Below are 72,089 nucleotides of genomic sequence, written 5' to 3'. Positions count from 1 at the left end.
CTGTTCTCAGATGCATAAGATCATGAGGCTGTTCTCAGATGCATAAGATTATGAGACTGTTCTCAGATGCATAAGATTATGAGGCTGTTCTCAGATGCATAAGATTATGAGGCTGTTCTCAGATGCATAAGATTATGAGGCTGTTCTCAGATGCATAAGATTATGGGGCTTTTCTCAGATGCATAAGATTATGAGGCTGTTCTCGGATGTATAAGATTATGATGCTGTTCTCAGATGCATAAGATTATGAGGCTGTTTTCGGATGCATAAGATTATAATGCTGTTCTCAGATGCATAAGATTATGAGGCTGTTCTCAGATGCATAAGATTATGAGACTGTTCTCAAATACATAAGATTATGAGGCTGTTCTCGGATGCGTACGATTATGAGGCTGTTCTTAGATACATAAGATTATGATGCTGTTATCAGATGCATAAGATTATGAGGCTGTTCTCAGATGCATAAGATTATGAGGCTATTATCGGATGCATAAGGTTATGAGGCTGTTTTAGGATTCGGATGCATAAGATTTATTTAATTCTGTTAGATCAAATATTCTAAGTTTGGGTTTACACCATCAGGTTGCATAGATATAGAGATCAGAAAATTTGAGTTTGGGGCAATGACTCAATTCCTTTCCAAGAAGTTAGAAGATCGTTAGTTATGAATTACTTGGACCTTTCCGAACCTTTTCCAGATATTTAACCCTTAACAAAGCTTATGGTGCGTTCTGCATTGATCTCTAGTGCTCTGAATGAATATATTGTAGGTTTTAGCGAAGAGTCGGTTACCATGGAGATTTTCATTCTAACACCTTATTGTAAACCCTAACCTTTGTTTCCATGGTTTAGTTCATAACTTCATGCTCCAGGAATCTAGAAATTTTTTGCAAATATTTCGCTAAGTATTTAACCAGACACCACAGCCTTGTAAACCTGCATTTCATGTCTCGTCTTCCACACATAGACATACAGGGTTTCCCACATATCATATCTTGACATACAGGGTTTCCCACATATCATATCTCGACTTACACACACAGACATAACAGGGTTTCCCACATCTCATATCTCGACTTCCACACACAGACATACAAGGTTTCTCACATATCATGTCTTGTTTTCCACACACAGACCATACAGAGTGTCCCACATCATATTGGATCGTGTTATAGCTTTAAATTGCGATTTCCGGGACTAATCCGAAAATCTAAAAAGATCTAATCATTTAAAAATTGTATATTGCTATTATAAAGATTTGCATACAGAAAATACTATGTTTTTCAAGTATTATCTGCGTATTTTGGCGGTAAAACTTGCAGATAATCTAATTTGATATTGGATATCAGACACCTAAACTACATTAACCTTTTTAATAAACAAAACCTTTAGATATTGTCTTTAATTTCTTCATCCCGCGTTTTCTCATTCAACTTACACTACACTACACTACACTACACTACACTACACTACACTACACTACACTACACTACACTACACTACACTACACTACACTACACTACACTACACTACACAATAAGAGTATTAAGGCAATCAAGATATATCTATTTATATAATGAATAAGAACATATATTTATTTCTCATTTCTTTTCATACATAATTACCACCACACTGCGTATATTGAGTTCTTTTTCTCTCATAAATGTTGTTCAACTAAATGCATTTAATATTATATAAGTGTTCGGCATTGCCCATGGATTTTCAAAAATTTACGAATATTGTTTAGCATCCACGGGGTACCTAGGGGTTTCAGCCCATTTGGCCCAGTCGTTTGACAAGTTATTATAGATCATATATATATACATATATATGAAACAACTTGTTGGTAAAATATAATAAAACTTTAAATAAATTGTTGATATTTCTTCATATATATAAATATACATATTCGTTAGGTTAAAAAATATGTTTTTAAAAATACTCTTTTCCCCGTCTATTGCACCCCCCCCCCGCACCATCCCATCAGCAGAATAAATCAAGTTATCTCTCTTTCCGCTTAATTATGTACATTCATACACCGATATATATATTTCTGATCAGTTCTAAGGATTCAAATAGGAATTCTACTATGCGGAATTGTGCGGAATTGCGTGGAATTAAAGAGCTTGCAATTGCGCACAGGTAAAATCCAGTTGCGTTAGAAACCCGAATTAGCACAATAAAATAATAACAGACAAAGTATAATGTTAAAATAGGTACAGTTTTTTCTTAATTATCTACTGAAATAGTTTAATATGATGTAAAAATATTCTCTATCCTGTCCTAGCCACCGCGCTCGGTCGAACAGCCAGCCCTAGAAGGCGCTCAGCTGCTCTTGTTATAGCCGTTGACGCCTACCTAAAAAACTCTAAATAATGTTGCTTTCCTAGTATTGATTTTATGTATGAGAAAAAAACATTTATTCGATATTATTATATTAGAAATTAAAAGCATTTTCTTCTTCTTAATCTTCAATAAGAGGGAGTTGATGTTGTAAACTTATTTTTCATTTTGGTCGTACGTGAAATTTACTCCAGATTGACGCAATGGAGAGACTTTTTTATCATGATTATTTCTTCGTTAGGTTAGACCCAGTTTTATATCAAGGAAGAAGGTTATGCAATTTTATTCAGCGTTAGATTTTGGGCACAAAAGTGCAAAAAATTGTATGCATAATAATTCTGCTAATTAATCTGCACTAAATATGCATTGTGCATAATATTAAAATCGTGAATGCATACATAATACATATATAATATACACAAAGAAGATAGACAAAGATAGTACAGCGCATTTTGTGATGTTCGATGCGCGATTTTGGGTCGTCTTTTTAGGCTAATTAACTTTGTGGGACGTGGGTAACCATTTATGTATATATGCATATATACACAGGGTGTCCCAAAAAACATGGGAATTCAGTGACGAATTGTATATCGTCTTTACTATGAATTAGCATTGTAATACCTAATTTCAAAAGCCATAATATTATTATGTCTGTTAGAGTTTATTTTATGAAAAGGGTAAAAGACTGTAAAGATGAGTCTATAATGTCTCTGCAAGATGAACAGTGAAGACGGACAAGTTTTCTCTGTTTGTATACTGCAATTTTCTTGTTTTACTAAGTACAACCGTATGCAGTCAAAACATAAACAAACAAAATGTGAACATAGCAGACGAAACTCTTACAGATTACAGCTTTCTCAGTAGGTATCACTATACTAAATCAAAGAAGTATCTAAAAAGACGATATCGAATTCGTCACTAAATTCCCATGTTTTTTGGGACACCCTGTACATAAAAGATATTTTTAGTTAGAGATGGTAACGGAAATTGATTTAGAAATCAGAGGATTGAATGCTTCTAGAGTTAATGAGAAATTGAGGAATAAATGGGAAATTTTATTTAAATGATTTTCTAAGGCATTTCCAGATTGGTTTTGTCAAAAGAAGAATATTTCAGGTCTAACACACCAGGTTGCAAAGATATAATGATACAAAATGAAATTATAATGGGATTGATTAGTTCCTTTGGAGAGAAGGAAATTGAAGGAAGAGATGTGGAAGGGAAGGAAAGGGAAAGGTGTGTGGAAGGTAAGAGAAAGGGGTGTGGAAGGTAAGAGAAAGGGGTGTGGAAGGTAAGGGAATGGGATGTGGAATTGGAAGGGGAGAGAAGGGAAAGGGAAAGATGTGGAATGTATAGGAAAGGGATGTGGAAGGTATTGGAAATGGATGTGGAAGGTAGAGGGTAGGAATGGGGAAGGTAAAGGAAAGGGATGTGGAAGGTATAGGAAAGGATTGTGGAAGGTAAAGGGAAGGTATGTGGAAGGGAAGGGGAAGGGATGTGGAAGGTAAAGGAAAGGGATGTGGAAGGTAAAGGGAAGGGATGTGGAAGGGAAGGGGAAGGGATGTGGAAGGTAAAGGGAAGGGATGTGGAAGGGAAAGGGAAGGGATGTGGAAGGTAAAGGAAAGGGATGTGGAAGGTAAAGGGAAGGGATGTGGAAGGGAAGAGGAAGGGATTTGGAAGGTAAAGGAAAAGGGATGTGGAAGGGAAGGGGAAGGGGATGTAATTGAGTAAACGGAAAAAAAGGTTTTCTGTTGTAAAATTGTATTTACTAAAATATTGTTAAAATACTAAAAACGATGTTTGAAGCCCATTGTCCGCCTGCTAGTGGGTGTTCTCAAGTGCAAAATTATTGTTTAAGTTTCTTTAGAATAATATAAAGAAGAAAAGGTGTAATTTTCAATCCGCCTTGTATTACGGTGTATAACCTATACTTTGTGTGTGCATACTGCATAGGTATAATGCATATTAGATACTGCATACATAGACTACTCTTCAGTTTATACTAAACTAGCCTGGAAACCCAGCTTTGCCCAGGGTACTCATAGTTAATCCCGCCGTTTACCCGCGCTTGGTCGTAAATTCCAATTTTAGTTATTTTCAACAGTACACCCACTCAACTTAATATCTGAAAACCAAGCAAAGAACACTCCAGTGGTACTACAGAGTTTCTTATTCAAAATGAGAGGCAAATCGGTATAGGGGTTTCTGAGTTATGATTGGACATACAAACATACTATACTATATACTAAATACTAAGCTGATTTTTGATACAGCACATTAATAACCAGAAAATTCTGAGCATGGGACACAGCAATTGTGCAGTGTAAACAGACCAATTTCATTTTTTTAGTGATTTAAGAAGTGCAGTCCAGTAAAACTATTTTCTTTGCAACAATATAAAATACATTTAAGTATTGCTTTAAAGTCGTCATCCAGTTCTCACTGTAATAATAAACTATAAAGTAAAAAAAAAGTTTGTATTCGATTGTATCTCATTTAGAATAATATTGGTCGCTTTTTATCCCTATAAAGGCCGGGGGTTCTGAGTCTATGTATAGCCTGTTGCATGTTCATAGCAACTTGCTTATTTCTAGGAGTTATCGATAAATTCAGCTAAGGTGTTTGCTTCCTCAGAGCTTGCTTATTTCAGGTTCTAGTGGAAAGTTAAGTTCTTCTGATTTTTTTAGAATAATGTGCGACACTATTTTTGTTTGTGTGCGCGGCGCACAGATTATATGTGTGTATGTGCACGCGCACAGTATACCATATGTGTGTGTGTTTGTGCGCGCAGCAGTGAATCTCAAGATAAATCATCGTTTTAAAGTTGACAGTCATGTAATCTTAGACCAGATATTATATCTATCTATCTATATCTATCTATCTATCTATCTATCTATCTATCTATCTAGATATCTAACGAAATATATCTGTATATGCTGCCTCTTTCTGTAATTATATCCATTTTCTTTGATTTCAAAGTTTTTTATTTATTTTCAATATTGGCGTTTTAAATCATTTAAAGGGAGTGACCGGCTGTGTAAGGTAGTTGAACTGAGTATGCAGTGTTGTGGAAAACTTCTTCCGGATTCGTTTGAGACATATTAAACTTTTTAAAGATCTGTAAGTACTGAGTTAGAGCGCAATTTCGACGTTCAAAACTCCTACTTTGGGGGTGGATACGTTTGTAGTGATACATGTATATTATAGAAAAAAGATAAACCGCAAATGCAATTTTCCATGGATCGCATTTAAAAAATAAACATATATAAATATTACAAGACTGCAAGCTTTCCTATAATATATATATAAATATTACAAGACTGCAAGCTTTCCTATAATATATATAAATATTACAAGACTGCAAACTTTCCTATGATATGTATAAATATTACAAGACTGCAAGCTTTCCTATAATTTCCTGACTCCCATTATTTCTTGAAACACGGTAAAAACTGTTGGCCACCTTGCAGATACAGATTTTGAGATAAAACCTGGATATATAATATTTACGTACAAATTTAGGTCTGTAAAGATGTATAAACAGATAGTGAACATGGGCTACACCCAACTTAAACTTCAGGATGGATTTCTACTCCGCGGTAGAGATGAACATCGTTTTTGTAAACCAAAGAAATTTTTGAGATCGAACGCAAATTAATGATGGTGTCGTTTAGAAAAAAAAAACAACAAACGAATGACGTCATAAATCAGAGAAATATAAAAACGACCGTTAATTAAAAATGTACGAAAAATGAACGATATAAAATCTTTCGAACTATCATGGAAAAAATATAGTTTTTTTTACTGAACGAATGATTATTCAACACAAACTTTTTACCTAAAAGACGATTTTTCGAACAAACTTTTGAAAAATATTATCGTTTTTTTACTTAATGAACGATTTTACTAGTCAAACAATTTTACTGAATAAACGATTTTACTGAACGATCGTTTAGTGATAAACTAGATAGATATTTATAACGATGATTTGTAGCACACACAAATAATAATAAAAGAAAACTAACGAAATGGGTCGTTCAAGAACGATGAACCAACAAAACGAAAAACGCCCAACACGCACATTTCTACTCTTTGGTTGTTTTACAAGGTTTTCTCTAGTCAGGACTTCTCCTGAATTATCTATTTATCTACAGGGATACCCACAAAGAATAATATTTTAATGATGACCAAGAAGAATTGTGTATTAAAAAATAAACATCCTGCATTAACACCAAATAGATTGTCAAGTACTATAGATGGAGCAGAAAAATCGACCAACTGCGCACAACGTCACGAGTGTCAAATGTAAAACAAAAGACGACGTGTTCTCCAACTAGATAAATATAGTCTTTGTAGGAATACGTAACAAATTTCAGATAGAAAAACAACTCAAATTACGAAGAGTATTTACTTTTTGAGACACAGACCGCCATCTACTCTACCATATATATGCATGAAATGATATTTTTACAAAAAAATGATTTGATTACCCTGTCTTGAAAGTAACAAAGTTTTTGAGGGTTTAACAATGACATTAAAGCATCATTCAAAACAACAACAAAAAAACAATTAAACACAAAAATTAAATGTAGAGCTCAAACTCGGTTATCTTGATTTCAGTTGTCTCTTCGATATTCAAAGCATTAGGCCATAATTTGTCTTCTTGTTCAGAGGGAACGTAAACCTGTGTGTCCCAGGGGGGGGGGACGGCATCCAGGCACAAAACAAGTTCTTCCCTGCCCCCTAAACAAAACCAAAAATAAGATATAATTTTATGCATAATAATGTAATAATGACTTCACACTTGTGCATATTATACTTTTAAAGTATTACCCCTCCCCCCCCCAAGCAAAAAACAATTAACTTGATCGATTTCTTTTCCAGGAGCGTATTTGACTTGATGGATTTAAAAACAATTTAGATTTTTAATTAAATCAACTTTAATTTATGGGAAAACTTATTTTATATTTTAAAAGTTTTATGTCGTCTTTTCAGTCTCTTCCTTTGTGGTTAACATTGTACATAGATTTTCCATTAATTTCATAATTCAAAAACTAATTTTAAATATTTCTTATGTGTTCCCAAAAATTGTGACGTACGACTTTTGACATAAAAAATAAAATTCCTTTAAAGACGACATTTTATTTGAAAACTACCTTTTCTTTTTACCTGCATTTCCCCCGGAAATAAGGGTTAAATCTCGGTTAAACATTTCCAGAGGGCTTCCCCGAATATGTCATTAAACATTTCTGAAATATGTTTTAACGTAATGTATCCAAATTACAATGTTATATGGTTATTTACTAATCAGTTTTAACCCTTTTATTTAGTCAAAGGGGACTTTAAATAAAAAAGTGTAAAAACAGAAAATATAGAACACTTAAAATTGCACTGATTTCACTAAAAGATAAGCACTTAAGTCTAAAATTTTAATTTATAATTTTGTCAGACACATAACAATGAGTTGACACTTATGACGTAGATACAGCTGAACTGAGAGTGTACACATTCTGCGTTGCCAACTATTATACTTGATAATCTATTTGATTTACACTACTATTGCCCTTTTCCTTCTTCTTTATATTGGTGCACTTCCCCTTCACTATACACTGGTTCCCCCCCCCCTAGAACCAGTAGTTTACCATAATATTTTCTTTTCTCAACATAGTACATGATCCAGCCAGCTATGAAAAGTTGATCAATTTTTTAGGACCGGGTCCACTTTATAAGCTGACTTTATTAAAAGGCCAATGTGTTGCGAGCTTATTAATTTTTTCCAACAGAGCTAAGTTATACTTTTTTTAGCCCTTGTCATGTAGATTTAAAAACAATAAAGTTTTTGTCTTTAAGAAACTAAAAGATTATTTGTGAAAATAATGTACAACATCTTTTTATGTATTTATGTATGTATTATGTATACACATTAACAACTTTCTTTTCCTGGCTTGAGCTGATTTTTCGTGTCGTTTGTCGCCCCACCTTTTGCCTCGTAGGAATATAGCCAAATGGATTTTTAGTTTTCACATAAAGGGACTGTAAGCGTAATTTTAAGTTACCCTCAATATAAAGATGCAATGCCCGATTCACAACGGTATCCTTGATATCTGTATCTGATCAATAATGTAGAAGATATTGAGGCTTGAAAATTGAAAATAATAATTTTCCAACAACAAAAAATTGATATCTAGAGCATACTTGATCAGATCAAGATTATAAGGGTAAATCAGGGATTGTCATTTTTCTCTGGAGGGTCACTTGAAATTACGCTTACTGCCCCTTTAAGCGAGCCCTAAAAGGAAAAGAATTCTTTTTGTAGATTCAATAAACTTTCAGACTCTTAGAATAGTCTATCTGCAATAACCAAAAAAGAAATTTAAAAAATGAATCATGAATGTATTAAACTCGTAAAAAGTTTTATTATTTAACGTTGTTACTGCCTCATAAACCACTCATCTGTCACACACAACCTCTGCAGCTCGTAATTTGATTACATGTACGGGTACATATACTGTTTAATCTATACATGTACGGGTACATATATTGTTTAATCTATAAATGTACGGGTACATATACTGTTTAATCTATACATGTACGGGTACCTATACTGTTTAATCTATACATGTACGGGTACATATATTGTTTAATCTATACATGTTCGGGTACATATACTGTTTAATCTATAAATGTACGGGTACCTATACTGTTTAATCTATAAATGTACGGGTACATATACTGTTTAATCAATACATGTACGGGTACCTATACTGTTTAATCTATACATGTACGGGTACTTATACTGTTTAATCTATACATGTACGGGTACATATACTGTTTAATCTATACATGTACGGGTACATATACTGTTTAATCTATACATGTACGGGTACATATACTGTTTAATCTATACATGTACGGGTACATATACTGTTTAATATATACATGTACGGGTACATATGCTGTTTAATCTATACATGTACCGAATATTATTTCAGATAAAGATGGGCGCGTTCTTTTTTTCATTTCGTTCGTTCATCGTTCTTGAACGAACCATTCGTTTTTTTTTCAATTACAGTCGTTCATTTTCTATAGATTTCGTTCGTTGTTTCACTAAACGATCGTTTAGTAAAATCGTTCGTTCAATAAAATCGTTCTTTAAATAATTTTTCAAAAGCTTTTTTGATAAAATCTTTTCTTCAGTAAAAACACATCGTTTTTTTCTCCACAATCTTTTGGAAATTTTTTCATTTAGTAAAAGTTCTTCATTTTTTCCGTTCGTTTTCAAAATTTCGGTTGTTTACAGAAACGATGCCTATATCTACCCTCAAACGGTGTCATAAAGTCGTATGTTGAAATCTCCCTGTGTGTGACGACTAACGTTATGCAGATGCACGTTCCACACCAAACAAAAGTTTATAAAGTTTTGCCATAAAAACATCCTTAAAAGAAATACTACCCCTGCAGAAGCAAGACCATACACTTGGTTTTATATGAAAACCCCATAAGTATACGATGAAAACCTGCAGACGAATTTTGGTTTGGTAGGTATTCTAAATTACTACGTGAAGGTCCGGGTGAGACGTTAAAAAGGTCCAGACGTGAGATAATGCCAGGGTACTGCAGTGGCACTTCTTGTGAGATAATGCCAGGGTACTGCAGTGGCACTTCTTGTGAGATAATGCCAGGGTACTGGGGCACTTCTTGATGATTTGGTCCCTTTCCCCACAATATCAAATTTTAGATGCAATAATAAAGATATACTGACCGTAGACATCTAGTTAAATTAGCTTTTCAGTCAAGCCATTCTAAAAATTAATTGTTTAAAATGTAAACAAATCAATTAAATTTCTTTAAATATTTTTAAATTTGAATGAAATACAGTACCCAGACATTATCTCACACACGGACTTGACACCAGGCCTGGGGAGGGGAGGGAGGGAGGGGGGAATTGGTATTCTGTCTTGCTTAAGCACATGGTGCAACTATAATTACTAAATCAATCATAGGTATGAGGTATGGGCGGTTACTGGGCGTAGAACTTTAAACTAATATTTTTCATTTCTTTTCAAATTTCATCTTAAAGGGACCATTCATGTATTCACAACGGTATCCTTGCAATCTTTATCTGATCAATAATGAGAAAGAAATGGTCTTTTTTCTTCTTCAAATAACTCCTTGATATTTTCCTGCAGCAGAAATGAGCAAGTCACTTTTGTAGAGAAACCACAATGGATAATAATCAGTCTTTGATTTAATAAACATTGCTATATAAGATATATTTGATGAAACAAAGTTTTTAAGGGGACTGTTGTAAATCGGGCATTGCTATCTTTATATATAGACTGGAAAGTCACTTAACCACGTCACGTGAACCATTTATTTTTATTCATAATTTAGGGAGAAAATGAAAAATATTCAAAACTAGGGGGAACTGTTTTTAAATCCATTTCGGTTGTCGAATTGCCTTAAATGTTTGATGTCTTCTGATGTGGCTCTGCATGATTTGATCTTCATCCCTTTCTTTTTATTGACTTAATGGAAAATACGTTAAAACTAAAATTAGATTTAAAACTTTCAGAGTTCGGTTAAAAAGATCCAAATGCTTGGAATTTGTTGTGGAATCTATTTCTTTAACTTGAAACTTGGCAAACTTTTCCATCGTTTTATCCATAGATTAGTTAAAATAACAGATAGGACACTTGATGTCTTTTTTAAGACTTGGATGAAACTTGTTCACAATAACCCTGAGGCAGAAGCCCAGAGGAGTTTCGTGCTGTCGGGGTAGAACTAGGATTTCCAGCGAACTAAAACTTTCGCGAAAAAATCCGAACATTTTTGTTCGTATTTCAAAAACTTATTCGCGAAATTTCGCGTTTTTTTTCGCGAAAATAAATAAAGCGAAAAAATCCAAAAACGATGCGAAATTTCGCGAAAAATAATTTGGCGAAAAAAAAATTCCGAAAAACCAGAAGTCATGTAGCTGCAATAATTTATTTCGCAAAAAACTTAATGAATTCTCTGCTCTGAGAGCTCAGCATTAGAAGTTTTATTATATCAAAACTCATAATTAATGATTTCTCTTCCAGATTTTTTTTTCGCGAAATTTCCGCATATATTTTTTGGCAAAAAATGTTTGGAAACCCTAATTCTACGCCGACTGCGCGAAACTCCTCTGGAATTCTGCCTCTGGGTTATTGTGAACGAGTTTTATCCAAATCTTGAAATGACGATATCTAGTATCCTATCTGTTATTTTAATTAATCTATGTTTTTATCTAATAAAAACTTGTTCCCTTTCAATAAAATGCAATTCAGGCAATTGGAAAAAGATTTGACGAATATGTTAGAAAAAAAAAAATCAGTTATAAGAGTGAAAAAATATAAATCTGCTCGACCTCAAGAATTAATGAATGGTCTGTCTATAAGTTAAAAAGGTTTGTCAGTACTCCGCTAAATTTTTTAGAACTCTTCGAAATTTTAATGTTCGCAAACAAAGAAAGAAAAATCTGCAACGTTTTTAAATATTTTTTTTTTAACTTTATATAAAAAATTTGATTAGATTATCTACCTTTCTTTATCTACTCAGGTCATATTATCTTTTCTGTTGCTTTACTAATGAATTTTTAGAACTTGTTTTAAAAAACATTATTAATTTTTGAAATTTCTCTATTTTGTTTTTTATTCATGTTTTTTGCCTTCTATATTTTCCCTAGTAGGTATAAATACAGATGTTTTCAAACCTCAGACATTTTTTTTCTACAGATCAAATTAGAAAATAATCATTCTATTTCAAATTATCAGATAATCTATCTAAATCTAAAAAAAAACATATAACAAAAATCTGCACCAAATCTTACGAAATAAAACTTCAAAAATGTTTTTATTGTTTAAAACTTTCTATTGAATAACAGTATTGCTTGAACAGAAAGTTCTTAACGCCATCTATGTGAGATTTAATAAGATTCGAGTAGATATTTACTGATATTTCATGTCAATTTTTTGTGATAAATCTTTTTTTCATCATTTTGCATTTAGTTTGCACTCTATTGCAATATTTGACAATACAGTTTTGTAAAAAATGTTAAAGGAACTGCAAGCGTAATTTCAAAGATGGCAATGCTTGATTCACAACGGTACCCTTGAAACTTTTATCTGATCAAGTATGAATTCGATATCAATGTTTTTTTGCATGTCACTTTTGTACTTGATCAGCCAAAGCTTTTAAGGGAACCGTTGTGAATCTGGCATTGCCATCTTTTTTTCATTGAGGGTTGCTTAAAATTACGCGAACAGTTCCTTTAAATTAGTTTTTTTTTACTCAGCCTCACCCCGGACTAACCAGAGTGAGAGGCATTCGGTTTCTATTATTTGAAATCATACTCGTTTCGGCCTATAATTAAACAATATTTTAACTTATAGATTGATTTGTTTTACAATTTTCATTCAAAACGTATATGCCGACAAAAAAGTGTATAAGAAAAAAGGCTAAAAAATTATGTTTATTAGGTCAAATTGTGATCGAAAGTCACAGCTTTCTGGAATATTGACAGAACCGTTAAATCCACGTGGCCTGTACAGTGTACAGTGTACAATGTACATTGTACATGAATGTCTGATATTTCTGTGTAAAATGTGTAGTTTGAAATAGTTCTAAACTATATAGCGTATTTAACTGAAGTAGAGATACTTGATGTTGGCTAATGAGGGCGATTAATGATACATCTTTATCTATATATCTATTTACTGATCTATCTATCTATCTATCTATCTATCTATCTATCTATCTATCTATCTATCTATCTATCTATCTATCTATATATCTATCTATTAGCTATTTCTAAATATAATACGATATAATCTCCACGTCTCCTGGATGATATCAACTAGCGAGAGAAAAGTATCGTAACACATATGTAAATGATAATATTAATTTAAATGATTCACGGTGGGCCGTAACCTAGACGGTTAGCTACTGTTGACATTTAACATATGGATGAAACCTGATATTTGAATATTTCCACAGGGTTTGCTACTTCTCAGCACAGGGTATTTAAAAATCCCACTGAAATAAATGATTTCTTCTACAATTATCATTGGAACACATGAAAGGGGAAATGTTTCAAAATCAATGCTTACCTTTTTTTTAATTTTTGAAAAACCTATTTTCTTTTGGAACCAACCTCTTTATTTAAGTATTGGTGGAGTTAAAGGGAGTGTAAACGTAAATTCAAGTGACACTCCAGATGACAATGCATGATTAACAACAGTACCCTTGAAACCTTAATTTGTTTAAAAGTGTTGAAGATACCGTCGTTTTTCTGACTCGAAAAGTGCAGTTACCTTTCACAGAGAAACCGTAAAAGAAAATAAACATGTTAAAGAAATCAAAACATTAATATATAACTTAAACTTGATCAGATTAAGCTTTGTGAATCGGGCATTTTCATCTTTTCCTGGAGGGTCATTTAAAATTACGCTTACAGTCCCTTTAATACGAATACACAGTTCAGCTTTCATCATTTGTGAAATGATTAAAGAAGATTTAAATGATTTAAATGCACCATCATCACATAATGCACAATTCACAGTCATCCAAAGTTTGCAAGCCCTACGCAAATCCTTTTTCAAAATCTAAAGCTAAGAACATAGTTCTAAAATGTTCATGTCTAAGGCTACAAACAAGTATAAGTCAGTAAGATAAGTAATATCAAACGCCAAGGCGTTTAGGCACTTCAAAGTCGACCCAGTCTTGAAAATTAATGCACCTTTTCATACTGCAGTCTGAATCTATTTGAATTAGAGAGTAGATAGACACAAGTAGATAAACCAGCAGAAGGCACTCCTTAAGACATGTTAGAATGTAAAACCATAAAAAGAAATTTTGCCATTAAAAATTTGCCAGAAGCTGAAATCAGCTTGACGTTAATTGATGACGACTGTAAACATTTTAGTTAGACAAGTTTACTATATTTAATGAATATTAACAGCTAAGTTGGAAAAACTGCTCTCTCCCCCGGGCTTCGTATATTCAAGGCCAGCACGTCGCACAAATTTTCAAATTTGTTCTGCATCTACAAAACTTGCGTTCGACTCTGAAAAACAAGCTGAAAAAGTTAACATAAAAAATTACTGAAAACAAACATGAAATCAACCACCTACTTTATCGTCAATACTCGTAACATTTCTTATCGGACCAGTTTATTTGTAATATTTCGCAGCGTAATCCTCGTCTTAAAACTAATTGATATTTTAAGTAGTCCGCGTCGTTCAACCTAGATTTAAATTAGTTTATTGAAATTACTTAGGCCAGAATCTTAGTTAATGTTTTATTTATCAAATTTGAAAGTAACACAAGTCTACACATTAAGATTGACAGATTTTTGACAATGTTTGAAATCCAATGTGGGGAGGAAAGCCAGTAAAATTTTTCTCATTTTATTGAAATCCTCCAATTCCAATATTAATTTTATATTGCTCGTGGAAAAAAACTTTTTTTTATAAAATTAAAAAAAAAATATTTTCAAATTTTTTTTTAGCCTATAACACTCATGCGTGTCCACAAAAAAATTCAGCCCAATCGGTCCAGCCGTTTGGCCGGCTATACGCAACATATATATATATATACAAATATCTTATTTTACTAGATAAACTTAGAATCTCAAAACCCACCAAGTTCCCAAATCAAATTTTGTAGGCAATCGGTGAAGGGGTTCCTGAGTTATGATCATACACACAAACAAACAAACAGACAAACCGAGAATACTACTTTTTATATATAGACTAAAGAATTTTGTTATATTATAGATTCTTTATTCTAAGTAGATTAACATTATAAACTGTATTTAAACCTTTCATATAATAGTCCCGGTATTCATGCTTAAACAGTTAATATGACTCCTATACAATTGAAGCAGAATTTACATAGCTTACGCCACCTTTACGCCATAATTCGTAGAACCTTCTTTTAATTTAGGTATTGTGGAAGACGATGCCTGGCCGCGTTAAACTAGTTCCACAAGATTCAACAGAATGAGATAGAACGGATACGGGGCATTAGTACTGATATCATCTCTACAGTCTACACGTGCGATCTTGATATTGCCTCTAGTTCTGAACCCTCTAGTAATAAGTTATAAGAAATATATATATACTGGAAGTTATCTATGCGTTTTATTAGAGTCTGACTCACGTCCTCTATAGTATATTAATTTTTATCTTATCATCATACATTGCATCATATTTATAGTTTAGATGATTAAAATGTTTTAAATATAGACTGTAAGTGTAATTTTTCAAGATTCCCGATTTGAAACGTTAATCTGATTAAAAATGTTAAGTGATAAGTGTTTATTACTGATAGTTTTTTTCCAGTCTTTCTGTTAAAGGGAGTGACCGGCTATGTAAGGTAGTTGAACTGAGTATGCAGTGTTGTGGAAAACTTCTTTCGGATTCATTTGAGACATATTAAACTTTTTAAAGATCTGTAAATCCTGAGTTTTGACCGAATTCGATGACACGTTTTGAGGAAACCCATGTGTAGCATAAGCTAACAAAATTCGTTTTTTTTTCAAAAATCGTTTTTTCTTTAAAATTCAAATTTGTATTATCCCACGGGCAACGCCAGGCTCTTAAGCTGGTTTTAATTATAAGTGCTTTATTACAATGGTGATATCTCCGAAACAAACTAATTACTAAACTATTACAGGTGAGGAAGGAGGAGAAAACCTACATGAAATGCAGACAAGGAATAATGGAAAAGGTTTGTCTTAATGTTTCACTTTTGTCAAGTCAAATTAAAATAAATGACACAGGTTAAAATATTATATATTTTCAAACAAAACTCCTCTTATTAAAAAGCAATTAGAAAAAAAATAATTGTCTTTTGCCCTAAATGAAAACTATAGTTTATTTGAGAAGCTACTACACGTGATTTCCGTCTGTATCACGTAACAACAATACTGCACTGCCATTGACGTAATACGGATTATACGGACTATTTGTAACAATATTATCGATTATATCTATTAAAAATGCAAAATTAAAAAAGTTATAGGAGCAAATCTGAGATGCTCAGACTTCTGTGGAATATCGTCGTTTTCAGATTGGTTGCGTATTTGTTGAATATGATAAGTTCAATACTACAACTTTTATACACAATTGCATATACATAAATTTTCGTATAAATTTGACACAGTTTTATTAATTTCTCGAGACAGGAACATAAAATAGATGTCTTTTTTGTATCGTTTAACTCCTGAGATTCTCAGGTTTCAGCCTATATCCCCTTTCCGTTTTCCTTTACAGTCCTTTTAAATAAGAAGTCCTCACGAGGCATTCCAGTTTTGGGACGATGGAAATACAGTGTAAGAAAAAGCACGAAAAAGTGTTTAACAATTACAACAATTTTACAAATATTCATTTTCTGTGGTATTTGTAGGGACAAAAATAATAAAGACGATATAATTAGGGTTAAAATATCTTTCAGTTAAACTTATCTTTGAATTAGATTTGTATGCATTTTAAAGTAAACACAAAATGTATTTAGATATCTCATCATTGACGTCTACTTATTGATATTTATAATGAATCATCATTTTTTAGCTAAAAATTGAGTAAAATAAGAAAAAAAAAATAAAACTGATCATACCTAAGTTTTCTGAAATAGGAACGTTGTATTCCTAATTCCAAAAACTGGGACTTCAAGCTATGGTTTTTTTTATCCAATAAATTTTATTTTTAAACATTAATCGCCAAAATAACTTTCTTTTAAATTGAATTGAGTTTGCATCTTGTTACTGCAGCTCAGGTATCCTTTGAAGCTCTGTGTTAGCTAACAACCGTTTCAAATCCTTGAAATTAAACTCATTCTACAACATGTTTCTGAAATTTTATACTTGGAAATTAAAATATAAAACGTTTCCAATCAAACCTACTGTGATAACCATAACATTTTGGAATAGGAAGACACCTTTTAGACTCAAGTTTAAAAAGTTCAATAAGCAAAAAACACAGCAATTGTGCAGTGTAAACAGATTAATTTCACTTGAATTAATAAGTTACTAGTAAAACTATTTACTTTGTAGCAACATTAAATACAATTAATTATTGATTTAATGTCGTCTTCACGCACCTTTGCCCCTTTAGTAAAAATAAATTCAACATATATCAAGCATAAAGTCTGACCACGTCAACCTTATTGCACCGGCTAGTCCTGTTGATTGTCTGCTTTATTAACCCAATGTCCGTGCGGTACAGTACAAACTGGGACCGGAACGGTTGACCCGGCTCGGAAATTCAAATGTACTATGGCTGCCTGTGTCTTGTAAATTAAATAAAGCGTGATTATTAGTGCAATATTAAGTTATAATTATGTCTGATAATATCATTTCATATCCGAGATTAAAGAAAGAAAATCCCTTCATTGTTTCATTTAAAGATTTGTCTGAAATCATGAATATGTTTAAAAAAGTTCACAGCAAAATGAATTAAACTTTGGGTGAACAATATTACTGTGAAAGTTTGTTAACTAGTTCACAACTTTATACTTCAACACTTAGAATTTAATCAGTTTGTTTTAAATCTTCAATATCAAACCCAAGTTTGGGCCACAAACTCTAATTTTCTAATCCTTTTCTTTGCAACCTGACGGTGTAAATCTGGATATTTCAAACATAGATTATTAGATATAACAGAATTCATAATTTGAAATATCTAAGGTCTACGACGTTGGTTTGAAAATTAGAGTTTGTGTCAAAGACTCAGTATCTTAAAAGGAAATATTAATTGTTTTTAAAATAGAGAAAATTTGCAAATTTTCATCATGATTTGGTTCCTTCTCTTTTTCGTATTTTTTGAATATTTTTTTTTATTAATTTTTGTAAATATCGTTTGAACTAGCTAAAGAGTATTAACCCAGACCAAAATTGTATTTTCTGTGGAAATACTATCTGCAGTAAATCAATAATAAAGATTAAATCAAAGAAAGAATTTACTATTTTCAGTCAATTTATATTTTATTTTCCGTTAAAAAACCCAGCAACTTTTTAATAACATGCCATGTCCACAATAACTATTTATAACACTGTTATTTTGGTTTGCAGTGTTATACAGTTTTAGCAGGAATTTTGTTTTTATCGAGAAGGTTCAAGCCTTTTTAGATATAATTTTGTACCGAGCTTTAGCGAGGGACAAAATATATTTTAAAAAGCCAAGAACCTTCGAGATATAGAAAAAATTTAAGTTCAAAAACTTTACAACACGGCTTGCCAAAATAGTAGTGTTATAGGCAATTTTATGAAACGTTTGTTTATTTTATTTCAATGGCTATTTCTAGATCAAATAAGCTTTGAAACAAAGCAGAAGTCAAAACATAAAGTTGATTTCAGTTTTATTTTTATTTCAATTGAAAAAAAATATTTTGGAAATATCCTATTTTTTTGGAGAAAATCCGGGAACCAATCAAAACAAGTGCTATAATGTACAGCTATTTTAACAATATAGCACGATAATTACTTTATAGTACATTCATTATGAAATTTGCGATGAAGTGAGGAAGAATGATTAAGTACACAATAGTTTCATAAAAAGAAAGATACATCTATCAAAATACATTTTATGAAACTATTGTGTAATTTATCATTCATATTCACTTCATTTTTGATTTTCATAAAAATAGCTGTATATTAAGTACTGTGCACTAAAGTTTTCATTGGTTTCCGGATATTCTCCAAAAAAGGGATATTGCCATAATTTTTCTTCAATTTTAATGAAAATAAAATTGAAAATAACTTTTTTCTATGTTAAATATTTTGTACTGTTTGTCTTATTGACATATCATTTATAGAATACTAATGAAGAATAATGTTGACAATGATGATATAATCCTAATTAATACGGTATTAGTATTAGTAAATAACCCTTATACTAACTAATTGCAGGAGGAGGGGGGAGGGAAGAAGATGATGGAAGAGGAGGGATGGGGGGAGGGGGAGGGGATACAGGCTTATCTTCTGCCTGGAATTCTGCACTGACAGGGCAACCTAAACAGCTACAGGTATTTGCAGAGATTCAAGTGAGCCGCCATGGCAATTGCCGATATTTACGATATTTTTGTTTCTTTAAACTGTTTTATTTTCTTTTACGGTTTCTCTGCGATAGTGATTTGCATTCTTTACACGAAAAAATGGAAAATTCACAGAAATAAAAACGTTTCTGAGTCGAAAAACGACTGTATCTCTCACCTTTTTGATTTAATTAAAGTTTCAAGGGTACCGTTGGAAATCGGGCTTTGCCATCTTTTAATGGAATTACGTTTTTTTCATTACACTGAATTCATCAAAACATGTTTTCACAGAATTTCCGGATTTCGTGAAAACTATGGACAACTATGTTTTTATAACATTCTTTAAAAAGTGAATATTTGCAAATTATCTTTTTTTCATCTCATGATCTGAGTTCGTTTCCCTTTTTTTCCGTTTGACAGCCCATTAAAATTTTTTTTTAAATTATCTTTTTTTTGTTTATTTTCTTGTGGTTTTTAACCGATTTTTAAAAAGGATATTATATCGTTAGAACTGACGAGGGTCAACCCAGACCAAAATATTTTTTTTAAATAAATGTGGAACTAACAACTATTTTATTTTTCTCTGCAGTGCAGAGGTTTGGTCCATCACCATTCACCGAATTTTATTTTTTTATATGATGCTTTTCATTACAATATTTTCCCTTGCTTAAACTTTTCCAACATTTTTCTACGTATACATTTTTTCGTGGATTTATAAAATTTTACGAAAATCAAAATATTTGGAGGCAACTTTTTTATATTTTGAGCATCCATGAACCTTCCCCGAGGTTATGTGAGTTGCCACAAAAGAATAGGGACCGATTTGTTTATAAGCCGTTTGGACGTTTATTGGATACAAACGTACAGACAGATAGACATGCAAGTATATACATAGATTACCCAAATGATTTCTTTCACTGTTTTTTTCCTTAAAATTTTTGACTTCCAATAGTATTGTTTAATAAACGTTCAGTTATTTAGCGTTATTTAGCGTATAAATTAGTTAAAAATAAAATACAAGAAACAAGTTGTATTAGGCTAAACATATAGATTAATAACAACACAGATACAACACTAGATGTTGTCTTTCCAAGATTTAGGGTTTTTTGTTCTCAATAACGCTAAGGCAGAAGCCCAAAGGAGTTACGCGCATGCCGCGTAGACCGGTCTCTCTCTCTGTCTTGTAATTCTACGCAAAATGCGTATAACTCCTTTGGGCGTCTGTCTCATGGTTAATGTTAACGAAAAACCCCTAATCTTGAAAAGACGACATCATGTGTTCTATTTGTATTGTTATTAATCTATGTGTAAAAACCTGAATTTACTTAAAATGAATCAAAATTGGAACGCATTGCATTCCTAAGGTCAAATTGTCAAGCAGGGTCGAGAAAACATTTGAAAAGTATCGTCATGCAATCCGACCAAACAAATTGTTTATTGTATGCATGATTTTATGCATTTCCAATCTTTTCAATATTTATGATTTTCATGCCGAGGTTTGCCGGGGAGGGGAAAGGAAAGGGGCCAGCAATTAAATTATAATAATTAAAGGGACTGTACGCGTAATTTCAAGTATCCTTCTTTGCAAAAATAGCAATGCCAGATTTACAACGGCACTCTTGAAAGCTTTGTCTGATCAATTAGATCCAAGTTTTTGGATTCTATTTCATTTGCGGGTTTTCTGCGAAAGCTACTTGCGCATTTCTTGCTTATAAGAAACAACAGAGAAAATCACAGAAATAAACACTTTTAATGTAGAAAACGATCATATTCAGGTTTCAAGGGTACCGTGGTAAATCGGTCATCGCCATTTTTGGTTCACCGACAAAGGGTCAAAAAATGCGACAAAGGGGCAATTTTTTTTAAATTTTGACATCAGTTACAGTTAGTATTTATTTATTATTATTTAGGGTTAGGTTAGGTTAAGACACTTTCTGGGCCGAGCGCTGCGGCTATGACTGTCTAGGGGCCGAGCGCTGCGGCCACGGGTTAGGTTAGTTAAGACACTTTCTGGGCCGAGCGCTGCGGCTAGGACAGGCTTGGGGGCCGAGCGCTGCGGTCACATGGTCAATTTAATCCATGTCGAACATATAAGATCCATGTACAAAATTGATAGGAGGGTTGCGAGTTTCCTATGATTCAAATCAAAAAATATTTTTATCATTTTGACCTTTTGTCGTTTGACCCTTTGTCTCACTTTTGACCCTTTGTCGTTTGACCCTTTGTCGTTTGACCCTTTGTCGTTTGACCCTTTGTCGTTTGACCCTTTGTCGTTTGACCCTTTGTCGTTTGACCCTTTGTCGTTTGACCCTGTGTCGTTTGACCTTTTGTTGGTGAATCCCAATTTTGCATGACTTGAAATTACGTTTACCATCCCTTTAATAATTTTTGAGGCAATTGGCAAATGCTCACACGCGCTTTTCAAAATATCATATCATTTCAAAACATCTTCAAGAGTCGATTTTTTCCTGAATCGTGAATTAATATGATATAATATTATTAATCGTTCAAAAGGGACATGAAAGATCCTAGTTTTGTTTCCTATATCTAATAAAAAATCACTCCTTTTGAAATTAATTTCGTTTTTCCTCAGTGAAATAATTGCCTAACTTGATTGATTTTATTTCCCAAGGAGCAGTAAATTAATGAAAATATACTATACTTTTATAATCAAAATAATTCACCGACACAGGGTCAAATACCGTAGGGTAAAACGACCAACGATAAAACGATAAACGGTCAAAAACGCGTGAAAGGGTAAAACGACATAGGGCCAAAAAGTGCGACGATCGAGAAAATTTTTTGTTTTTGGGTAATTTAAGCTTTTTTATGTTCATTAGAACTAGTAGCCGAAGCGCTCGGCCCAGAAATTGTCTTAACCTTACCTACCCTGAAATAATACATATTTTTATGTTATGCTTTATGTTCATTTGAACTACTAGTCGCAACGCTCGCCCCCCCTAGCCTGTCCAAGATGCAGCGCTCGGCCCAGAAATTGTCTTAACCTAACATTACCCTAATATAATCATAAAATATTTTTTCCATTTTGACCCTTTCTTCGTTTTATCCTCTGTCGCGTTTTTGACCGTTTGTTATTTGACCCTATGTCGTTTTACCCTATATGTCGTTTTACTCTGTATGTCGTTTAACCCTGTGTCGTTTGACCCTTTTGTCGGTGAACCATTTCAAATCATTAACAAAGAACCTAAACGAATTGAGTTTTTGTCACAAATTATAATTTTCTAATCTCTATATCTTTGTAACTTATGTCGTATTTTAAACGATGAATTCTGTTAGATTAATTAATTTTAAGTTTGACATAGATGTATCAGGTTTCAAAGATATAGGAATAAGAAAATTTGAGTTTGTGGCAGTAACTTTATGAAATTAAGGAACGTATTCTTTTACAATTTACTTATAGTTTTTCACACAGCTAAAAATGTAGTGCTTAATAATATAGTCTTTATCCTACTTAATATACTGTTCATCTGTACTGTTGTATCAAGGGAATTAAACTACTTATTCGTCCCGCCCTGCAAATTAATATCTCAAGGCACAATTAATTTAATAAGGTACTACACGGGTTACCCCCAACGGTCTTGTTTCTTATATATATATATCTTCTTTATAAGTCTAGAACATATTCTATTAAGGTTGGTTATTGCTGGACACGGTGTTTCATGTTGGACATAAATATATATATATGATTCCCTGCAACTGTAAATTTGTTTCTTTCTTTGCTAAATCATTAAATCTAAGCATTAAAAGTCTATATTTAAAGCAGGTGACTTAATTAAACCTTGGAATAGTCGTATTTAAAGAAATTTAGGTCGTTTTTAATATTCTCATCCTTTGTGGATAACCCTGTATGCTTGCCTGAGTCATTAAAAACATAGTGTGGTTATTATTTATCTTTAAACGAATATTTACTGTTTGAATAGTTGTAGTCACACTTGATTAGTTTCGAGAAATTCGATAAAAAGTTGAATTAATTATCTCCATGGTTGTACGCCTGTCATCCCATCAACCATCATAATTTGTCTGAATAACAAATTCTGTCATGATATTGATCAATTTATCACAAGACATCCATCCTGCTTTTAATACAATTATCATTATTATTTTTTTATTTTTACTATAATATTTTTAATATTATTATTATTTTATTTTTACTATAATATCTTTAATATTAATATCTTTTGTCTATTTTATCAATGTCAGGTATTTTTTCAAAGGATATTTCTCCAGGGCATTTTCCAAATGTGCCATTTTACAAGTCTGTCCTAGCCGCAGCGCGTNTAGAAGTTAACGCTTGGGAAATTGTCACTTGGGAAGTCGCCTTTGGGAATATGCCTTTGGAAAAATACCCATCACCTTGTTATCACCATCATAATATTTATTTTATTATTTTAGCCTGATCCTAAAAAGCCTGTGAGACGTGTGGGAGCCAAAGCCCCTCCTGACCGAACAGAAAGAGCTATCGTCTGTTGTGGACTTAAAAATCCTATTCGGTGAGAATATTTTTGAATTTATTTATCTTTTTTTACTCTAGAGGGTTGAAGTTCAGGTGGTCTGATCTTGTTTTTACTCTAGAGGGTTGAAGGTCAGGTGGTCTGATCTTGTTTTTACTCTAGAGGGTTGAAGGTCAGGTGGTCTGATCATGTTTTTACCCTAGAGGGTTGAAGGTAAGGTGGTCTGATCTTGTTTTTACTCTAGAGGGTTGAAGGTTAGGTTGTATGATCTTGTTTTTACTCTAGAGGGTTGAAGGTCAGGTGGTCTGATCTTGCTTTTACCCTAGAGGGTTGAAGGTCAGGTGGTCTGATCTTGTCTGATCTTAAAAGCTTTGTCTGATCAAGTATGAATTATATATCAGTGTTTATAATCTTGAAAATTGATTATTCTTAATTGTTGTTTCTGTATACAGAGGTGATTTGCAAGAAAAATATATAAATCATCAAAATCAAACACTTTTTAAACCTAGACAAACGAAAATATCTTTCATATTATTGATCAAACAAAGGTTTCAAGGGTACTGTTGTTAATCTGGCATTGTCATATTTAAATGGAGGATCACTTGAAATTACACCTACACTCTAGTAAAGCAGAAAATCTTATCTTAAATATGATTATCTCTAGATCAATGAATTATTTTCAGAAAATACTGTATCGCTCTAATGGAATGGAAACCGTTTGAATTCTTCATCCTGCTTACTATTATGGGAAACTGCATCTGTCTCGCTATCTACACTCCGTTCCCAAACGGAGATTCCAACGAAAGCAACGCGATTCTGGTAATATATTTCATGATCAATTCAAAACAGGGATTTTGAAGAGAAACAATTGTGATTTAAAAAGTTTCCATATTCATTATCTTTATTTTTATTTTTATTAATTTCTGTTGAAGAAAGTTTAATTTTTCAAAAATATTTAAAACTTTTAACCTACAGGATTCCCCCACGAAACAGCTCTGAAAGTCGCCTTTGATTTTAGAAATAAATTTTGGCTATAATTCGCCAACATATCTATTTGAGTAACAAATTTAAATTTGTAATTAACAAATACCAAAGTCCTGGCAGTGGACAGCATTGTGTGTGCTGTCAAAATTGACGGAGATATGAAGATTAAAGAGTTTGGTTCAGATTTCGACAATTTTGGTTTGTGAATTGAATTCTGAACGAAATTCTGAATATCTCCGGTTCTATCTTCAAAGCACACAATTGTCGGACCACATTTTGGAAACGCCAGAGAATTGTGTGATTATATTTTCAACATTTATAAGTGTAAAGTTAGATTGAAGAATATGAATGCCGCAAATTATTTCGAAGATCAACAACGACGACGTTTAGGTCGTCCCAACTCTCATGTTTCGTGTGACACCGTGTACGTGCATATACCTGATTAGAAAAATGTCATAGTGTTGTGTAAACCATTCCTTTAAATATTGTTAACATACAGTTAAACCTATAACTTCGGAGGAATCGAAAGAATTCAAAAATTGTCGTCTTGACCATTTTTCAATGAGTTTTATTATACCTAAATAAATGGCCATGAAATACGCAGGAACAGTTTTTTTTTAAAGATATTCAATGACAAAACTAAATATCTGCAGCATTCCATTATCAGTAGGTTTAGAAAACGACATTTTATAAATTCTTTCGGTTTCTCTAAAGTTTGGGTTAAACTGTAAGAAATTAATAGTTTGAAGTTTTTCACTTTAGAATTATTTTGGTTCCTTATTGTTGCATCCCCACCAGAAATGCAGTAAATTGGTTGAGAAATACATTGGTTAATTCAATTCCATTTTTGTTTGTGCTCTTATGATTTATGAGATCATTAATGGGAACCACTTAATAATTACGTGGTTTTCAAAAGTCATAAAAATACTTTACGCTGCATGAAAAACCTATATATAGAGCCTTAAAGGACTGTTTGCGGATTTCACAAAAGAAGATCCTAAAAAATGTAAAATGTAAAATTTTCATCTTAAAAAATATGTTTGAGCATTGGAGCCCAATTTAACATCATATAGCAATATTCGCAAAATTGTATTGAATAAAAATTTATTATTCATCAACATTTGAAGAATCGAGCTTCTATGTCATGAATTTGGCTCTGGTGCTCCAACAGATTTCGATGGATGAAAAGTTTGCATTTCTTAGAAAAATACAGTTTACAACATCTTATTTCAGGAAAAAGTAGAATATGCTTTCCTCTTCATTTTTACAGCTGAATGTTTTATGAAAATAATAGCGCAGGTAATTATATTGATCTTGTTTACAATAAGAAAGATGACTGACGATATATTCTAGCTACTATATTGAATAGTCCAATTAACATGAAAAACCGTAATATACAGGTTACCCACAAAGGATGAGACTTAATGACGACTGTACGGAATTATTTAGTCTCACATCTTACATTTATGATGCCATTCAGTTGAGAGCTAATTTCTTTCTGGTCCAAATTATGCAGTTTTTTATCTATAAACGACAACCTTTAGATCATTATATACGATGAGTCACAGGTCGTCATTAACATCTCATATTTAATAGGTTATCCTGTAGTATACACAGACCCATTTTACTCTAAAGTTGCTATTTTAAGCAACAGCTACAGCTACTTTAAGCAACAGCTACAGCTATTTTTCGTTTTTCACAATAATATGGGTATCACTATTTTTATGTTTGATTTTTTTAAATAAAAAAATCTGCTTTCGCTATGTAATGTATAATATATATATTTAGGGGTTTATCCAGCATCAGAATGCATATTTACGGAATGCCTGGAATATTCTGGATTTCACAATTGTTATGATCGGGTAAGTTTATTAACCTCACATGAATGAAAATATAAAACAATAGTAAAAATAATTAAGATGGTATATACTAGACTGTACAAAGGCACTGAGTTTTACCCTAAAACTAACATTTTCCAAATCCCATATCTTTGTAACCCAGTGGTGTAAACCTGTGATTTTTCAAATTTAGAATTCACAGATTTGATAGTTTGAAATATATAAGGTCTACTAAATTGAGTTGTAAAAACATGAAGATTAGAAAATCTGAGTTTGTGGCAAAAAGTCAGTTCCATTTCTCTCATTATAATTTTACATCTGTTAAAATGTTTTCCATTTTAAAGACTTATTTACATGTGATGTGAAGCAAAAACGTGATGACTGAGCTAGATAAATAATGACAGACGGTATGACTAAGAGGTTTATGAAAATACTTGTGTATCAAACAACTTGTAAACAATTCAAAGCAAACAATCCAGGTTTAGATGACACCAAGGTTGTATAATAAGGTCGGTTACTCTGGATGCGATCCAATGTACAGAAAACGTCCTTAGCATAGATGGATAGAATCCGCATATGACGTCTCTCTCGCCTCTATACTTAGTGACGTCATATGCGGATTTTATCCATCAATGCTAAAGAGACGACACTTTCCGTACATTGGATCGCATCAAGACTCGAGAGTAAGCAGCCTTGTTATGCAACCTTGGATGAAGCACTGAGGTTTGATACAAAGTAAACAAACACATGCATAATCATCAAGTGTGTGTGTTTAGTAAAGAGATCTATATATAGGGTTGAGGATGAGACTTCAGAGACGACTGTACGGAATTTATACTGTCTGTTTTCTTATGTTCGTGATTCTTTGCAACTTAAAGCTTGTTTCCTTTCTTTGACAAATTATTAAAAGTCTATATTTAACCTTTAATTTTTCATATTTTAAGAGTTGCATGTCGTCTTAACAGTCTTCATCTTTGATGGTAACTCTGTATGGATAAAGAGTTGCAGAGAATATTTTCAAAATTGTTCAGAAATTAAAAAAATGATGTGGTTGGTTGTTATTATAGAATTGAATTTTTGCCACAAACTCAAAATTGTCTACCCAATTTCTTTGTACCTAACCACTTTTCCACTGACTTTGTTTTTTATCTTATTCAACATCGTAAACACTTTTAATATTTTGATTGAATAGACAAAGATTATTCGAAAGGTCTGAATAGCAATGAAATAGTTAAATAATCAACTAAGTCATTTGAAGGTTAATGACATTATCAATAACTTAAATCGGACAATAAAGAAAAACCACATGTAAAGGAAAAGAAAGACCATTTTTAATTGATTAATAATTATTTTTTAGATTTATGAACTCAATTATTCATTAATGCAATAAATAATTCAATAATTGAATCATAACCTGATTATGAAAATGAATAATTGATTAATCAAATATTAAATTTATCAATTATTTTGAGAACTCTCTTTAAACAGAGATTTACATTCTTAACTTGCACATACATCAATTACAGAGCAGTGATTTGTGATTAAACTTTAACTTATCTATCAAACATCATGCCAATCCATCACCCCCCTCTCTATTAAACACTTCTCCATCCCTCCTCTCTCTATTAAACACTTCTCCATCCCACCTCTCTATTAAACACTTTTTTTCCCCCATGTACATTCCTTTCAGCATCATACACATTGCACTACTCACATGAATCAGCATTTTGATCATCGCTTATACCATAAACATTAAAGAACTCGCTTGAGAGTGGCACTCCCGCCGTTTACCCGCACATAGTATTGTAGCTATTTTTCCTCCCACTTAAGTTAGAATATCAAAACCAAGCTAAAACATATTTTTGGTTCCTTCGAGTTCCCTAATCAAAATTTGAAGCAGATCGGTTAAGGGTTTCATGAGTTATGTCCGGGCATACAAACAAACAAACAAACAAACATAGATTACTATTTTATATATAAGAAGATACCCTTTTCATGTATCCTTCTATCTTTCTTCCCTCCCCTTTCCCTCCACTCTCCTTCTCAAATTCCTCCCCCCCCCCCCTGCCCATAGAGCGAGGGGAGGCACGCAACACCATTTTATTTTTTTGTCCGCACCACAAACGACGTAACAACTCACTATTGCATACCCCACCTTTTTCGTCCATTCTTTGTTTTTAACTGTATTTTAAGCAATTATGAACAACAGACGTGGCTCAAAATTCGAATTTGACGAATTTAACGTTTCTAAAAACAGAATTTAAACAATAATGCCGGACGAAAGAAAGTGGTCGGGCGAAATAATGGTGAATATTGACGTCATTTGTGGTCGGACGAAAAATGGTGTAGCGTGCCTTCCCTCCCTCGCCCATATCCCTAGTGGTTGATGAATCAGCTAGTTCTATAATCTGTAAACTTGAAACTTGTAAAAACCTAACCATGCAATATAATGTTAAGCACAGTTATAAACTTCCAACCAATCTCGGCAACTTTGATATATTTATGAGCGTGATTAGCAGCTATTATAATATCTGTATTGATATAATTTTTACCAAAGTATAGTATTCGATTCCTTTATTATCCCTATACTGCCTCTGTATGACCTTTTTTCCCAATTTATAGAATTTTAACCCTATCCCCGCTGGGGTACTTGAAAACCAGGATACGCTGGGGGGGGGGTCAATTTGACCCCCCCCTCTAAATCCCACGTTTTATGTCCAAATATGACAAATGATACATCATTAGAAAGCTCTTGTGCTCTACTTTTAGAATCTGCAAAAAAATTTGCAAATTTGCGAAAATTGAATTTTTTATCGCAAAATCCAGTTTTATAGTAAAAATGTTTGCAAAAAAAAATTTGTCCAAAAAATGACAAATTATACATTTTTGAAAAGCCCTTGACCATGCCATTTTAAATATGCAAAAAATTTTGCAAAATTTTAAATAACCTGATTTTTAATCAAGAAAAACTAAAAATGTGCAAATTTCCTTTGACAGGTTGTTTGCAAAAAATTTGCAATTTTTTTTTCGCAAAACTTGTGCAATCCGTTTCCTTATGTAATAGGCTTTCCAAAAAGCTAAATTTTATCAAAATCTGACAAGTGAAAGTGGGTCAAAACAAAGATTTTGTTTGCTACAGGCAAAAGCAGTCATTCAGGCAGTGTGCCTGAGGACTCAGGCAGTTAGTATTAAAGCCCGGTTTTAGGCCTAAAGGGAGGGCTTTGGGTATGTAAGAAAAGTCAGAAAATTTCAACAGCCTCAGACCAATACTTTTTGAGTTATGTAAAAAAAACTACAGGGGGGGGTCAAATTGACCCCCCCCCAGCGGGAATAGGGTTAAGGAAAATTCACCAATGAAGGTGTAATCTAATGTTTCTCATTGTAATCAAAATTATACCATATAAGGAAGAATTGGGACTGTGAAGAGAAAAAATCATTCAGATCCTTTTGCAGGCGTTTATCCTAAACGTTTTTTAATTACACTAAAGTTTTAAAAATCTAATTATTTCTTAATACTTTCAGAGTCTTCAGCGCGTTTTTTAGAAGATTCATTCACTTTTGCAATCAAAAAACTTATCAAAATTTATCAAAGATTATCAAAATTTTAAAAATTATAAAATATTTTTCTTGAAATACCATGAATTCCAAAAGGTTGAAATAGCAGAAATTCAAATTATTGACAAAAAAATCCTCCAAAAACAAGTATTTTGCCATAGATCAAATAATATAAAAAACGATTTTAATCTTGATGTATAACTAAAGTTCTAAACCATACGTTTACTATAAAAATCAAAATTATATTGAGAGAAATGTTTTTATTTTTATTTTAGTGTTGTGAGTACTGTGCTCTCTACTCTGGAGATAGAAGGTTTCAATGTCAAAGCACTTCGAGCTTTCAGGGTTCTCAGACCTCTTCGTCTCGTCTCAGGAGTACCGAGTAAGCAATCAGAACTTTTAACCGTAATTGCATACAGGGGTCCGAAAAAAGAGGATTACTGATTTTGGAGTCCTTTAATGCATCTAAAAGTCTTTAGGTCTTTTAGTCGGGGTTTTTATGGTTACACTCAGACTCTCAGTTTGATTTAGTAAATTCACATTTTTTAGCCAACAAACTTTCGCCAATTACATTAGTTTATCTGAGCTGAAAACTTTAGAATGGGATATTCCTAATCCCGATCTGTTAATTAATCTGGAGATTAATAACAAGAGGAGAAAAAGCAATATTTAATCTGGAGATTATGAAAAAGAGGAGATCAAGCATTGATCTCGATATCCACCATTCCAAAGGTTTCAGCTCTGATCAATAACGTCGAAGATACCGTCGTTTTTCTACCTTGACAAGTGTTTAATTTGGACAGTTCCTCCAGTGTTTCAGAAGAAGAAATGTGTAAGCTACTTTAAAGTCAAACCACAATTGAAAATAATAATTTTTAAAATGAAAACGGGGCCAAATATCTGAAGCGTTCTTGATCATATCATACAACACTTTAAGGGCCATCTGATTCGGACATGCCTGTTTACAAATTTCGGGGTTAATGAAATTTCGGCATCAAATATTTTGTGATTTTCAAACTTTTTTTTTACATTAATGGTCCACAAAATAAGAACATTTATAAATTTGATATCTATATTCTCTAAATTAAAGACTTTTAAATTCATAATAGGGATTTAAAACAAAATAATCAACATTTTATTGGGACACCCTGTACGTTCTAAAGTACGGGCATATTAAAAAAATATTTTCTTAATTGCAGAAAGTACATACATACACTTTGGATCCTTAAAGGGACTGTAATCGTAGTTTTAAGTGACCCTTCATGCAAGAATGGCAGTCCTCGTTTTTCTGACTCAAAAAGTGTTTCTCTGTTGTTTCTTATAAGCAAAGTCACTTTAGCAGAGAAACCGCAAGTTCAAATATACAGTTTGAAGATCAAAAACATGATTATCATAATTCATACCTGATCAGACAAAACATTTAAGGGTACCGTTGTAAATCGGCCATTGCTTACTTTTTTTGAGGGTTACTTAAAACTACACTTACAGTCCCTTTAAGTTAGTCAGTGCTGCAATATGAAAGCTGTTTTAAAAATTGTTAAAAAATGTTTACAGGAATTTTTAGGAATTAAGCTGAACAAAAATAAAACAGTTTTAATTTAATTTTTTTTATCAGGTTTACAGGTTGTGTTGAATTCAATCTTGATGGCTATGATCCCCCTACTCCATATTGCTCTATTGGTCATGTTTGTTATTCTAATCTACGCAATCATTGGTCTAGAACTCTTCTCAGGGATCCTTCATAAAACATGCTTCGATAACACTACAGGTAATATTCTGAAAAGCCTTTTTAAAAACGTTTTTTTGGATATTCTGTATTAAGTGGGTATTTTGGTACATCCTGTAGCTAGAGATGGCCGTACGTGTTTTTTTTCATTTTGTTTTTTCATCGTTTGTGAACGATCCATCCTGTTCGTTTTATTTTCAATAGTTAAAAAAAAAAATTCGTTCGTTCTCAAAACTTCCGATATTTTCCCCTCTCAAAACTTTATTATTTTTATTTCCCTTAAAATTTCGTTCGTTTTCTCGATGAATGATCGTTCAGTAAAATTATTCTTTCGTTTTGAAAAACGACCGTTTTTTCACATTCTCTAAATGATCCAAGCATCCATCAATCATTCTTTTTTTATCTTAACAACACCATCGATTACGAAAATGTTCGTTCCTTAACATTAACAATGTCCAACCCTATCCATGTAGCTTGATATTAAAGTACACCCTGACTGCCTGATAATGAAAAGTCTAGTATCCCACTATTTAATTATCTTTTATATCCTATAATGAGGTTAAGAAGCATCTACATAAATATAGTCAGGGCTAGGCTTTGCATTTTCATCGAATAATATAAAGGAATCGTAAGCGTAATTTCACGTATACCTCCAAACAAAGATGGTAATGCTCTATTTTCAACTGTACCCTTGAAACAATGTTTAAAAGTGTGGAGGTACCGTCGTTTTTCTGAATAGATTTTTGTGAGTTTCTTCTTCATTTCTTCTATAAACAAAAAATGCGTTTGTAACTTTTGCAGAGAAACCACAAATGCAAATAAGCATTTTGAAGGAACAAAAACGTTGATATCTATTTCATACTTGATCAGACAAAGCTTTCAATGGTACAGTTGTAAATCTGGCATTATCAACTTTCCATGGAGGGTCACTTGAAATTACGCTTACAGTCCCTTTAAAGTGACTGTATAGGCTGAAACCTAGGCACTTTAGGGGGTTGATCGAGGCCCATGAGACTTCTATCTGATATTTCTGTATCAAGAAATTGAAATAAAACTGTGTTAAATTTATACAAATAGATATAATTGATAATATATAATTGATATAATAGATAATTTATAATCCGTAAATCACTTACACAGAGAGACTGTAAATGAAAATAAGAATTTGAAAGGAACAAAATATCGATATCTTATTCATACTTACTCAGACAAAGCTTCATGGGATACTGTTGTAAATCGGGCATTGTCACCTTTGCATACAGGGTCATTTAAAATTACGCTTACAGTCTCTTTAACAGCAGCTACATAAATATATATAATCGATAACCTTATCTTCATTTTCCTTCTTACATCGCAATTATTCAATTTAAAATTAATTCCTGAAAATAATTTTAATTCAATTAAAGATCTTACATTGCGGAGATTCAGAAAGTTTCTTTAAAATAAAAAAATCAAGGCAGAATACAGAAAATAAAATCAAGGCAGAATCCAGAAAATAAAATCAAGGCAGAATCCAGAAAATAAAACCAAGGCAGAATCCAGAAAATAAACCCAAGACAGAATCCAGAAGAGGTTTTTGAATGAAAACCATGAAGACTGATGCATAATGCAAGACTGCTGGGCATCACGATTAAAAATAAAAATAAAAAAACAATTATTATATTATAAATGATTATATCAAAATATATTTAAGAACAAATACTTGGGTCAAGAAATTTAAATAGAAAACGTCATACTCTTAAGAAACGTTAAAAAAGATAATAAATAATTTGAAAAAAAACTTTATGTTGTGCACGCGAAACGTTACATGTTACTTCCATAATATATATTATATTAAACAATTTAGTTAATGTTTTTAAAGATAAAGGAATAGAAATTAATAAAAATGTGCTCAGAAGAAAAACAAGTTGTGGATAGATAGATAGATAAGACATATATTAAGAGTTGAAAGAAAATGTCGGACAAAGAGCTTTTATATTCAGGACTGACTGATGATAGGGCATCATGTATAGCGTTATATATGCAGATAAATAGATAGATAGATATATAGATGAATAGATAGATAGATAGATAGATAGATAGATAGATAGATAGATAGATAGATAGATAGATAGATATAGATATATAGATAGATAGATAGATAGATAGATATTGAGCATTTTCCAAAATCATTTCTGCTGTCGTTTAATTTGCAATGGTGCAGGTAAAAGTAATTCTCGCAATTTTGTACTGCAGAATTCTGATTTAAACCTGACTTTATAGATATTTAGACATAGATCGAATTGGTCGAGGGAACCCGTGGTTAAGTAAAATTTTTAATTTCCGAAAAAGCTGTAGTCTTTTTAGACGAAAATAAGCGAATTTCTGTTCGAAAACTTAGAAAAGCGGGTGGTAATTTTTACTAAATGCCCCAAGCTAGGGACGTAAAGTAAATTAATATACCTCTGTAAGGGAAACTGTAGGTCGGTAAAAGGTGTAAAATAATGAATGATCGAATTCCTTCTTAGGTGTAATGATAATGATGGAGGATCCTAAACCTTGCGGTGGAAATTTCATTTGTCCCAATGGAACAATCTGTCAGGTAAAAACAAGTTTTTTTTGCATTACTTATCGTAACTTTTTTTTTGTTTAAATTGGAATCACTGTTTATTATATTATATAATTTTATCATTTTCAATTTTTGATCATTTTAATGACACGTTTAAAAATGTCAATATCTTCTATGTAATTCATTTGATTCTCAAAATTTTAATTAGACAACTTTCACACTTTCCAAGTAAAAAAACAGCTATTAATTCAAATAGTCGAAGTTAAAAAAATTGTTTGTACCATCAGGCTGCAGACATAAAAATCTTTGAAAATTAGCTTTTGCGGCAAGTCACGCAAAATTTGCCGCTTTTAGTGATAGTAAATTGAACCAGATGCAGCCTAAGGTCAGACCGCGTCAACCTATATTCTTGCCTAAAGAGCTAGGTCAACTATATTGACCCTTGCCAGTGTAGTTGGTGTACCGAGCGGGGCAGTACAAACTAGGACCGCAAGGTCGGGTCAGGTCAGATTAAAATGTACTTGAGTTGAGTGTGTTTTGTTTAGGAGTACTGGGAAGGCCCTAATTACGGAATAACCAACTTCGACAACTTTGCGTTCAGTATGCTCACTGTGTTCCAGTGCGTGACATTGGAGGGTTGGACCGAGGTCTTATACTGGGTAAGTTCTAGGCTATTCTAATTTCAAATTGAAGTTGAGGTCTGTACTAAATTGAACTGCGTATGAAGGAATGCAGTAAAGGATTTGAATCTTTGTCAAAACTTTGATTTTCTATTCCCTTTATCTTTGCAACTCAATGATATTAAGCTATTTCAAACTATGAATGATGTTAGATCGAATAGTCTATGTTTAAAATATCTAAGGTCTACATTATCAGGTTCCCAAGATATATCAGGTTTAAAAAACTTAAGTTTTCGAAAAGGCTCAATTCTTTTAGGAATATGATACGTTTACAAGTTTATAAGTGTAAGCTGTTAATTCAAAAATCTTTTTCTTTTTTAATATTTTTGTGTATCAACATGCTGGTCAAATAAAAAAATGAAGTCGAAAGTCGTCTTTATTTTATTGATATATACGACAGTGACTGAATATTTTAAAGTTATTAATCTAACCTTAGCTTTTGTTAGCTTATGATGATTGATGTTTTAACACTCTTAGTTCATGATCAAATCATATTTATTGAAAACTGAGAAGATTTACATAATTTAGATTGACCAAAGGATATTTAGTATTTGTGCTCTAATTTATATTATCCAGGCCACATTGTACACTGCATTATAGTTCATAATTAAATAAATAGAGGGGGCTGCTGCTATACAGTAATCAACTAGTGGTGTACTTTGTTAATTGAAGTGGTTCAGATTTAATCCTAATTAGTTAGTATAGAGAGCAAGAGGAGATATTTCATAGAATAATAACAATACAGATAGAATCTTATCAAGATTTCGGGGATTTTCGTTCACAAAAATCCTGAGGCAGAAGCCCGTATAGGAGTTACGCGCATGCTCCCTCACTGTCTTGTCATTCAGCGCGGCATGCACGTAACTCCTTTGGGCTTTTGCCTCAAGGTTATTGTTAACAAAAGCAATAAATCTTGACAAGACGACTTTAGGTTTTTTGTCTGTATTGTTATTAATCTTTGAGATAAAACTGAGGTATTTTCAACCTTCTGTGGTAGGAAACAAGGGAAGAAAAGGAAAGGCGCAAAGCTTTGAAAATAAAGCACAATTATAAGAATCTGTAGCGGGAATCAGCTATGTTTATTATTACAAATTACTGTAGATTGTAGAGTAAAGTTTAGAGTGTAGACAGTACTGTAGATTGTAGTGTAAAGTTTAGAGTGTAGACAGTACTGTAGATTGTAGAGTAAATTTTAGAGTGTAGACAGTACTGTAGATTGCAGAGTAAAGTTTAGAGTGTAGACAGTACTGTAGAGTGTAGACAGTACTGTAGAGTGTAGACAGTACTGTAGAGTGTAGACAGTACTGTAGAGTGTAGACTGTACTGTAGAGTGTAGACAGTACTGTAGAGTCTAGACAGTACTGTAGAGTGTAGACAGTACTATAGAGTGTAGACAGTACTGTAGAGTGTATACAGTACTGTAGAGATTAGACAGACTGTAGAGTGTATACAGTACTGTAGAGATTAGACAGTACTGTAGAGTACTTAGTGAAGAGTGTAGACAGTACTGTAGAGTACTTAGTGAAGAGTGTAGACAGTACTGTAGAGTACTTAGTGAAGAGTTTAAACAGTACTGTAGAGTACTTAGTGAAGAGTGTCAGCAGTACTATAGAGTGAAAACATTACTGTAAAGTGTATAGTGTATTGTAATGTACAGAAAATGTAGATTGCAGAGGTGTAGAGTGTAGAATTTAGTGTAGTGTATATAAAATGTAGATTGCAGAGGAATAGAGTGTAGAATTTAGTGTAGTGTATATAAAATGTAGACTGCAGAGGTGTAGAGTGTAGAATTTAGTGTAGTGTATATAAAATGTAGACTGTAGACGTGTAGAATATCGTGTACTAGCTGTAGATAAAATGTAGACTGTAGAAATGTAGAATATCGTGTACTAGCTGTAGACATCTAATGGAGAATAATATCGGCAGATATATCATTCCTAATGGTTCCTTCTCATACTCATGTCAATCCTAAACTTTATTATTTATCTATACCTTTTACGAGAAAACCATAGATTAATAACAATACAGATAGAACACTAGATGTTGTCATTTCAAGATTTAGGCGGTTTTCGTTAAAATAACCCTGAGACAGAGCCCCAAAGGAGTTACACGCATGAGGCGTTAAAAGACAGAGAAAGAATTTGCGCGTAACTCCTTTGGGCTTGTGCCTCAGGTTACAGTGAACGAAAAACTCCTGAATCCCGAAAAGACGACATGTAGTGTTATATCTGTATTATTATCAAACTATGGTAAACACATTAAGTAAAAACAAAAGATGATTTTTATTTAATTTTCCATTTTTCCATTAGGTGAATGATAGCACAAGTCCATCCTGGCCATGGATATATTTTGTTACTTTAATCCTAATCGGGGCATTTTTTATAATGAACCTTATTCTGGGCACCCTGTGCGGGTAAGTTGTTGGTGGACATAAACTACAGGGTGAAGGTGTCTTCGTGGTGGAGGTTTACATATTTATAACTAGGACACAGAGCTGGTTTTAACCATCATTCCTACTTGCACGAATCTTTAGGAAGCTTGTATTAAAGGGACTGTAAGCGTAATTTCGGGGGACTTTGCAAATAAAAGAGGACAATGCCCGATTTACAACGGTACTCTTAAACATTTGTGTGTTTGTCTGTTGTAAAGATATGTGTGTTTAAACGTACAATCTTAACTCAACACATCGTACACTTGAAATTACAGCTGAACGGGTTTTGATAAGTTTAAACACACATATCTCTATACTCAACGAATACATAAATATTTTAAGGGTATCGCTGTGAATCGGGCATTGCCCTCTTTACATAGAGAGTCACTTGAAATTTTGCTTACAGTCCCTTTCAGCAAGGAAGTCAGCTGCAGTATTCTGTGTCTGAAATTTTAGAGTTAAAATTAACCTTACGTCTATCTTACCTAACTTTCATCCCTTAGGTGGTCATGGATATCATTATAAATGCATGCGTTTTACAGAATATATATCGTTAATTATATCTTTAAAAAAATATTTAGGATTTTAGTGCCAGTACACAAAGGAACTAGACAGCTGTAAACCAATAATATCTCAAAAGTTGCAAAATTCATAGTTTAAAATATCAAAGTTAAATATCATATATTGCACATATAAGATATATAAAATTAGAGTTTGTGACAAGTGTTCAGTTAATTTCTACTACATTATATTCTAAACTCCTATTTAATAACAAATAGATGAGACTTCGTTTAAGTAATATACAACTCATTGTTTTTCTTTGATTAGAAAATTTTTTTTTTTTAACATTGATAGTGACCAGTAGACTTTTCCTTTTAAATTATATATTGTTGCAAACACAGGATAAACTTTGTTGTTAAAACAAATTGTTTGCTCCGCGGAACAAATCCAACATGTCTAGTTGCGGTCGTATTTTGTACAGTGCTCTCCCGCTGAATAATATTCCCAGTTTGTTTTATACAAATTACTGACCACAAGGCCGGTAAAGGGGTTGCACGCCTGATTTCATGTGACCCTTTATTCAAAGTGGGCATTAGCTGATTTAAAACAGTACCCTTGAAATATTCATCTGATAAAGAATGTGGAAGATATAGTCGTTTTTCTAGGTTATAAAATGTTGATTTCGGATAGTTCTGTTATGTTTTCCTGCGCAAGTCACTTTTGTAAAAAATAATCAATTCCTATAGAAATTATGGTTTATGGATGAAAAAGCGTTACTGAGATGAGAAACAAAAAAGTAACAACTTCTGTAAATACCAAATCAACAGTTTGAAACGTATCAAATTCTGGACAGACCCCGCGCGCCTAAGAGCTGACAGCTGTCGTCAGCTGATTCATAACTTGGGTCTAAGATTGAGCATTACACCCGGGTCTAATGAATAAAGACTCGAGTCAAAGCTTTTAAATCACGGGCTCAGGAATAAGATAATTCTAGCAAGCATCAAGGCTTTATGTTCCTAGGTACATGATGCAATGGGAAACACATGGCAGTTTGTGTACTTCGTCTCTATGGTTGTACTTGGCGCATTTTTTGTCATGAATCTAATTCTTGGTGTGTTAAGTGGGTGAGTTAATCTATGTCTCCAAAAATGAATTCTGCCAGCTATAGATATCTGAAATTTTTGAACACAATTTGTTCCTGTGTTTGCATGCTACGATAAAACATGTTAAACGTGTGACGTCATTAGCTCCATTTTTAACAGAGCAGAAATTTTCCACTCCTAAAATTTGGTGTTCTCTGTATTTTTTTTTTCATTTTTCATATCTAAGATTTTTTAAATTTCACACTTCGTAACCCTGTCTAGTTTTGCTTAAAATTTTTTGGTTCATTTTTCTTAGCCTTCCTAAATCATATGGTGATCATAACATTCTCAGTGACTATCAGGGAATAAAGCGTTACTAAGTCTGACATGAGAAATCTGACAGTCACAAAGCTACTCCAAGGAAACATGGTTTTTTTTTTAAGTGTTTATTTTAATTATTTCACGCTTAACTGAGCTGTTCACTTTCCCTGCAAAACTTTAAGTTAAGGTTTCCAACGCAAGCCCTGAAATTGCTGCGCGATTCCGCGCAATTCCTCGCAATATGAAAACAATTGCGTGCAATTTCACGTAACGAAATTCCGATTGGAAACCATAGTTTAAGTCTTGTATTATTTTTATTTTGCATGACAGAACCAACTAATTTATATGTTTTTTCCCTGCATCCATCCTTAGTCGACAGTTGACTTATGACAACTATACGACCAGCTTATGGTAAGATTTTAAATTATTGCATAAGATAGATTAGAAAAGATTTAAAGTCATGGAGCTTTTTTTCTTTCAAATTTTAATTTTATTTGACTATGAAAGAATTTCTAAACAACTTATAACTATCAAGTGGGATACGTGTTTCAGAAACGGCATTTTTTTAATACTGAAAAACTAAAACAAGCCGAAACTCAATAAAACTTAACAATAAAATTTAATCTTGGGTTAAAATGTTTTTAAACGTCTTTAAATGTAGATAACATATCATAAAGCACTAAATGTTTCATAACAAATTGAATACTGATTAAAATTTTAAAATTATCTATTTCTAAATATAAAAAAATTTTTGTGTAAACTGTTCATAATAATTATATCACTTGTTATGTTTATATTTGGATAAAAAGTAGGTGATTGTAAATTTAAGTTTTAACAAATTGAGACCGGGTTTTCTGAACTAGTTTAAGCTTGGTTTGTTATTATTTCATTAAGTTTAAGTGCATGTGCTTGGTATTTATTTAAATGCATGTCGTGCTGAATTATCCTAATTAGAACTATGCTCAAAGGGGCTGCAGACTTAATTTCTAGACTCCATTTATAGAGTGGCATGTTCGATTCTTGACGGTACTCAGTAAACTTTTTGTTATAATAAAAATCGTGTTAATGCATTGAAAGTCTTCAGATTTTTTTTGTGATTCCCGGGTTTCAAATAATAATTTTTTTCAATATTTATCATGCGCTAAAGATATTAACAATTGCAAATGTTTTTGCAAATGAAAACAACTCCGGCATCCTTCATCATCAAATAGTTTAAATGATATTGTCGTGCATCGGACGTTCCAGTCTACAAATAGTTATAAATCCAGTCCCAAGCATTCCAAATCCCGAACTTTTATTGATGAAAGTGTATGCATGAAATTCCCAATCCCAACCTTTTATTGTAGAAGTGTATGCATGAAATTTCAAATCCCAACCTTTTATTGTGGAAGTGTATGCATGAAATTCCCAATCCCAGCCTTTTATTGTGGAAGTGTATGCATGAAATTTCAAATCCCAACCTTTTATTGTGGAAGTGTATGCATGAAATTCCCAATCCCAACCTTTTATTGATGGAAGTGTATGCATGAAATTCCCAATCCCAACCTTTTATCGATGGAATTACGTCAATATGACCCCATTAATTATGTAATGCACTTCAAATAATGTATCTAGAAATATAGTGAAAATAATGTAGTTTAATCATGAAAAGTTTGAATTATTTAGCAACAGAAATGAGAGTGCCCTAAAAATTTTGAAATTTTTTTTGTCAATGAAGTTCATAAACAAATATTTTTTCAAATAACTTGTCTTCTTTTTGATATAAAAACTCATTTCTGTTTATACATTTTTTGCTTGGTGTTTATAACATAAAATCTTTAATTCAGAGTGACTTTAATTATTCTTTTGAACTTTTAAATTAAATACCCTAATACTCAACTGTTTAGAGAGTTCTCAAAAGAGAGAGAGAAAGCAAAAAGCCGCGGAGATTTTCAGAAGCAACGTGAGAAGCAGCAAATAGACGACGACCTTCGAGGATACCTGGAGTGGATAACTCATGCTGAAGATTTAGACCCAGAGGATGAGAGAACAAGTGATAATGGTGAGTCTTTACTGCATTTTCACCAACATTACCGACCTACTATTCCACCATGCAACAGAGGGACGTTATAAAACTTTACGTCTCTTGGGACAATTAAGTAGATTAACCACCCGCCATACAAATATTTCGTGAAAAAATTCGCGCATTTTTATCTCAAAAGGCGATAAAATTGTGTAAGTTACTTATTGCGGGAATTACAATTTTTACTTAACCACCGGTTCCCTTGACCAATTTTGGTCTTACGTAAAGTAAAATTTTCTTAACTTCCCTGTAAAGTAAATGTAAATAATTATTATAACTAGTTTTCTAACACTTTCAAATATACGAAATCTTGTAATCAACTTTGAATGTTGAATGCTAATATTTTCACTAACCTGACTAACTGATATTTTTTCCATGATATACTGGTAGTTTTTAAACTAATATTCTCACCCGGCAGGACGAAGTCCCTCTCAGAGCTCTGATGGAGTTCGGACCATTGCAGTCCGTCCTCAGGATGGGACCTGTCCTAGTCCCATTGTCCTCTCTCTAGTCCAGTCTTCTATAATTCCCATTCAGCACATTATGCAAGGTTTGAAACCCTTAATAAACATTTCATTTTTAACCTTGCTACTTATTTTCCTGTTTTTTTCTATCTATAGGCTTAAATATGCAGACTAAAAAAATTTTTCCAAATAAATTTTTCCAAGATTTTTTTTCTTTCCTCAACATTTCCCATTAAAATCTAAAATTTGCACACCATACGGCGCATTATTTTAAATATTCATCTTATTCATTTCCCGTTTCAAATACAATGTAATGCTCTATACTTGTACCCTAAAAGGGACTGTAAGCGTAATTTCAGATGACCCTCCATGCAAAGATGGCAATGCCCGATTCACAACGATACCCTTGAAACCTTTATGTGATCAAAAGTTTGAAAAAGATAATGTCGTTTTTTTAAAGATTTTTGATGATAATTTATGAAGGTTTTCCTGCACATCTGATTCATACTTGATCAGACAAATCTTTTAAGGGCTCCGTTGTAATTCGAATATTGTCATCTTTACAAACAAAGTCATTTTAAATAACGCTAACAGTCCCTTAATTTAACCTAGTTGCATGTCTTTCTCTTTATTTGTAAACAATCATGCATGCTGTAGTTTAGCTAGAAGTAACACAGTTATATATTAAAGGAATTGAGTATTTGCCACAACAGCTGATTTTCTAATCCCTATATTTTTGCAACCTAATGATTCAAACTTTTAAAATTTTAAACTTAGATTATTTGATCAAACATAATTTTGAAATATCTAACCTTATAAAGGCTGGGGGTCTGAATCTATGTATAGCTTGGGAAATAGGCCATAGAGAATAGGTATAAGTATGAAATGCATGTGCATAGCCCAATGTGCCAATGTCAGCTCATTGAAAATATTAGACCGATAACTTTAATAGTTTGGGTGCTAAGGAGGGTTGAAAAAAACGCCAAAAAAGGGTCATAAAAATGAAAAAAAATATTTGTTTTTTTTAAAACAAATATCAAAGTGTGACACATGTTTCTATATCCAATTTTCTTAACAAAAATATAGTTTTTAGATATGTGGTATGTGGTATGGTATAAATTTTTGATATTTCAAACCTGAATTATTTGTACTGTCAGAATTCATTGTATAAAATATCTAAGATCTATGACATTGGATTACAAAGATATAAGAATAAGAAAATCAGAGACTGTGGCAAAAAGTTAATTCCTTTGTTTGTAACTTTATTCATAGTATTCTTCATCTCTTCGTGAATATATAATAAAATTTTAGAATTAGGATCCTAACTCATCCAATTTATCCACGCTAAAAGATACCTCTTTCTAAACAAACTGGTCAATACTTTTTAAATCTAAATACTCGTATAGCACGCCAAATATGTTTTTAGATAATCAATAAGTGTAATTTCTTATATAAATTATCAGTATAGTGTAATTTTCATAATTCAAATCAAATAATTTTTTAGGCCACAAATTTTACAATGTACATACATACAAAAGCTAATTGAAAATAGCAAACCAATTATAAATACATTGTGGCCGGGGAGCTACAAGATAGCTTAGGCTGTTTACACAAGAGCTCCCCGGGTTCACCATAATAACGTTAAGATTTAAACATTTTTCTATGTGCATTCGTCAGATTCTTGTCAGCCAAATATTTTATTTTACAATTACAATTGCGGCTTTTACTTATAACCAATATCGAAATGTTCAGAAAAAAAAAGAAAATACCAAAACTTATAAACATGCACAATTTTAAACTAAATATTATAATAACAATTATGATAATAAAAGGAAGAAATGGATGTATAGGTTAAAACTCTCATGTATAAGCATAAATACAGTTTCTGCAATTATTTTCATAAATGTAATTTCCCAAGTGGCAAATTCCCAAGGGTATTTTCCTAAGTGGCGACTTCCCAAATGCGCAATTTCCCAAGCGGCAATATTCCAAGTCTGTCTTAGCCACTGCGCTCGGCCCCTTAGACCATCCTAGTAACAATACGTGGCCCCATTGCAGACTACAGTGCCTAGGAAGACCTAGCCTAACCTGTGCACGGGCAGCCGTAGTACATTTGAATTTCCGTGCCGGGTCAACCTTTCCAGTCCCAGTTTGGTACTGTACCTAGCTCTATGGACAGGACTTGCTGGTGCAACAAGGTTGACGCGGTCAGACTTTATGCTTCATATAGGTTCAATTTACTTTTACTAAAGGGGCAGAGGTGCGTGTGTGGGAAGTTGCACCTTGGGAAAGTACCTAAAACCTAATTTCATTAATTATTACTCTAAGCTATAGTTATTAGCTTTTGTTATTAGTTTAATTGTATTTTCAGCGTTAATGCAATTGAAAAGATTTTTATGTTACAAAAAAAATTAATACAAAAGTTACCCCACCCCTTTTAATACAAAAATTACCCTTTTAACCCTTTGAACCCTTTTTTAAATTGTGATATTACTAGTTTGTTAAAAACTCTTTTAGAAAAAAAACAAGTGTCAACGGAAAATAAAGAAAACCCCAATTTTTTTATTTCTGAGAAAAGGGTTCGATGCAACTCTGTGTTATTTAAGAATACACTTTGAACCTTTATAATTTTCTAAAAAAATATTTAGAAACTTACCAAATATTGATTTATTTATCTAACTATTGCAACCTTAAAAGAAACTTTTTTTTCTTAAATTCTTATTGATTACTTTAACATTCAGTTAAAGGGAGTGTATGCAATTTCAAATAACTTTCCATGCAAAGATGTCAATGCCCGATTCACAACGGTACCCTTGAAACATTTATCTGATTAATAATTCGTGTGATATGGTCGTTTTTTAATTCTGATAATTATTATATTTTTCGTGCAGTACAAATTCGCAAGTCACCTTTTTAGAGAAACCACAATTATAAATAATCTTTTTTTTATTATAAAGATTGCTACATAATTCATACTTAATCAGACAAAGCTTAAGGGTTCCGTTGTGAATCGGGCATTGTCATCTTGTATGGAGAATCAGCCCCTTCAGCTGATGGTTTTGTGTTCTAGCGAAAGTGAGTGAGAACCGTGAGGTGAAGAAAAGAGAACCAGAGACAGAGATACCACAATCCTCAATTAGAATATTTATCAAGGCGGCAGACAGGTAAATTCACTTTTTACATATTTTTTATTAAAAGGGACCAAGTTTTTAGAAAAATCTCTTATTTTTTATCCCTCTATCTTTGCAACCCAATGTCGTAGACCTCAGATATTAATATTATGTTAGATGAAATAATCTAACGTTGCAGAGATAGGGATTAGAAAATTCGACTTTGTGTCCATTTAGAATATTTTTTGGGTAAATTAGTTTTAAGGCTATTGAGGCTAAAAAAGGCTCGGTTTTTAAGATATGTTGGTAATTTAATTCCTAGAATTAAGTCTAAGTTTAAAAACAAAACATTCTATTTGACAAAACTCACCAAGACAGGTCTAACTGTTAACGTTAGAGTTAAGACTACAAATTCTGCTTTCCATCCTGCAGTGAACAAGAGAAAATGTAACAATGTAACGGCATAAAATCCGAAAAGAAATGAATTAGCTCATTATAGATCGCAAACAAATGAATTAGCTCATGATAAGATCGCAAATAAATGAATTAGCTCATTACAAGCTCGCAAACAAATAAATTAGCTCATTATAAGATCGCAAAGAAATGAATTAGCTCATGATAAGATCGCAAACAAATGAATTAGCTCATTACAAGATCGCAAACAAATAAATTAGCTCATTATAAGATCGCAAAGAAATGAATTAGCTCATGATAAGATCGCAAACAAATGAATTAGCTCATTACAAGCTCGCAAACAAATAAATTAGCTCATTATAAGATCGCAAAGAATTGAATTAGTTCATTATAAGATCGCAAACAAATTAATTAGCTCATTAATTTAAAATTGACCTTGTGAGACTGATCACCTTTAAAAATTAATGCAACATTTAAAGAAAAAAGGCCTTCAGACGTGGCGTTAGTAAGAAAAAACGTCAGAAAGAAATTGTATCTGAACATCACTGCTGAAGTCAGTTTTGGGCAAGATTCAAATTTTTCCTATTTTTGAAAGTGGCGTTGTTCATCTAATGTAGAGCAATGTTTTTGAAAATGTAAATTCTAAAATCTTAATTTTTTGGGTCAATACATACAAGTCAAAACAAAATCTACGTCTTTAAACAATTTTAGATCCATTAAACTGATGCATTAATTGAACAGCATGCTTATACTGTGTAACATTATCTAAAGAGTGTTTACCGAATAAACAAGTTTAGATCCATTTAACTGATACATGTTGCACAGCATGCTTATACTGTGTAACATTATCTAAAGAGTGTTTACCGAATAAACAAGTTTAGATCCATTAAACTGATACATGTTGCACAGCATGCTTATACTGTGTAACATTATCTAAAGAGTGTAGTAATAAATGTAATAAATGAAAATGGAAAAAGTATCTTATTCATATTCATATTCCCTGGTTTTTGATGCTTTCCAGAACCTTGAATACAGTTCTTGATTTATTTTCTATTTAAGAGGATTCAGAAGGTCTTTCAAACTCTGAGATGTTTTCAACAGAAAATAAATGATTTTATCGGTCAAAATTTTCCACTTGAAAATCCATGAATTGATGGAATAATTTTATGGCTCAGTGATTCCTCTTCAATTTAAAAGATAATTGTTTCTTTCAGATAAAAAAAATTATTAGAAAACAAAAACAAATAAACCATGAGTGTTTATGATTTTGTCTAATATTTTTTGTTTGTCTGAAAAGTCTAATTTTTCATACAGAAATAACCAGAAAACTCTCTGAATGAATTAATAATTTACAACAAAAATATTTGGTTTTTAATACATCAAATACTCTTGTGTTTCTATCATTTCGTCTTCCCATTCTATTGATTTCTGGTTATCACTGTAGTAGAGTAAATGTCTAATATTTGAGAAATTTTACAAATGTTTATAAATGTGTTGTGTCTACATTGAAGCAGTTCATAAAAAAATATTTGTTGAATTAAACACATAATTCAGAGGCCGAATTCAAAGAATTTGAGCGGCGGCTTAAATTTTAACCGCGGCTCAAATATGGTTGGCTCCACTTAAAATTGTATTAAGTTTTTCAAGATTTAAGCTGACGCTTAATTGAAACCGGTTTTGGGGTGATTTGAGACTAGGTTTACATTAATTAAATTCGGACACTGATTAGTTAATAGCTATTATAGCACCATACAAATGCCATTTGTATTAATCTTTTTTTTACAAAACCTATGTATAACTCGATGCTATCTATCTTTGCTGCTGGGTTCAAATATTTAAATTTTCTGTATTATATATTTCGAAAACTCAGCAAATTTCCAACATATCTTAATCTTTTCTCTCATTCAGAATTTTTTCAATCATGTGGGTTTGTCAGATTTATGCAAGCCTTATTATTATAAAATCTGGATTTTCTCGATGTTAAATTTCAAAATTTAGATTTCTTTGGTTTCTTTATTTTTAATTTGTTGATGATTATTATGATTACAGAATAGAAACACTATTGTTGTCATTATTATAATTATTATTTATTATAATAATTTTTATGAAAACTGGTATCTACTAGGTGGAACAGAAAGTTTCGAAGGAACTGCAGAAGAGCAGTTAAATCTCAGGTGACCATTTTAATTTAGTTAAATTATTTTAACTTGTAATGAATAATTTTTTGCATCGTAAAAGTTTGTCTGATCAAGTATGAATTATATATCCATATATAATATATAAGCAAAAGAGAAACTCACAGAATAAAAACTTTTCTAGTTAGAAAAACAACGGTATTTTTCACATTTTTAATCAAATTAAGGTTTCAAGGGTACCTTTGTAAATCAGGCATTGACCTCTTTGCCATGGTCACTTGAAATTGCGCTTACAATCCCTTTAATGCTTCAACATTATCTATCAATAAGACAGGAATACTAAATATTTATTTATTAATATTTCAGGCTATGTTCTGGTTTATCATCATTCTTGTTTTCTTAAACACTTGTGTTCTAGCCACGGAGCACTACAGACAACCAGAGTGGTTGGATCATTTTCAGGTAGATACATTACACAAAATATTTACTCTTCCGTCACCGCCGTTTACCCGCGCTTTCGTCGTAAATTACGATTTTACCTATCTTTTCCTGGAAAAGTGGACCCACTCAACTTAGAATCTAAAGAGCTAAGAACATTTCCGTGGTGTTCCCGAGTTCACCAAATCAAAATTTGAGGCAAATCGGTCGAGGGTTTCGTGAGTTATGATCGAACGAACAAACAAACAGAGAATATACATTGATGTAGACTCGTATAATAATATACTGTGCTTTTACTTATTGTCAACAATTTATTAAAGTTGTTTATAAATTTTACTAGATTTAAATATATATTTGATATATTTTACTAGATTTAACGCCATTTTGTACTTTTTCTCCAGAACAGTATTCGCTTTTAGATGTTTTCATGCAGCCATTTTTGTGTTTTGTAACAAAAACTTTTGCGGATTTTTAAGGATTCCTAAAAAATTTTCTTTTTCTTTTATTTTGGCTTGCTAAAAACATTCCTTTAGCGGGCATATGAGACACCGCAAAAAATTGGGACTCGATTGGATTAATAGTTTTGAGGTTTATTGGATACAAAGATTTAAGATACATATCAAAATCTAAACATATTTACAATTTTAATAAAAAATTCTTCGCCAAATATTTCAATTAATTTTGCTTGTTTTAGGAAATGACAAACCTGTTCTTTGTAATCCTGTTCACGCTAGAGATGCTTCTTAAGATGTACGCTCTTGGATTCCAGGTAATCTGGAAATACACCCGGCACATTTCAGGGGAAATAAGTTCCAAAACTAACACTTGGCCCATTTCTAACACTGAGATGGACCAAATCTGTAAAGTTATCTTTTTCAAGCGTATATCTCTTTAAATCCAAGCCGAGTTAAACAAAACTACACCATACATTTATTGTAAATAGCTAAAACTATTTATAGAAACAAGAAATGTCAACTTTAAACTGATAATAAGGTATGAAAATTAGTTTTTGATGATTCTTGTTTTCATTTTCCTACATATCCCTATTTTGAAACAATTGCCGCATTTCAGCTCATGTCACGTTTTTGAAACATTTCCTGGGTTTGAGACAGTTGCTCGAATTCATATCAATGTCAATGATCAAGTATTTACGCACTTACGTCTCAAAATAAGATTTTTTGATAAGGTATTATATAAACAAAATAGAAAATAAATATAAACATATTGTTCTTTTGTAATTAAAAAAACATCACGTCACTGAGAAATCAAAATATAACTATTATTTATTCTTACAAGGTAGATTATAACTAGAAATGCTGGAAATTGATTTTCTTAAACGCAGGAAACTGAATCTACTTCATTCTCTTATTTAGCAAATAAAATGTGAAAGCTTAGATTCTAAATATAATTCAGCAGTTAATTTTGGCTTCATAAGATAATTTTTACTTTCTGTGATTTATCTTTTAAGTTATAAAAATGAGTTTTGTGGTTTATTCTCAAAATAAGAAATTGGGGTTTGTCTCGAAAACGCGACAATGATTCAAATTCAGGATATGTTCGAAAATGGAAATCATGACATTGTCTTGAAAACGGTCAAGGGGTTTAATATAAAAGGAACTCCTTTTATAATTTTTATTTAATAGTTTAAAAATCGGAATTGTCGTCCTTGTGATGCTTAATAAAATGTTGGTTATAGATTTTGCAATCGACTTTTACTCTTAATATGGGCTGGGATCCTAAAACCCCAGTCTTTCAAATTGTTCCCATTTCTAACACTCAGTGTTAGAAATGGGCCAAGTGTTAGTTTTGGAACTAATGTCCCCATGCGATTACATCTTACTGTAAAGAAAAAATGTCTTATAGAATAATTCCAATCATCATGTAATCATACCTCCAGACGAAGGGTGTAGAATTACAAGGAAAAATGTTACTTGATACAAATCTATAAATATAATTGAAACATTACACCTACCCTTGATATATACACTGCACAAAATAGCAGATAAATTTATTCAAAACAAATGAAATTTACCCCAAGGGCTTCATTTATTTTCTTTCAAGGGGGCTCAGCACCCTTTGGGGCTAAAAACCCCCCTGAAAACCATAGAATTCACTGATCCAGGAGGGAGGGGGGGGGGACTGAGCCTCCGAAACCCCCCTGAATACACCCCTGAATGAAAGGTAGTGGTTGCTTAAAGCCTATTAGGTCATGCATATAAATCTATATTTAATTTCCAGGTTAGGTTTTGCGAGTATGCTTTAATTACATAACTTGAGGGGGTTGCATTTATTATATTAGTTTTTTCAAGGTTCACATAGTTAGTGTTTATACACTAGATAGTGGTAATTAATCTTCCGTTCAGGGATAAATAGGTTTCTGAAATGTTTACGATTTTATTATTATGTATCAATGCAAAATATAGCTGAACATTTTTCATAGCAGAAGTATAAACATATATTATCAATCATATTGAAATGTTAGTCATACCATGTACTCTGTAGTATGTAGGTTAGTTTTACAGGTTGTCTCACGAAACATGACATTTGGTGAATATTTTTAAATGTAATAAAAGTAAATTTGATTTCAAAGTAAAAAATATTGCAGTAAAAGATTTTGTTCACGAAATAAATTGCAACAAGTCTTTAATATGTAATATCTAATGGAAGATGCCATTCAAAACATTCAACTTTCATATTTCGTGTGACACCCTGTACTAGCCGTAACTATCATGGGTTAGGGCAATTTTTTATATTTTGAGAATGGTTTTATTTTGGGAATTAGATAATGAGAAAAGGGGCAAAATACAGCCAAAATACAGTCAAAATACAGTCAAAATACAGTCAAAAGTGTTAAATTAAATCGTCAGTAATTGCTACAGATTATTTTAATCGACCAAAGTCCACAGTGGAATTTAAAGCTGTTAATGTACATTGTACAAAATATGATTTTGTTAAACTAAAGAAATGAATATTTTTGTTAGCCTGGGAACCAGTCTACCACCCACAACTGGTTGGAAAATAAATATAATTTATCTTAGAGAACTCCTCTCACTGAAAAGAAATTCAATGCCAGATGCACTTGAAAATATAAACTTGAAAATATTTTTCAGAATATAAAGATTTTTATGAAACTATAGTGTACTCTATCATTCTTCCTCACTTCATCGTGAATTTCATTATGAACGTGCTATAAAGTAATCATCGTGCGATAAAGTTAAATTAGCTTTACATTATAGCACGCACATGTGCTATAAAGTTTTGATTGGTTCCAAGATTTTCTCCAAAATATTTAGGATATTTCCAAAGTATTTTTTTTTCAATTGAAATTAAAATAGAATTGAAATCAACTTTATATTTTGACTTCTGCTTTGTTTCATTAAGCTTATTTGATCTAGAAATAGCCATTGAAATAAGACAAGCATACAAACGTTTTAGAAAATTACCCTATAACACTATTATTTTGGCACGACATGCTGTATAAAGTTTTTGAACTTAAAATTTATCTATATCTCGAAGGTTCTCGCCTTTTTAGATTATATTTTGTCCCGAGCTTTAGTTTGAACCTTCTCGATAAAGAGCAAATTTCTGCCCAAAAACTTTATAACACTGCGAACCACATTAACAGTGTTATATAAATAGTTTAAAAAAGTGCATATAAAGATTTACAATAAATTACTTGAAAACATTCACATATTAATTATTTAATCTGAAATTAAAATCTAAAAATCAACAATATAAGCCCGCGATTTAAAAAATAAGGAAAATAAGATTTATAAGGTCATTCGTAATAATTTAAGACTTGAACTTTGTATTTTCCACAGACTTGGGTTTATAAAGCCAGTTTAATACTGATACTGTTTTATTAGAATAAGACTAAACATTGAGACTTATTCTGCACTTAACCTAACCAAGGTCGGTTATTTGTTCATTGAGCCTAACTCCTCAGGTTCAACTTAAGAGCCGACAGCTGTCGATCACGTGACCCAAACTGTCGTCAGCTGATCCATAAGTTGGGTCTAAGATTAAGCCTTAAGCCTGGGGCTGAGGAATTAAGACTAGAGTCGAAGATTTTTTGAATCGCGGGCTTGGATAAACAATGGAAATTAGAAGATTTTTCGACAGTTAAAAAAAATTGTAATTCTTAAGATTCAGTTTTATTTAAGTTTTTTTTTAGGGATATTTTGTTTCGCTGTTCAACAGATTTGATTTCTTCGTGGTTCTCAGCAGTATTGTGGAACTTATTCTTACAAATGAGAATGTTATGCCTCCATTAGGTAAACCTTGCACACTAGGAATTAAGGATGGACAGTGATAACCAGAAAACAATGGAATAGGAAGACGACATTATATCAAAACAAAGCAGATAGTTTTACCAGACACTTATAAAATTACTTCTTTTCTTGTGAAATTAGTCTGTTTACACTGCAAAATTGCTGTGTTTCATGGTTATTAAACTTTTCAAAGTTAAAACTTGATTCTCAAAGTCGTCTTACTATTCCAGAGTTTTCTGGTAATCACTGTATATTTTCCTGAACAATCATTTCCCTCCCCCCTTTCTTTTGAAAACCATTTATTCCCCCAGAATTGTGGACAATAAACGATTTTTAGGGAAATGAAATAAATCTGGGGTAAATAGTATGAAATAAACTTCCTTTTCATGTCAAATTTTTATCACCCCCCGCCATCCGCCGGATCCTCCATCTTCCATGGGGGGGGGGGCAGGGTGGTAATTCTTAAAACGTACCAACATTGGTCAAACAAAATGAAAGGAAGGGTGTCCGTGGAATATGTTTAAAACAATGTATTATTTCTGTTTAAATTTTTTAAATTACCTTTAGTTTATTCCATTAGTAATTCAGTTATCGATAATTATGTTTTGTTAAAAATAAAACATTTATTTTTAGGTCTTTCTGTTTTGCGATGTGTGCGGCTTCTTCGTACATTTAAAGTGACGCGGTAAGTTAATCCATCTTTGCATTATAATGCAAGGAAGGTTAATTGCAGTTGCGTATATTCTGCGTACAAATTAAAACTAGTTCTCTCTAGGTGGAATTTGTAAACAAGAATAGATGCATTAGTGTTCGTTTAGTATCCGTTGAGGATAAAAGCATTGAATTTAGAAAATTTTAATGATTCCCATAATAGTTTCCTATGACCAGAATGTTTCATTGATTTTTATGGGAAAGATGGATCGCATGTCAGGCTGTGACATCCGTCTTGTGTTTACATTGCCGCCCAGAGACAATGCACTGCAGTACAAAAGGTGCGTACACCTCTGAAATAACTTTCCTTGCATTATAACCTTGATCGAGTAAATCCATCTTTGCATTATAATGGTGTAAAACGGTAATATTTTTAAATTTGACAACTTAATCTAACATTAGTCTAGTTTGAAATATTTAGATAAATTTACCCCTATTGTTTGATGAGTTTTAACTATAAAATGGATAAAACGTGTCCTTACGTGCAGATTTTTGTATTTTGTTTCCAAAACTAATCCCAAAATCCCAAATATAATTCATCCATGCAATATAGGTTTAACAAAAATTATATCCTTGTATTTTTATTTATTTGAAAGATCAGAAAATAAAAAATTCTTGTCATAAAATTGTACCATTTCTGTTTCCCAGTATAGCAAATGTAATTAGGAAATTTAGGATTTAATTAAATTATTCAAAGAATTGTGCATTTTATTCATAATTAATAAAGGGTGTTCTAACTTCCTAAACCCAGCGCTAATAACTTATTTTTACATCATTTTATAATTTGCTAAGATTATCTTAATCTTTTGTTTGTGGTAGTCACAAACCATTTCCTGTTAGAAAATTACAACTTTATTTTATTTTTTAATCTTATTTATATATTTATGTTTGTTAGGTATTGGTCTTCAATGGGTAACCTGGTGAAATCACTGGTTAATTCAATAGCGAGTATAAACGCCCTTCTTGTCCTTCTAATGCTCTTTATATTTATATTTGCTCTGCTCGGCATGCAAATATTTGGCGCCAAATTTAAACCAGACGAGTCACGCAGCACTTTCGACTCGTTTTATCAATCCTGCCTTACAGTCTTCCAGGTTAGACCAGCGTTTGTTAACGATGCATGCATCGCTTTATATGCTCGAGCTTTGCGGTGTCAGGCTGCTTGCCGCTTAATAACTTAACACTATCTGAATGTGAACAGGCGGTAACAGATCAGCTGTTCAGCAAGTTTTGGGTTTGGTTTGGTTTGGTTTGGTTTGCACAGAATATACTAATACACTAACGAAAATTGTTTCAGGTGCAGAATTTTGATTTTTTCTTGCTTTATGACTCATCATTAACTTTTATTCTCCTTTCTATATTTATTCCAGCAGAAAGTACATTTATACTTTAACTACCGTTTACAAGCTTGAATAAGTTTATACTGCATGAATTTGCAAGTTTTGCCACATACAGACCTAATCCTCTAAAGTATTCAAAACAAACTTGTCATCCATGCATATATTAACCAAATGCTCAGATAATTTTACTTAAAAACGGGTTGAAATACTTTTTAGTTAGCTGGGGCCTTTGACCTTAAACATTTATTAAACAATTCATAAAAAAAAAATTAAGATATTTGCAGAAAATTTATCAACTTCTAGCAAGGATATTAAATAAGTACTTCATATCCTATCCACATATATGCCTAAAAACATTCATACCTAATATTGGTTAGGTTACAATTCTATGAATATAGCTATATAACTAGGTTACAATTCTATGAATATAGCTATATAACTAGGTAACAATTTATCTGTTTTTAGCAAAGTTTATGTTCCCTTAGGTACTGGAGATCTCTTCAGAATCTGCTGGGCTCCCTTATAAATTCAATTGAAGCTATAGGGACGTTAACAGTTTTAAAGAATAGTATTTAGATCTTGAAATAGGTCGTCGTATATACCAATAAAATGAAGACGACTTTCTTTTCAAATTTTTATTCAAACAGCAGAAACACTTAAACAGATTTTTCAAAGAGAAGTTGTCAATTGACAGCTTCTCTTTGTTAAACTTCTAAACTTGTAATTTGAAAAATGATTGTTTAGGGATTAAAGCATTAGTAATAAAAAGTTGTTTTTATTGTATTGATATAATCGCCGACCACTATTTTGCATTTTCATTTCGATTTGCAAAAAGTATTTTTACTTTGTATCTTTTAAAGATATCGATTAATTATTATTTTTGACTGAAACCCAAAAGCTAAAAAAATATGGAAAACGTGAATTAATCGATTTATTGCAACATTGTACATTAATACTATATCAACCTTTTTCGTTTTATATTTTTACCCTTAAGCAGTAACCATATGCTTCGTTGTAAGGGAACTTATGAAACTTGTTATAAGAATGATTTTATTATAAAGCATGAGTGCAATTTTAAATTTAACTTCCTACTTACAGCTACAGGGGGGATCGATTAGACTTTTATGGAACCAGCTAACCGCCCACCAGTGGTCGATAGTAAACATATCATAAAGGCACTATGCCAAATTGTAGCTTTGTAAGCTAAACAAAATTTTCCGATTGGCCAAAAAACAACGTCAAAAATGATTACATGGACAAAAAAATTTTAAATTTAAATTTTTGAAAATTTTTTAATAGTTTTTAAAGTGGTTTCCGAAACTCAATTCTGAATAGGTTTTTCAAGAAAAAAACTTGGGATATCACGCTTATTAAATATGTTTACTTAAAGCTGATTTTCAAAAAAGTCTAAGATCGACCACGCCTAACAGTGCTTGTCTCATTTTTCTTTAACTATTTATGTGCTTGAATTAAAACTTTGTGTCCCTGCCAGTTTCTCTCCTGGTACTTCTTTTCCTTTTCCTTGGCATTTTTGCTCTATTGGGAACTCAAGTTTTTGGCGGGAAATTCAAGGAGCGAAAATCCCCGACCTATGGTTACTCGAAACCCCGCGCAAATTTCGATTCATTCAGTGAGAGTTTCTACGCGGTATTCCAGGTAGACTCTACGTTGGGCATGTCCCATAGTTAGGTTGATCATGGGTCAATATTTTTCGATGATTTCTTTCCCGAAAACGAAGAAAAAATGAAATTAAAAAAGTAAAATTATTGACCTTTCAGCTCATGTTCATTTGTTAAATGTAGAGTAGACCGTGGAGTTTTTACTTCCCTTTATCCTCATTCCTTTTCCTGTACCATAGACTTTTCGTTTCTCCCTTTTTTGTTCACTTTTCCTAATTTTGACCCTTCAAAATGTTTTATTTAAACAAACCCTGCATGCCTTTTGTAATATCTCATTTTTCACGGGATTTATTTTTAAATCATAGATTTGAAAGATAGATTTACTCCCATGCACAAACAACAAATTGGATGCCAAATTGATAACGAAAATAAGACAATTATTTGCATGATCATTTGGTAGTAGTACTGCACATTATAGGTTCAGTATAAATTAACCTCTTTAAACTAGGGTTTTCATTCGGAATTCCGTAGGCGAAATTGTGCGGAATTATTCAGAATTAATTGGAATTGCTTAGAATTACCCGCGAATTGTGCGGGATTGCGCAGAATTTATGGGCTCAATATTGTGCGGAAATAAAATCTATTTGCGTTTGAAACCCTACTTTAAACCCTTGCATGTTTTTTAATTATTTTTTTTTTACAGTGATAACCAGAAAACAATAGTATATGAAAACGACATAATAACAATACTTAAGTGTATAATTTGATGTTGATACTTAAAGCTAAAAATTTTACTAGACACTTATTTAACACATAAGATGGGTCTGTTTACATTGCACAATTGCTGTTTTTCATGCTCATTGGAGCTTTTAAAGTTATAACTTGAATCTAATCTTCCTTATTCAGAGTTTTCTATTATCACTGTAGGCCACGCCACTTACTGATTGCTTAACCTTTTGTTCTTTTTTTTGGCATGAAATAATAAAATGAATTATTTTTTTTCTTCATCAAAATGTTCTGAAATATTGGGTTGTTACAAAGTGTGATTGTGTTGTCAAAAGTCTTGTATCTCGAACAAGTTTGAAGTGTTAAACTTGAAGTCCATCAAATGATTGAAATATCATTCAAAACTGTATATTTTTAATACTGGAATAACAATCGTTAGTTCTGTAACTTTTGTAATTGATAAATTTACAAATGTTGTACTACAGGCATAATACAAATGACAAAACTTGGAAAATTCTAACTGAATTGTTTCCTTACTTAATGTTTAATCCTAACTATTAATGTTTATTGCATGCTGAACTTATTTTACACTTTTCTGTATTCTAAATAAAGCCCAAAAAATATTATCATTTAGCAAATTTATTTATTTTAAATCGTATATTAAAAATAAATTTTTTTGGAAATAATAAACTTTCAAACATTCAGTTAAAACATCAAACAAATTCAGATGTTAAAAAGTTACTTATATTTTCAACTATATGACTCGATCGACGGAACGATCTTTACTAGATTTCCAGAAATTCACTAAATGTTCCAAATATTGAATAAATGTTTTGGATATATACCAAATGTTCCAGATATTGATTAAATGTTCCAGACCTTGACTAAATGTTCCAGATATTGACTGGTGAGGACTGGAACGTGGTCATGTATGATGGAATCCAGGCCTATGGTGGAGTAAAGGTATACGGGGATACCCACAAAAGATGAGACTGTAAAGACGACTTGAACCTTTTCTAATATGACGATCCCAAGTTTAAACAAACTCTTCTACCTTGAATGTTGTCGTCAAATAATTTTTGTAAAGAAAGAAAGAATTTTATAGCTGTTGGGAATCATAAATACAAGAAAACAGACAGTATAAATTCCGTACAGTCGTCTCTGTAGTCTCATCCTTTGATGGGTAACTCGCTGTTCGATATGTGTATACAAGAAATCGCGATAAATAAGAGACATATTACAGAGATTTCGAGTTTTTAGTTTTGCGACTTTCAACCTTAAACAATTTTTTTTCAAATTTCTTAAAATATTAAATTAAGTTATTTTTTTTTGATCAATTTTCAAATGCTTTACAATGTATATTCCCTTAAATTTCATAGAAAATTAAGTTTTTTTTTTATTAGCCATTAACAGAAAAATTTAGCAATTTTAATCTTTTTATCTTTGTTTAGAGTTTCGGATACCTCTTTAGTGTTTACTTTATCATCTTATTCATCTGCGGTAACTACATTCTCCTCAACGTTTTCCTTGCCATTGCCGTCGACAATCTGTCAGAACCAGTCGAATCTCAGGTAGATTTGTCAGAACCAGTCGAATCTCACGTAGATTTATGTCGGAACCTGTCAAATCTCAGAAAGATGTCTGTAAGAACCAGTCGAATCTCAGGTAGATTTCTGTCAGAACCAGTCGAATCTCAGGTAGATTTCTGTCAGAACCAGTCGAATCTCACGTAGATTTATGTCGGAACCTGTCAAATCTCAGAAAGATGTCTGTAAGAACCAGTCAAATCCCAGGTAAATTTCTTTCAGAATCAGTCGAATCTAAGGTAGATTTCTGTAGGAACCAGTCGAAGTTTAGGTAGATTTCTGTCAGAATCAGTCGAATCTCGGGTAGATATCTGTTAGACTAAAAACCAGTCGAATCTCGGGTAGAGTTTTTGGAAGAACCAGTCGAATCTCAGGTAGATTTCTGTCAGAACTAGTCGAATTTCGAATCAAACTGAAAGAACCAATTCTCTAGTTTCCAAAACATATTTCACCCTTTTTTATCTGTAGTTCAATCCACATGGTGAAGGATTGAAGAAACTAATCTAATTCTGCTCAAACCAAAAATAAGTAAAATTGTACCAAAATACCAATAAAAGTAATCTGAAAATTTGTTAGTAAAATAAGGAACAGATACGATTTTGAGCTCAATGGTTTTGAAAGCTCAATAAATTATAATAAGATCAGTATTTACTTTTTCATGAGCTTTCTTCTTAACCTGTCTCTGGTTCAGGAGAGGAGTTAAGTAGCAAAAACTTGAATCAAATGATCTCGATTTAAAAAAAAATTTAATAAATTTATGAATAAATCAAAAAGATTGAATTTTTTTTACAAATGTCGCATTGAAACAGGGTTGAACCATGATATAACCCCCATTTTTTATTTTTGGACAGTTTACACCTATAAGTAGAATGTAGCTACAATTTATAAATTATTTAATATGTTTCTGTTTCTAAGGAGGTAGATCACACTATGGATACAAAAGAAGATGTTTCCAAGATAAAAAATGACGAGGATAACGATGTAAAGGTATAAAGGAATTGAGTTTTTGCCACAAGCTCAAATTTTTCTAATCCCCCTATCTTTGCAACTTGACGGTGTAAACCTTTTATATTTTAAACTTAGAATTTATAGTTTAAAATATCCGAGGTCTACAACATCAAGATACAAAGATATAAGGATTAGAAAATCAGAGTTTGTGGCAGAAACTCAATTCCTTTAAACTCTGTGAACTAAACAGAGGTCAAATTTATGCAACATGACTTTGTGACCTCATAGCTTCTTTATTTTTCATTTTACCCACTAATATAAGAAATGCAGACTTATCCGGAATTACATATTATAGAATTTTATAAAATTTCTCTTATTCCCAAAAGCTCTTCAATAAATGAAGAAATATAAGATTTTAATCTTTCGTTCAATTTACTTACTACAACATGTGGAGTTTTTACTCTCGTTTTAACAAATTAAAAAAAAAATATTTACAATGATCAATGATTTGACTTTACATACATTTATCTTTACTTTATAACCTACGGACCAAATTTAAGTAGCAGTTGAAACAAATTTAATTATTTATTTTTTTTAACTCGATATATGGTTTCCAATGTAAATTAAATGGTGTTAGGTATTTTTCCGAGGGTAACTTTCCAAGTGAAAATTTCCCAAGAGGGAATCTCCCAAATTTGCAATTTTCCTAAGGTTAGGTTAGGCCTACTGATGCACCGCAGGCTACCATCAGGACCGAGCGCTGCGGGTTGAATGGGCTAGGGGGCTGAGTGCTAAGGCTGTAACATGCTTAGGGCCAAGCGCTGCTGCTAGGACAGACTTGGGAAGTCGCCAGTTGGGAAAATACCTTTAAGAAAGCATCTAACATTTATTTTTTTACTAAGGAGGAGGAGAAGGAAATAAACTCTAATGAGGAAACTGAAGAAAATCAAAATCTAGAAGGTAATTTACAACTATAGAATAATCTAGAAGGTAATTTTACAACTATAGAATAATCTAGAAGGGAATTTACAACTATAAAATAATCTAGAAGGTGATTTACAACTATAGAATAATCTAGAAGGTAATTTGCAACTATAGAATAATCTAGAAGGTAATTTACAATTATAGAATAATCTAGAAGGTAATTTACAATTATAGAATAATCTAGAAGGTAATTTACAACTATAGAATAATCTAGAAGGTAAGTTACAATTATAGAATAGTGGAAACTATAGATTTTGACAAATATAGATATGGGCATCGTTTTTGAAAAAAACGAACGACGGACGAACGACTTGGATCGTTTAGAGAAATGAAAAACTACCGTTTTTTAAAAACGAACGAAAAATAAACAAAAACGAACGATTTAAAAACGTTAAAACGAATATTCCGATTGTTGAGTTAGAAAACGAACGAAATAGATGGAAAAGAATTAATGTCAGTGTAAGAGCTAACAATAAAAAGATAGAAACTAGCCAACCAGACATAATTATAAAACCCAGTACCAGATAGAAACTAGCCAACTGACATAATTATAAAACCCAGAACCAGATAGAAACTAGCCATCTAGACATAATTATAAATCCCAGAACTAAATAGAAACTAGCCAACTAGACATAATTATACAACACAGAACACCTTTTTCTTAATAATTGTCAATTGTTACCTTAACTGTAAGATTCTATAAATAAGATATTTTTAGGAGAGACTTATAGTGCTGGGTTATGTCAGGTATAAAAATTAATTTCTATCCTTCCTCATGAATACCTACCTGCTACCTATCTACCTACCAAACTTCCTACCTACCTACATATCTACAGCTACCTACCCATCTTCCTACCTACCTACAATCTACAGCTACCTCCCTATCTTCCTACCTAACTACATATCTACAGCTATCTACCTACCTACCTACCTACCTACATATCTACAGCTACCTGCCTATCTTCCTACCTACCTACATATCTACACCTACCTACCTTCCTTCCTACCTACATTCCTTCCTACCTACATATCTTCAGCTACCTACCCATCTTCCTTCCTACCTACCTACCTACCTACCCACCTACTTACCTCTCTACCAACCGACATACCACTCTACATGCCTACCTACCTGCCATAAACCAACCTACCTACCTACCTACCTACCTACCTATCTACCTACCTACCTAACTACCTGCCACCAATTATCCTACCTACTTACCTACCTACCTACCTACCTACCTGCCACCAATCAACCTACCTACCTACCTACCTACCAATAAATCTATCTACCTACCTAGGTTCCAAGTGAGGAAGAATATTATCAGCAAGAGTATACCTACAGTAAAGAGAGGATTAATACCAATATCTCTAGTCCCAGGAAGGAAAGACCAATGCCTACTCAGCTTTCCCTTTTTATATTCTCTCATAATAACAGGTAAGCAGTTACAGGTTGGGTCAGAATACCATGTCGGCATTTTACAACAGAGTGTTCAAGAATACATCATTAACACAGAGCCGGAAATTTAAAATAGTATCGTTGAACGAAACTCCCGAGATTCCTTTTTGGGGTCAATGTATTTGCATAGATTTAAATTAAAGTGACCAGAAAATAAAAAAAAGAATGTAAAGAAACCACATGAAGTAATATTTCTTAGCAAAATATTGGTATCTACAATACTGCCTGACCCAGTCATGAAACCGGGTTTCCAAAACTGGGTTTCATTACGATACTCTGTCTTAAGTTTAGGGCTCAGAATGAACGAGGAACGTTATAGTTACAGAGTCATCGAGAACAATTTAGATGATGATAAAGTAATGAATTGGAACTAAAATGTTTGTTAGGCTCAATAAGTCCAATAAGCATGGAACACAGCAATTGTGCAGTGTAAGCAGACTCATTCCACTTAATTAGTGTATAGCAAAACTGTTTGCTTTGTTACAACATCAAATACACTATTGCTATAAAGTCGTCTTCCTATTCCAGAGTTTTCTGGTTATCACTGTACAGTAAATAAAATAACAAACAAAAAATAAAGAAAAAATAATATTTTCAGGTTAAGAAAGAACTGTCACTGGTTGTGTAACCACTCATATTTTGGGAATGTCGTCTTACTCTGCATAATGGTTTCCAGCTTTATGCTGGCAGCAGAGGATCCATTGGACAGTAACTCAGAGCGAAACAAGGTGACAAACATTTATTTTAAGTTTTTAAAGAAACTGATTGTCTAATCCCCACCCAATTCTTAAAATTGCATGATCCGAGCCGGTACAACATTTACTGTATGTACAATGTGCATTGACTATTGTTAACTATTGATATTTCGAACCTATTTGATCTTACATCTATCATACTTTTAAATATATATAACATCAGGTTGCCAAGGTATAAAGATTAGAAAATTATAGTTTTCGTTTAGTTTAGTTCTAGTTCCTTTCTTCATATCTTTTTACTTGCCTATACTTGTATAAGGAGAATTTACTCTCGATTAAATATGATTACAAAGAATTATGACATCATTTTGTCTCATTATTTGGTAATCTGAAAAGCATAATATCATATATTATGTTTGTTCTTTTCCATTAAATCCAAATCTTAAACTTTAATATATTTATCCTAAAAATGTAAAAATGCTAAATAACAATCCGTCGTGCCAAAAAAAAAAGTAATTAGACAACAAAATGTCTACTGTTTTCCGTTTCCCTCGGTATTGTACATTCTTTTTAGATATTGAATTATTTTGACTACTTTTTCACCACAATCTTCACTATTGAGTGTACTCTGAAGATTATTGCATACGGGTTCGTGTTACACAAGGGTAGCTTCTGCAGGTAACATCTCACTAAATACAGGGTGTCCCACCAAACATGACAGTTGGCGAATAGTTAAGAATGTCTTCTTCCATAGTTTTTTATACCAAAAAGAAAAAAAAAATATTATATGGCAGCCAAATAATAGTTAAATTGATTTCATACAGTGAAACCCTTAATAATGAATACATCGAAAGAATTCATCAAATGTCGTATTCTTCACTTTCTGAAAATGGAATGTTGCAGATATTTAGTTTTTTAATTAAATGATTAAATGGAACTATTTAAAACTGTTCCCGCATATTCATGGCTATTTATTTATTTTCGCAAATACTGAAATTTACGTAATAAGTATAAAACTCATTGAAAAATTGTCAAGACGACATTTGATAAATTCTTCCGATGTATTTGTTATTAAGGGTTTCACTGTAGTAAAATAAAATTGAGTAAAAGATTTTTTAATAAACTGCAAAAAGTCTTTAATATCTTCTACAGTATATGGAAGAAGACATTCAAAACTTTTCACCAACTGTCATTGTGTCGCAGGACACATGTCTCCACGAAACTTAAATACTATTGTTTTAAATTCTCCTATGGTGATTTTTGAAAAAAAATATGATTTTTGAAGATTGGTAAATAATAAAACATCCTACTGTTGGGAGGATTTCAAAATTATCTAAAATCCTCGTGTTTAGCATACTTCTCATTTTTCAATGCCTTTTGGGTACGTATGACAAGCTTGAAATACAAAATCAAGCATTGTTCAGGGGTTAACGATAATGTTTGCACCACCTTTTAAATCCATGAAAGTTTTCGGAAACCCTGTTTAGCCCAAATGCAAATTTTTTTAGTGTGAAATTTCATTATTTTAACGCTATTGTCTTTTTAACATATAATTTGTATTTGAATAAAGTAATTTCCACGAAAAAAGTTTTGGTTTTACAATTGTTTGGTTTTAGGCGTGGTACTTATTTTTAATGCTTTCGAATTTCTATAGCGTTAAGCTAATTATGATAAAAATCCCCGAAAGGGATTCCAGAATCCGACACTACTTAGGCTACTTTTATCCTATTTACACAATATCGATTTTTTGAAAGGGTTAATTTTCTTTTGGGTTTCAGTTAATTGAAGAATTTCATCACCAAACATAAATTTATTATTCAGTATCGTTAATTAACTTCGGGCCAATTACTCAAAACAACCAACCCTGGTTAGGCGGGTCCAAACTGCATAGTAAATTGTGATTGCTTATTTGTAATATTTCATGCTTTGTAGTTGAATGAATATATGAATGAATGAATTTAGGAACGGGTTTAACCTTCTTGACCTATTGGTGGTAGCAGTCAGCCTTATTTCCTTTGTTTTCAGGTAGGGAACTCTCAAACACTATTTTGGCACATTTTGGAAAGGAATCAAGTCTTTGCCACACACTTAAATTTTCAAATCCTTATATCTTTGCCACCTGATGGAGTAGACCTTTTTTAAAATTGGATATTTGAAATATGGAATATTTTGGGTCCACAACATTTAGTTACAAAGATAAAGGGATTTGAAAATCATTGTTTGTGGTAAAGACACAAAACCTTTACACAACTAACTTAAATATTAATTCACTTGTGGAGAATTGACACAATAATGACACAATTTTCAATGTTTTAATTTATTCAGATAATCAAAATTTTGATTATCTCGTGCAAGGTTACATCATAGCTTGGCAATTTTTGCACAATTTTGGATTTTCAAACTTACGACTTTAGCACAAATTTTTATTTTCAAAAGATTTTTTTTTGGTACACCAATGGCCCAAAAAAAACATGATCATAATAAAACCTGAAAATAAATCTGACTACATGATAACCAGAAATCTCTGGAATAGGAAGACGACTTTTAGAATTAAGTTATAACTTTTAAAAAGTCCTATGAGTATAAGAAACAGCACTTGTGCAGTTTGTATTGTGTAAACACAACATTTCACAAACATACAGTGGTTTCAAAAGTGTCTAGTAAAAATACTTGCTTTGTAACAACATTAAATACACTTCAGTATTGCTATAATGTCATCTCCTTATTCCATTTATTTTGGTTATTACTGAATACTTAACTTAACATCTATCCTTTAGATATATAATTAACATTTAACCTCTATTTAACCCACTACTATAGTTTTAGAACCTTACAACTTTAAGTCAGGATTTTTAAAGGGAGTGCTAGCGAAAAAATGAAGGGGGGTCTAGGCTTTCGGGGAAAAATAAGCGCTTTTGATCGCTACTTATCTTACTTCTATCTGTTGCGTCTATAAGGAGAAAATTATTAAAAACTACTCATACCGAAGAACTTAGCGTCCATACAAATTCAAAAAGTTGAAACATTCAACTCGGACCGTAAGAAATTGAATTTAATTCCAAACAAATCATTCAGATATTATATAACTAATAATTATCGATAATTTTTCGACGCATTCGCATATAGTTGATATTTCATCATATTTTTATTTTTTTTTTGTGATCTGATAGTTACTTTTGAAAACATTTATCTTGTTTCGAGGATTTTTGATAATTAAGACGACATTTTCATATTTTCCAAAAAATGTTCAAAAATCCAGCGCCAGTGAAATATTATTTTTTAAAAAATCAAAAAAAAATAGTAAATTATAACTATATACGAATGCGTCGAAAAATAATTGATGACTATTGTTTGTAATATCTGAACTATTTGTTTGGAATTAAATTGATTATCTTACGATTCGAGTTGAATGTTGCAACCTCCTGAATTTGTATTGACGCTACGTTCTTCAGCATGAGTCGTTTTTAACAATTTTCTCATTATAGACGAACAGATAGAAGTAAGATTAATAGCGATCAAAAGCGCTTATTTTTGTCGTAAGCCTATATACCCTTTCACTTTCCGCGAACACTCCCTATAAGACGAATAAAAAAGTCCTGTCTCAATATTTCCTATTTATCCCAAATAATGCTTATAGGTACCAAAGTCCTTCAATACTAACATATTTGATTGAAATTCGGAAATAATTGTTGCTTATATACAATAATAGTGGGAGTGCCCGGCGTTACACGGAATTATATTAGCAGTCATAGTAACTCCCGCCGTTTACATGCGCTTGGCATTAAGCCATGATTTCAGCTGAGTGTCTGGAGTTTCAATGGAGAATTTTAGAAAATTTCAGGAGTTGAATCACAGCATATAGCATCCCACCTCTAAAAATAATAAAAAAGTATTTTGAAGCTCGCTGTATTAGTTATAATCAGAATTTATGAATTTGCACTCAAGTTAATTCCGTTTATAGGAAACCTATATTTAATATTCAATATATTAATATTCAATAGAAATATAAAATATATAGTGTGCATTGTGCAAGTGTGCACCCTCAATTATGATTTTGGTTAGCGGCTCCTATACCATACCTTCATTTAAAATACATTAATTTTACTCTTTTAAGAATTTAAAATGATGTTAAAGCCCAAAGGCTTTTTCACAAATGGCAACTTCCCCAGGGAATTTTCCAAGTGAAAACTTCCCAAGCAGCAACTTCCCAAGGGTATTTTCCAAGTGAAAACTTCCCAACTGTGAAATTTACCAAACGGAAACTTCCTAAGGGTATTTTCCCAAGTGAATACTTTTCAACTGTGCAATTTTTCAAGCAGCAACTTCCCAAGGGTATTTTCCTAAGTCAAAACTTCCCAACTGAACAATTTCCCAAACGGCAACTGCCTAAGTCTGTACTACCCTTAACGCTCGGCCTCCCTAGTCTGTTCTAGACACAGTGCTAGGCCTTATAATATCCTAGCCGCAGCGTCCCCCCCCCACCTATTGGGAAATTGCCACTTGGGAAGTCGCCCTTAGGAAAGTGCCTTTGGGAAAAACTCCTTTAAAATGAAACTCATAAAAGAAGAAAAGTTTTTTGCTTGTATCTAGTTTGGAACTTTAGTATGTACTTGCAAATCTAATCTTCTGCTAGAGGTTTAATTTGTATGTATTATTAGCTATGTTTATCTCCGGACCGCCATTGTTTCGGTTTATTTCCTGTAACATCAAGGGGTCCCTTATATATAAAAAGTCCTGGTTTAAAGTTTACATATTGAGTATAAGCCCTATTTCAGCATGCTAAAAGAGAGTGGAATTGAGACTCTGAGAAAGTGAGTATGCATAAAAACTCATAGTGTAACTTTTTTCTGAAGATATCTGTATGTACTGTTAGCGCCATAGGCAAAACCATATCAAATTTGAAAGGAATAGAGTCTTGGCCACAAACTCTCCTTTTCTAATCCCTATATCTTTGCAATCCATTATCGCAGACCCTATATATTTCGAGCTATTAATCCTGTCTGATCAGATCAAATAATCTAAATTTGAAATATCATAGGTTTACACCCTCCGTTTGCAAAAATATAGGGATTAGAATATTTGGGGCAAAAAAACAATTCCATTTTTAAAATTTTCTTTTTTCGATTTTTTGTCTTTACAGAGAAGACTATAGTTTCTAACGGGAAAATTTTTATTGATAACAAACTGTCAAATGGAAGTTTTGTCTTAAGCATTGAGCGTCATACACTTTCTATGCGATAAAATGTTGTACAGTGTTTTTAGTTTTGTGACTTACTTTTAAGATTTAGTATAAAGTGATTGAAAAAAATCAAAACCAATATATTAAGCTAACTAACTAACTAACTAACAGTTCAAAGTATTTATTTTCAATACTGCATGTTATTTCACAAACCAGTTTAAAAAAAAGATGGTTTAGATTTTCACTTGTAAATGATACAATTTTTCATCTCTAAAGCACAAAAATGCTACTGCAGAAAAGGTTTCAAACATTGGAGATAAAATCTGGATTCAAAAAGTGCAAACTCAAAGATTCAATTTACAAAGTCCATCAGAAAAAGAAGAGAAGGAGATATAGGCATATTGGTTTAAAGGGATTGTATGCATAATGGTTGAAAGGGACTGTAAGCATAATTTCAAGTGACTCTCCATGTTAAGATGGCAATGCCACATTTACCCATGAAACCATTATCTGATCACAAAGATAATGGATCGTTTTCTTGACTCGAAAGTGTTTATTTCTGTGAATTTCTCTATTGGTTTTGTAAGCAAGAAATTCGCAAGTCACTTTTGGCATATAAACCCCATATGAAAATAAACAGTTAAAATAAACGAAAAATGGATATTTATGAATTACTCAGATAAATCTTTAAAGGGTATCGTTGTAAATCGGGCATTGCCATCTTTGCATGGAGGGTCACTTGAATTTACTCTTACAGTTCCTTTAAGTAATATTTTCATTTTCTAAACTTTTGAGTTTGCTACATATTCCTCCACCGTGAACCCCTCCCCACCCCACCTCCTTTATCTGGAGGAGAGATTTAAAGAAATAAAGATGCCCTGTGTTGTTGTTGTGTTATATTGTTGTGAACAGTCTTGTTGTAGAATAGATAATTATATTTTTAAATAAAAAAAGTACTTCATATTAATATTATCACTTTAGAAGCTGTTTTGATACATTTTTGTAGATTTATAATTCTAATATGTATGTAAACCTATACTTCTAGCGAAATTCTAAATATTCTAAATAAAGTATGATTTTTTTATATAAAAGTAACAGTCTGGAATATATTTGAATTTCCCTTGTTTAATTTCAGTCGTCGTCGTAAAGTATGTATATTTCAATACAATGAAGACGACGTTCGATTTCAATATTTAATTTCCAAGCTTTTAAACCGCATGGATACACACAAACATCAAAACAAATAGAAGCTTCTCTTTGATAACTTGCAAACTTGTAATTTGAAAAAAAAGCTTGTTAGAAATCAAAACTTTTATAGAAAAGTCGTCTTCATTGAATTGATATAAACGCCAACCTCTGTAGTATACATAGTTTAGAATAATTTGTTATCTTAACTAGCAGTTTTTTAGTTCAAATAAGGCCATTTCTGTTTGAAAGATAAAGAAAATATTTCTTTTTTAAACATTGTTACAAAAAATGTGTTTAAATTCTGGGGTAATAAAGGTTCACCTCTTGAATAAAAAAAAATGGCTTTGTTTGAATTCTGATAGTTTTGCATGGGTCCTCTTTATAAACAGTTTGTAGTATAGTTAGGTTCTCATTTAATATTGTTTCTACTGAGCTTAAAACTTTAGAATGGTGGATATCGACATTAATGCTTGATCCTCTCTTTTGCTTAATATCGAGACTAACCTAATCTTGTACTCGTATCCTGAAAAGTGTATAAAATTCAACCAATCAGAGGCGCATACATGAAGCCTTTAAATTTAAAATTTTGCGCGTTATTTAAGATTATATACAGAAACGGGAGGGACTCTACTATATCCAAGAAAGAACGGGTTAAAAAGAAAATCAAAAGTGTGTCTATTGGATACTCAGATTAATTAATCGGGATTAAGGATATTTCATTCTAAAGTTTTCAGCTCTGATTATTAATCATTTACATTCTAATTCAAGAAATTGTTCAGAAATCCGAACTTTATGAGAGGTTGAGTTTATTTTATCAATAAAACTTCCGAAATTTCAAAACTGTATTATGACAAGATATTTTTTTAAGCTTTGCAATATCTTTGATTTATCCCTTAAACAAATGAAGAAAAAAATGATAATTTTGAACTGTTTTTGGGTCGTTTTATGTGATTATCTTCTGTCAGGGTTCAATTTGACATAGTGTAACATGTTTTAAATAAACAAATTAGAATGTACTTTACATACACTATGTAAACTTTTGACCTTAAAAGAAAATTTGCGAAAAAAGAGACCCCAAAATCGAAACAAATAAAGGCACATCGTTCTTTTCAAAGTTGATCTCGTATAGATGTACAAAAGTACAGAGATGTCGCACTTTTCACAATATATTGAATTTCATACAAAGTATTTTTTTTAAGTTGTTGACGAACCAAAAGATGTGTAAAGTTAAATAGAACGATTTTTATTAATGTGAACATTATTTTAAAGATATAAACCCTAATCCAAAATAACATTCTTATTCAATGATGTATGGCCCTCTTTTAAAATCCAAACAACATCAATATGTTCAGATAACTGATCAATTCCTTTCGTTTGTGAAATATATTTTAAAAATTTTAATTACAGTTTTATTTAGTAAAAATATTTTTCTATCAATGATCTAAATATATGTTAATAGTGTAATCTATATAAAAACCTAGAAAAAAATCAAATTTATTTTAAGTTCCGGAGCCATATCAGTTGTGAAGATTCTCCGTGTACTCAGAGTCCTTAGGCCCCTAAGAGCCATTAATAGGGCCAAGGGACTAAAACATGTTGTTCAGTGCGTTATAGTTGCTGTAAAAACAATAGGTAAATTTTAATTGAAGATTAAAGTTAAAGGGATTGTACGCAATATTTTAAGTGACCCTGCATGAAGAGAGGACAATGCCCGATTTATAATTTGTTGAGTACAGAGATATGTGTGTGTAAACTTATCGAACCCCGCTTGTCTTCAATTGGACATTCCAGTGTGCGCTTTGTACACTACGAACTCGACACAACGCACACATATCTCTGTACTAGACGAACACGAACAGATGGCAGGTCACTTTAAATTACGATTACAGTCCCTTTAGAGGAAATTTTGATGAAGAGATGATCAGGGTTCAGGTTTTAAAGAAAGTTTTGTTTTTTAGGTTTTTATTACTGTTGTGAGGAAAAGGGATAATTAATTTAAAGATGTTTAATGGAGGGCAGTTTGTAGAGGTCTCTAGGGGATTGACGGCCAGTTTTATCGGTCTCTAGGTGATTGGAGGGCAGTTTATAGAGGTCTGTAGGGAATTAGAGGTCAGTTTATAGAGGTCTGTAGGGAATTGGAGGTCAATTTATAGAGGTCTGTAGGGGATTGGAGGTCAATTTATAGAGGTCTGTAGGGGATTGGAGGTTAGTTTATAGAGGTCTGTTGAGGGATTGGAGGTTAGTTTATAGGGTTCTGTTGGGGGGTTGGAGGGCATTTTATAGAGGTATGTAGGGGATTGTAGGTCAGTTTGTAGAGGTCTGTAGGGTATTGGAGGTCAGTTTATAGAGGTCTGTTGGGGATTGGAGGCCAGAGGTTTTTCTTATCTAATAATTATATATATATTGATAACTCAATATAATTTTTCTTACAGGAAATATTTGCCTTGTAACTGTACTACTAGTTTTCATGTTTGCTGTTATTGGAGTTCAACTGTTTAAGGTAAGCAAATATTTAAGGGAACTTAAAGGGAGTGTTCGCTAAATTTAAAAGAGGGTATAGGCTGATCCCGAATTAAATTGTGGTTTAATAATTTTACTTCTACTTATTTGGGTAAAAATGTTTTAAACACTCTCTTTAATGGAAAAATATTTGTAAAATTTGTTTTTGCTAAAACACATATTGAATCGAATATTGATCTCCTGTTTTCTTTAAAGGGTAAATTCTTCATGTGCACAGACAGATCTAAACTGGTCGAAGGTACCTGTAAGGTCAGTTTAATAAGTTGAATATTTTACCACATTTTGACCAACAGCGGGAGGTTAAGCTACTTAATGTTCCTTGGAAAAATTAAGTAAAATAACCATCGGTGAAGTTTGATCGTGAACAAATTCGCGCATTTATCTCAAGAGACGAAACAATTGAACTAGTTTTTTTAACTTCCCTAGCTGTAAAGTAGTTGTAAAAAGTTAAAACGAATTTCTTCAATAGTAATTTTAGTTTTTGTTTAAACTTAATCCTCCAAAGAAAAAATTTAATTACAATGACTTAAAATATTCACAAACTTTTTTTAATAATTTTTTTTTCAGGGTTCCTTTATTAACTTTATGGACAATGATATCAATCAACCTGTTGTAGAAGAGAGAGTTTGGGAGAGGGAGGACACGATTATTATTATTAATTTTATTATTATTATTATTATTATTATTATTATTATTATTATTAT

The 72,089-nt window shown here is 32.1% G+C and overlaps 1 protein-coding gene across 1 annotated transcript; it reads left to right on the top strand.

Moving 5' to 3' along the window:
- Nucleotides 1–19,314: 19,314 nt before the first annotated feature.
- Nucleotides 19,315–72,020, top strand: LOC111710410 (muscle calcium channel subunit alpha-1; the record flags this gene model as incomplete). The annotated part of the gene is given in 34 exon segments (XM_023484491.1): nt 19,315–19,392; nt 23,815–23,912; nt 24,557–24,692; nt 26,091–26,156; nt 26,646–26,719; nt 30,526–30,632; nt 31,866–32,018; nt 34,484–34,557; nt 35,070–35,183; nt 37,514–37,617; nt 41,426–41,580; nt 42,020–42,151; nt 45,136–45,229; nt 47,715–47,763; nt 48,091–48,186; nt 48,857–48,931; nt 52,337–52,436; nt 53,067–53,118; nt 54,970–55,028; nt 55,977–56,140; nt 57,727–57,792; nt 58,281–58,400; nt 59,331–59,402; nt 60,266–60,323; nt 61,066–61,094; nt 61,646–61,782; nt 62,402–62,531; nt 63,073–63,176; nt 64,461–64,523; nt 67,274–67,309; nt 70,370–70,497; nt 71,298–71,365; nt 71,581–71,634; nt 71,953–72,020. Coding segments are annotated over 34 exon segments (3,113 nt in total), but the record flags the coding sequence as incomplete, so codon positions are not given.
- Between the last annotated feature and the right edge of the window lie 69 nt (nt 72,021–72,089).

This window comes from Eurytemora carolleeae, unplaced genomic scaffold, assembly GCF_000591075.1.
Source record: "Eurytemora carolleeae unplaced genomic scaffold, Eaff_2.0 scaffold1036, whole genome shotgun sequence".
Lineage (NCBI taxonomy): Eukaryota > Metazoa > Arthropoda > Copepoda > Calanoida > Temoridae > Eurytemora > Eurytemora carolleeae.
This window is presented reverse-complemented; position numbering and strand designations above follow the sequence as displayed.